Source organism: Aquarana catesbeiana, linkage group LG12 (assembly GCF_042186555.1).
Source record: "Aquarana catesbeiana isolate 2022-GZ linkage group LG12, ASM4218655v1, whole genome shotgun sequence".
NCBI classification, from domain to species: Eukaryota; Metazoa; Chordata; class Amphibia; order Anura; family Ranidae; genus Aquarana; species Aquarana catesbeiana.
The window spans coordinates 30,138,675-30,210,185 of NC_133335.1; the positions used below are offsets into that span (position 1 = coordinate 30,138,675).

Here is a 71,511-nt window from a genome sequence, read left to right on the forward strand (position 1 = left end):
CAGAAAAAATACTTCATTGTGGCCACTAGATGGAGCTAAGGAGTATATATATTTTTTCTATAAGTAGCCATTGCCATCTAGTGGCCATTATGCATTTTCCCCAGTCACACATTCAATCTGCAGGGAATATCATTCTAGCCTGAAAACATTTGGGTTTTTTTTTTCCCCCGTTTGCACATTATTACAAGCAGTTAGTTAATATTTTAGATTTCTGAGATACTGAATTTTGGGTTTTCGCTAGCTGTAAGCCATAATTGTCAAAATTAAAAGAAAGAAATGCTTGAAATAGATTACTCTGTGTGTAATGAATCTATATAAAATACGAGTTTCACTTTTTGAATTAAATTACTGAAATAAATTAACTTTTTGACGATATTCTAATTTTATGAGATGCACCTGTATGTAGTCCAGCAGGAGAACTCAGACAGGCTTAATCTAGTCATAGATAGATCGAATCTCAGCCGGTTCAGCAGAGCCCGGCCAAGATTTTGATCCATCTATGGGCAAGCTGTTTGTTCTGAAGTCGATTAAAGGATCTGACTTCAGTACAATCAGCCTGTTGGAATTTATTAACGCAATCACTGCCAGCAGCTTTAGAAGCTAATGGTAATCATTGTGTTCTGCTGGCAGGGAAGGCTCCCAGCCAGCAGAATACAACAGTGCTGCAGGAGGGATTTCCCCATCAACTACAACTGTGTTGCTGGGGGTAATCTAGCAACCTGGGGTTGCAGGAAAGAAAATGGCATCATCTATTTTATGACTTACTTTAGAATACTGCTTGGGATTTTAGCACATCAGCACATACAAGTAATTATTACACATTTAATTTCTGACAGCAACAGGTAATGTTCTGTGCTCCTGTTTTTTTTGTTTCCCCACCCATATTTTGGGGAATGCTGCATGCATTGCAGGGATACTGAAAATTGTATTTTGTCCATAAAGGAGTCCAACTCAGATTTTTACATCAAAGGCAAGGGGAGTAAAGGAAAAGTGTGACTGGGTAAAGCACAAGTTTACTTTAAATCTGACAACTGTATGGCATGTGAAGAATGGGGGGGGGGGGGGGGGTCACATCACCTTCCATATGCTGAAGGGCCAGTTACGCTCTTCCTTCCCAGCAGCTGAATGAAGTTATGGAGAACAGAGCAAAAGTTGAGCCCTTGGTCCTGAGAAGGGCAAGGTATATTTGTAGATGGGTGCAGTAAGGTACCCATACAAAAAAAAAAAAAAAACACTACTCAACCCAATAGGGGTGTTTTCTGTCACAATGCTACAGTCATGTTGGGGCATTTGTTTTTACCAACTAAAATCATCAGCAGATTACCATCTTTGGCTTAAATTGTTGACTTGGGATATTGCAAAGTCCAAACTTCATGTAAAGAGAGCAAACCAGCATTACCCGGGCAGTTCAGGACATGTAGCATCCATCTCTCTATGACAGGTTTCCTCTAAATCAGTGATCTCCAAACTGCAGCCCCTTGGTTGCTTTTATCTGGCCCTTGGGGCATTGTTATCCACTGATACCAACAATTGGGGCATAATTCCCCTTACTGACACCAGTGAATGGACACAATTCCTCCCCATTACACCAATTATGTGGCGCTATACCTCCTCAACAACACCATTGATGGGACACAACTCCTCCAAATGACACCATCAATCAGACCCAATGACCCCAATGATGGGACACAATTCCTCCCACTGACACCAACAATGGGGCACAGTTACTCCCTCTGAAACAAACAGGGCATATTTTTTTTTTTTTTTTTTCCCCCCACTGACGTCAGGACCTTTTTTACTCCCAATGGCCACAGTCCAGCACTCCCTAAAATCTGAAGGACAGTAAACCGGCCCCCTTGTTTAGAAAGTTTGGAGAGACCTGCTCTAAATTAAAGAATCGAAAACTCTAAATAAAATCTAAGCAAGGGTTCCAACCCATCACCAGGGCCATCTTAAAAGCATCATGGGCCCCTTGGCAAAGTAATGCATTGGGGACCCCCCTACAAGTCTGCCCCAATTTACACACCTACTCTCAAGAATTAAAAGGATAAATAGTTCACAGATTTGAACATATATTTCTTAGTACTTTAACCACTTGCACAACACCCCTGTACACATACTGCGGTAGGGGGAGACACACTGTGCCAGATCCTGTACCTAGTATGCGATTAGACGCTTCCAGGTCTGGGGGCACGCATGCATGCTGCCACCGGCTCACTTCCGCTGTAGTCAAATACAGTAGGAGCCCAGCGGCAGGTACCACAGACTCGACACCCGTCGATTGTTCAGTACACAGGCAGAACAGTGATCTGCCTTTGCAAACAAAGGCAGATCGCCGCTCTGTTCTCCGCTATGTAAACAAGGCAGATTGTCGTTCTATCAGTAAGGATGGCATTGTTCCTGCAAAGCAGGGACATGGATCTATGCCTTCCCTTAGTAAAAGAACCTCCCACAGTACACAAGTACTGTCTAGGAACACATTTAACTCTGATTGCCCGATGTTAAACCCCATCCCAGCCAGCATCATTAGTACTGCGACAGTGCATATTTTTTTTAGCACTACTGGACCCCTTTCAAACTGAGGTGCTTTTCAGGTGTTTTTGCGCCTGAAAAGCGACTCTCATGCCTCCCTAGTGTGAAAGCCTGAGTGCTTTCATACTGGGGCGATGTGCTTTCAGGACGGGAAAAGAAGTCCTGCAAGCCGCATCTTTGGGGTAGTGTGGGAGCGGTGTAAACACTGCTCCTAAAACGCCCTGCTGAATCACTTCGGCAGCGTCACAACATGGGAGCTTTTAACCCCTTCTTCAGCCACTAGCAGGGGTTAAAAGCACCCCACTAGCAGGCAAAAAGCTGCTATAACAGCAGTAAAGCACCGCTGAAATAAGCGGCGCTTTACCGCTAACGCCAGCACTGCCCCAGTGTGAAAGTACCCTAAGTGTCACTGGTCCCCAAAAAGTGTCAGTATTGGATTTGTCTGCCGCAATATCAGTCAAGCTATAGTTTGTAGACGCTATAACTTTTGCGCTTTTTACCAAAAATATGTAGCAGAATACACATTAGCCTAAATCGATAAAGAAATTCGATTTTTTTTTTTCAATTTACTGGATGTTGTATACCAGAAAGTAAAAAAAAAAAAAAAAACTCAGACTTGTCCTTTTTTGTTTAAAGCTCAAAAGATAAAAACCAGAAGTGATCAAATACCACCAAAAGCAAGCTATTTGTGGGGAGGAAGAAAATAATTTTATGTGGGTACAGCGTTGCATGACCATGCATTTGTCAGTTAAAGTAATGCAGTGCCATATTGCAAAAAATTGCCTGGTCATAAAGGGGTATAAATCTTCCAGAGGGCAAGTGGTTAAATAAGATAGATAAAAGGAAAACATGCGAAGGGGAGAGCGGGGGAAGGAGGCGGCAGCGAAGGGGAGAGCGGGGGAAGGAGGCGGCAGCGAAGGGGAGAGCGGGGGAAGGAGGCGGCAGCGAAGGGGAGAGCGGGGGAAGGAGGCGGCAGCGAAGGGGAGAGCGGGGGAAGGAGGCGGCAGCGAAGGGGAGAGCGGGGGAAGGAGGCGGCAGCGAAGGGGAGAGCGGGGGAAGGAGGCGGCAGCGAAGGGGAGAGCGGGGGAAGGAGGCGGCAGCGAAGGGGAGAGCGGGGGAAGGAGGCGGCAGCGAAGGGGAGAGCGGGGGAAGGAGGCGGCAGCGAAGGGGAGAGCGGGGGAAGGAGGCGGCAGCGAAGGGGAGAGCGGGGGAAGGAGGCGGCAGCGAAGGGGAGAGCGGGGGAAGGAGGCGGCAGCGAAGGGGAGAGCGGGGGAAGGAGGCGGCAGCGAAGGGGAGAGCGGGGGAAGGAGGCGGCAGCGAAGGGGAGAGCGGGGGAAGGAGGCGGCAGCGAAGGGGAGAGCGGGGGAAGGAGGCGGCAGCGAAGGGGAGAGCGGGGGAAGGAGGCGGCAGCGAAGGGGAGAGCGGGGGAAGGAGGCGGCAGCGAAGGGGAGAGCGGGGGAAGGAGGCGGCAGCGAAGGGGAGAGCGGGGGAAGGAGGCGGCAGCGAAGGGGAGAGCGGGGGAAGGAGGCGGCAGCGAAGGGGAGAGCGGGGGAAGGAGGCGGCAGCGAAGGGGAGAGCGGGGGAAGGAGGCGGCAGCGAAGGGGAGAGCGGGGGAAGGAGGCGGCAGCGAAGGGGAGAGCGGGGGAAGGAGGCGGCAGCGAAGGGGAGAGCGGGGGAAGGAGGCGGCAGCGAAGGGGAGAGCGGGGGAAGGAGGCGGCAGCGAAGGGGAGAGCGGGGGAAGGAGGCGGCAGCGAAGGGGAGAGCGGGGGAAGGAGGCGGCAGCGAAGGGGAGAGCGGGGGAAGGAGGCGGCAGCGAAGGGGAGAGCGGGGGAAGGAGGCGGCAGCGAAGGGGAGAGCGGGGGAAGGAGGCGGCAGCGAAGGGGAGAGCGGGGGAAGGAGGCGGCAGCGAAGGGGAGAGCGGGGGAAGGAGGCGGCAGCGAAGGGGAGAGCGGGGGAAGGAGGCGGCAGCGAAGGGGAGAGCGGGGGAAGGAGGCGGCAGCGAAGGGGAGAGCGGGGGAAGGAGGCGGCAGCGAAGGGGAGAGCGGGGGAAGGAGGCGGCAGCGAAGGGGAGAGCGGGGGAAGGAGGCGGCAGCGAAGGGGAGAGCGGGGGAAGGAGGCGGCAGCGAAGGGGAGAGCGGGGGAAGGAGGCGGCAGCGAAGGGGAGAGCGGGGGAAGGAGGCGGCAGCGAAGGGGAGAGCGGGGGAAGGAGGCGGCAGCGAAGGGGAGAGCGGGGGAAGGAGGCGGCAGCGAAGGGGAGAGCGGGGGAAGGAGGCGGCAGCGAAGGGGAGAGCGGGGGAAGGAGGCGGCAGCGAAGGGGAGAGCGGGGGAAGGAGGCGGCAGCGAAGGGGAGAGCGGGGGAAGGAGGCGGCAGCGAAGGGGAGAGCGGGGGAAGGAGGCGGCAGCGAAGGGGAGAGCGGGGGAAGGAGGCGGCAGCGAAGGGGAGAGCGGGGGAAGGAGGCGGCAGCGAAGGGGAGAGCGGGGGAAGGAGGCGGCAGCGAAGGGGAGAGCGGGGGAAGGAGGCGGCAGCGAAGGGGAGAGCGGGGGAAGGAGGCGGCAGCGAAGGGGAGAGCGGGGGAAGGAGGCGGCAGCGAAGGGGAGAGCGGGGGAAGGAGGCGGCAGCGAAGGGGAGAGCGGGGGAAGGAGGCGGCAGCGAAGGGGAGAGCGGGGGAAGGAGGCGGCAGCGAAGGGGAGAGCGGGGGAAGGAGGCGGCAGCGAAGGGGAGAGCGGGGGAAGGAGGCGGCAGCGAAGGGGAGAGCGGGGGAAGGAGGCGGCAGCGAAGGGGAGAGCGGGGGAAGGAGGCGGCAGCGAAGGGGAGAGCGGGGGAAGGAGGCGGCAGCGAAGGGGAGAGCGGGGGAAGGAGGCGGCAGCGAAGGGGAGAGCGGGGGAAGGAGGCGGCAGCGAAGGGGAGAGCGGGGGAAGGAGGCGGCAGCGAAGGGGAGAGCGGGGGAAGGAGGCGGCAGCGAAGGGGAGAGCGGGGGAAGGAGGCGGCAGCGAAGGGGAGAGCGGGGGAAGGAGGCGGCAGCGAAGGGGAGAGCGGGGGAAGGAGGCGGCAGCGAAGGGGAGAGCGGGGGAAGGAGGCGGCAGCGAAGGGGAGAGCGGGGGAAGGAGGCGGCAGCGAAGGGGAGAGCGGGGGAAGGAGGCGGCAGCGAAGGGGAGAGCGGGGGAAGGAGGCGGCAGCGAAGGGGAGAGCGGGGGAAGGAGGCGGCAGCGAAGGGGAGAGCGGGGGAAGGAGGCGGCAGCGAAGGGGAGAGCGGGGGAAGGAGGCGGCAGCGAAGGGGAGAGCGGGGGAAGGAGGCGGCAGCGAAGGGGAGAGCGGGGGAAGGAGGCGGCAGCGAAGGGGAGAGCGGGGGAAGGAGGCGGCAGCGAAGGGGAGAGCGGGGGAAGGAGGCGGCAGCGAAGGGGAGAGCGGGGGAAGGAGGCGGCAGCGAAGGGGAGAGCGGGGGAAGGAGGCGGCAGCGAAGGGGAGAGCGGGGGAAGGAGGCGGCAGCGAAGGGGAGAGCGGGGGAAGGAGGCGGCAGCGAAGGGGAGAGCGGGGGAAGGAGGCGGCAGCGAAGGGGAGAGCGGGGGAAGGAGGCGGCAGCGAAGGGGAGAGCGGGGGAAGGAGGCGGCAGCGAAGGGGAGAGCGGGGGAAGGAGGCGGCAGCGAAGGGGAGAGCGGGGGAAGGAGGCGGCAGCGAAGGGGAGAGCGGGGGAAGGAGGCGGCAGCGAAGGGGAGAGCGGGGGAAGGAGGCGGCAGCGAAGGGGAGAGCGGGGGAAGGAGGCGGCAGCGAAGGGGAGAGCGGGGGAAGGAGGCGGCAGCGAAGGGGAGAGCGGGGGAAGGAGGCGGCAGCGAAGGGGAGAGCGGGGGAAGGAGGCGGCAGCGAAGGGGAGAGCGGGGGAAGGAGGCGGCAGCGAAGGGGAGAGCGGGGGAAGGAGGCGGCAGCGAAGGGGAGAGCGGGGGAAGGAGGCGGCAGCGAAGGGGAGAGCGGGGGAAGGAGGCGGCAGCGAAGGGAGACTGGGGGAAGAGGGGTGACTGAGACTGGAGGAAGAAGAGGAGTGGAAGACAAATCACACCAGAGAAGTGTGAGACCAGTGATGTCCTGTGCAAAGCAGATGTGCTGAAGTCAAAGCAAGGCCCCCCCCCTTTACTAATTGTTCATTGTTGTAACCTTTAGCAATTTTAGTTGTGATCTTTCTCAATACTACAGTCACTGCTATTCTCTAAATTTGATCATTGTGTTTTCTACAGAATAAAGTTTTTTTTGTTGAAGTGCCTTGGTATCACAACAAAAATTTTATCTACTGTTGAGCAATGAAGATATTATTTCTGAAAAAAAAAATCAAATATTCATAAAATTGTTCTCCAATTTTGATCTCCAGTGTATATTTGCTTTGTGACTGCGACAAGAATGATATCCCCAGTTGCATTTGGCAGGCACTGCCTCTCAAATGCAAACCATTCAAATAAAAGGGTCCATGCTGCAACTTCCCCACAACCAATGCACGTGGCTATGCTGGGGGATGATGCAGAATTTAGGGCATTGATGGTGAACCTTGGCACCCCAGATGTTTGGGAAACACATTTCCCCATGACGTTCATGCACTCTGCAGTGGAGTTGAGCATCCTGGCAAATGTAGTTCCAAACATCTGGGGTGCCAAGGTTTAACATAACTGATTAAGGGGGTTACAACAGGTGGTGAACATCACCCCCTCACCGCCTGTCAAACACACAGATTGCTTTTCAGAGGAGTGGCAGTCTTGCAGTCAGACTCAGAGCAGCAGAGGCGAGGGAGGGACATATGCATTTCATAACATGTATCCTAATTTTTGGGGATTTTTAAGGCAAATCAGACATTAAGATATATGTCATTTCATCACATTAAAAGACAAATTGTAAAAACAATCTTTAAAGATAAATTTTTTTTCCAGCATATAGCAAAGTATTTAACAATTAAGTATACTGCGATACATTAAAATTGAGTGTATTGTAGAAGCATTAAAGTGGTATTCCCTAGCTACTTGCTTATGTGGATTCCACCATAGATGGTAAAATTGGTGGATAGTAATCCGTGGGTTGGGGGTATCCAACACGTTTCAAAATATGGATGAAAAAAGGTCTTCCTCAGGGTTTTTTTTTAACCACTTTTACTCTATTCTTGGCTAGAGCATTCCCATAGGAATGGGAAATTCCCAAAACAGGACCTCCATGGGTCCATTGTGTCAGCGTTCGTGCTGTACAAAGACCACTGGTACATGTCCAAAAATTAACACCATTGAAATGCGTGGCGTTATCCTATAAAAATGCAGAGATCCAGCCTTCCCCACAGGGAAAGCAGCACTCCTCAATCCTTCCTCTATGGTCTACAGGTAGTGTGACCCAGAGATCAATTTGTCCATATCCAGCGATGTGGGACATATGCATTTGTCAAAGGGGGGGTTGGATATTGCAGCCTCTAATGCAGTGATGAACCTTGGCACTAAAGATGTTTTGGAACGATATTTCCCATGATGCTCCCCCATGCTACAGCATAGTTGAGCATCATGGGAAATGTAGTTCCAAAACATCTTTAGTGCCAAGGCTCACCATCGCTGCTCTAGTGTGTCCTCCATTTGACTTTACTGCCTGCTTCACTGCACACACCTGCCATACCTTCTAGCATGATGCTGTGTGTTTACCTCAGGGGGTGGGGCTGCTAGTGCAAGCACAGCAGGGATTGGCTACATCACAAGGAGGCAGGGCAAAAACGATGGGACTCTTTAGCACCCTGCGCTGTTTACTCTGAATCCAGTTTCTCAAAATCTCTCATAGAATTTGTGTGAGATTGAGTGACAGGGTTGGCATAACCAACCACAAAAACAGTTCACTGTGCACTTACTCCCAGCGGAGGCAGAGCTGCCAACATTCAGTAATGATCAGACCAGGGTGACAGCCCAGCTGAGTCTGGAGATGGCAGGCAGAACAGATAGTGCCACCCGCCGGACCACTGCCCGTTCAGCCCAAGCCCCCATATGCAGACTGCAGTAAGCATCCCCCCTTCTAGATCAGTGATGGCAAACTTGACCAGATGTTTTGGAACTACATTTCCCATGATGCTCATGCACTCTGCAGTGTAGTTCCAAAACATCTGGGGTGTCAAGGGTTTCCATCACTGCCGTGGATCCTTGGAGCTGGCCCTGATGGGGTCCCACGCTCACCTTGGCAGTGCCCAGAGATGCCTACTTGGTAAGACAGCCATGCCCCTCACTACTCCATCCAAAACAAGTTGTTTGCTTTAGATACATAAATAATGAACTGCAATCATTCTGTAACAACTGAGCCATTGCTTTTTTTTTTACAAACACATATTACCTATAATTATTCAAAATGACAGTGTAAAATTACTTTCAGAAGGGAAAAAAAAAGCACAACATGTTAAATGGTAGTGTTTTTATTTGTAGATTACAATTGAGATCAAATCCCCATGGGCTACTGGTTCTTAGCACCAGGATTCTACAAAAATAAAGACACTTTTTTTTAACTTAAACTTTTCATAAACGTATAACTTAAAAATTGTCATTTACGGAGAAACTTGACAATACTAGGTAATGTTTAATGCAACAAAAACAAAGAAAATAAGCAGACCCACCCCATGCAATTCATGTGGCATTTGGTTCTAGAGAAATGCTTACTAGGCATGCTCTAGCTGGGAAAGCCACACTTTGGGTTCATATGAATAAAGTCACATGACAGCTTGGCAGCTGTATTAGCCAGTTTTGTGAGCCATGATCACCCAATCAGAATTAAGCACTAGCAATACACTTGCCTGAACTGTGTATTTGACTGTTTCACAATTTATGGCAGTTAATAAGGAACAATTCTGGGTAACATGGGAGCTTCCATTGACAACTTTTTGAAGGTGCCGTCACTGTCCTTCCATTGCTTGACTGCACAAGAATACACACACATTTGTACACCCAATATGTAAATACTCACCCCGGTTCAGTGACTAACTAGTGCACCTTTAACAAGTCCACAATGGTAGCTTCCATACTTTTATCCTGAGCAATGAGCGATATTTCTGCATACAGGACCCCTTTTACCTGGCTGTAACCTCAGTACTAAGTGCTTTAGAAAACAAAAAATGAGGGGTAAACTAAGTGCCTGCCACCCTTAATGCTTTGGTACAGTTTCCTCATGTCAAAAGCTTGGATGGTACCCCCCCAAAAAAAAAAAAAAAAAAGTGTTTAATGGTGAGCATATCACTCATCTGAGTGCAGACCAAAGGGCATTAAAACTCCCCCTTGCAAAGGGGAATGCATTCCTTCCAAAACAAAAAAGTGATTGGTAAAGAGTAAATCAAGAGATTCCCTTTTTGCTAGGGGGCACAAAACATAATTGCTCACCTAAACTTAAGTGCCACATACCATCCCCCCCCATAGTCTCAGCATTGATCATTCCTCATATGCACAAGCTCTTGTGTCAAGTCTGCTCTGTGGCTTATACAGTGTTACATGGATGAAAAGCAATGGCAGGATTTAAGCCTGCCTGGCGCAGGGTTACAGGACTGCTACAATGCATCAGGGAAGAAAACTTATGGAAGACAGGTCGGTCTAGGGACATGAGAACCCCCTTTTCTGTCCATTGTGGTTGCAGAGGTCTTCACACTCTCCCAGTGCCGGCCCTCTGCGTTGCCTGGGTTCTTCGAGGAACTGCGCCACCCCTACCTCCCCTGAATCCACCGCGGTAGCTGCGTCCTCGACGGAACCTTCCAGAGACCCCGAAGGTTTCAGTGTTGAGTTTTTTCTCCTCTGCCCATGTAGTTCGTCTAGAAAGATTGAAATCATTGGCAAATAAATCATCTTTTCTGAAAAGCTAAAGTTTAACATCTTAAAAACTGCTTCAGCACTGCACTAATAAATGCTTGACAAAAGTTTTACATGCGAGTGTGCCATTAAAAGCCCCCAACTGGTCCTCCATACTATGCCAAGCCAAAGAAAAAAAAAAACCCTACACAAAAGTTGAGGCCCTGCCATACATAACTGCCACATAATACAATTCATCCCCGTACAGCTCTGAATACAGTTGTGCCACTTTTATGTATTGCTCAGTGACAAACTCCCTAATTTTCAAGTGCTAGCTGACACAAAACCTTTGTATCTGTATATAAGCCTCAGATTTAGATCAAGGACAAATGGCTATATACAGTGTCAAGTCATGTACCAAGATGGCTGATCTCATGGCATTCGGGTGCTCCGATCCTTTTTTGTTGCACTAGAACTTAAAGGTGGCCATGGGAAACGGGTTTCCAGGGTAAAAGACAGCACTTTAAACCCTACCTGGATTTCATCTCCGAGGAAATGTTATCGAAGAACGACTTGGACCGGTCATAGTAAATATTCGGTCCCAAATGTTCCTCCTCAGGGTTCCCATCACTATTTTGGGTCTCCACACCAGAATCTCCCTTCTCGTCCCCCTCCTTCTCCGGCTTGTCATCTGTAAAGATTGGTATTTAGGTATGGACTCTTATCTGGAAAGAGGGTGCTCAAAAGATTAGATAATTACCTCTGAAGTTGAGCTTATCTTTGAATTCTTTGTCCAGTTCCTCGCGATTAAATTGAGCATTGGCGCTCTCAAAATCAAAGTCTCCATCAAATTTTATGGTGTTCTCCTTGATAGTCGTTGGGCGGTTCTGACCCCGAGAACGGTTCCTTGTCCGTCTGTTACCTATATAAAGGCATTGCAGAACAGGATTAAAAACGCAAGTACAGGTTTGTATTTGTCCATATTGAGAGCAGCCAACTTAAGCTAGGAAACAAGTTTCTGGGCTGAACCCCAAGTTGTTGGACATAAGTTAATAGCCTAACAGTGGTTGTTACAACTGCTCTTAACTCAAAGTTTGTCTGCATTAAACACTGCGATCGAGGGTGTGCAGGATGTTGGAATAAACCATTTACCTATCTGCATTAGGCATTGTGCTCAACTGCCAAAAAACCAAAAGACCAGTATTAGACCCCTTTCACACTGCGGGCGTTTTTCAGGCGCTACAGTGCTAAATAGCGCCTGCATAGCGCCTGAAAAAAGCGGCTCCATTCTCACTGGAGCGGTGCGCTGGCAGGGCGTCAAAAGGTCCTGCCAGCAGCTTCTTTGGAGCGGTGAAGGAGCAGTAAACTCACCGCTCCTCCCCATTGAGATCAATGGGGCAGCGCTGCAATACCACTGGCAAAACGCTGCTCTGGCAGCATTTTGCGGGTGGATTTAACCCCTTTTCAGCCGCTAGCAGGGGGTTAAGACCGCCCCGCTAGCAGCCGAATATCACCGCTAAAGCAGCGGTAAAGCGGTGCTAAAAATAGCGCTGGTGGTAGCACAGTGTGAAAGGGGTCTTAGAGCAGATCTGCACTGGCACAGAAGCTGGTCTTCATTCACTTTGCAGACTGCTGACCTCAGCACTGACTTAACCACTTAAGGACCGAGCCTCTTTCTGAGATTTATTGTTTACAAGTTAACTTTTTTTGGCTAGAAATTTACTTAGAACCCCCAAACATTACACTTTTTCTAACACACTAGAGAATAAAATGGCAGTCGTTGCAATACTTTGTCACACCGTATTTGCACAGAGGTCTTACAAGTGCACTTTTGTAAAAAATTACACTTTTTGGAATTAAAAAGATAAAACCGTAAAGTTAGCCCAATTTTTTTTTTAGATTGTGAAAAATAATGTTACACCGAGTAAATTGATACCCAACATGTCACACTTCAAAATTGCGCCCGCTTGAGTAATGGCAACAAACTTAACCATAAAAATCTCCATAGGCGACGTTTAAAAAAAAAAATTCTACAGGTTGCATGTTTTTAGTTACCAGAGAAGATCTAGGGCTAGAATTATTGCTCTCGCTCTACCGATCTCAGCGAATCACAATGCGTCACAAGCTGTAGCTGGGTTGCCGTACAGCCACGCCTCTGACAGGTTTCGTCATATCGACTTCAGCATAGGATTCTATGAAGCAGTCGATATGACGAAACATGTCGGAGGCGTGGCTGTACGGCAACCCAGCAACAGTGTATGACGTGTGACGCATTGTGATTAGTTGTGGCCGGCTGATATTTCCTCGGAGCGTTGTGGATTCAGCGAGGGAAGGGGTGAGAGTTAGTTCTTAGGCTGCATCCTGGGTCCGCCGTGACCACTAGTGCACAGATTTCATCAATCACAAGGAGTGTTTTGTATATGCTGTTTTGATATATCAGGAATGTGAGTACAATGTCAGGTTTTTTTAGTTTAATAAGTGTTTTAAAAGTTATCACACCATTGGAGGCATTTTTCTTGCATGGTGACACATCTTTGCCTGCTGAGGGGCGCTGTTAAAGTAAAGAGCTCCAGCTGCTGTGGATCCGGCCCCATCCTATTCTGAGCGACCCCCTGGAGGGATGGTCATAATGCTCATATGCTGCGCATGAGAGTGCAGGGCATATCCATTTGGTGAGTGCAGTTCCATTAGAGTGGAACACAATCACGATCGGTGTGGTGGAGGAGATTACTTTATGACAGAGGAAGGTCACAATAATAATTTATTAATTTAAGAACTTTTTGATTCACTTGTTAAATCACATCCATTTGACTTGGACTTTACCTAATAGTTTAATTGTAACACTGCATGGACTGTTTTTGGTTATTTATAAAAGCCATTTATTCACAGTTTACCATATATACATATTTTTTAATACTAGCACTTTAGGTCAATGGTATTTATTACACTTTAACATTTCTAATTTACAGCGCCACTATTTTATTCATTTAGAATACTTTGTTATTTTTTCTTTTTAAGTTGGCAGCTTAAATCACCATTTACTTTGTACCATAGCGCAGTGGTGAGTTTTCAAGTTTTTTTGCGCGATACTTGAGCACGTTAATTATAATGAATGACATGTCAAGTCTTGAAGAATTTAAAGAGGTTCTTCACCCTGTTTGAAAAAAATTAAGTCAACAGCTACATTGGCGGTGTTATTGCCTAGGCCAGTGCTTCTCAACCTCAGTCCTCCCAACAGGCCATGTTTTCAGGTTTCCGTTTACTTTGCACAGCTGCTTTAAATTATCATCAATGACATGGTATTGATAACTTATTTTATCTAAGGGAAGTTCCCAAAACATGGCCCGTTGGGGGTACTTGAGGCTGAGAACCACTGGCCTAGGCAACCTGACCAGAAATGGGATCAGGTACCCACTCAAAAGTGAGGAACGTAGAGGAGGCCCTAAAGAGGAACTTCCCCTTTAGTGTTAAGTTCTCCTTTAAAAACAATGTATGAAATCACTACGCTAAACTCTGAACAGATTTTACATAATTGGCACAGGGATGGTCAAGTATGGCAATAGTTGCCAATACTCAAAAAAATAGATAACCTTACAAATGTAACCTAAATATCAAATGTTTAGCTGTTCTCTTCTAGAGGGCCATTATTTCTCTGTTCACCAGTATAGATGAACCTTTGTGACCCCACCAGTACATAGCCCTCAGTGACCCCACCAGTGTCACATAACCTCACTGCCTTTGAAAAAAAAAAAAAAATTACCTGATCTCCGTCTAGGGGGTCGTCTGTTCTCGTCATTCACTGTATTCTGTACCTGTGCAGCAGGAGCTGGTACTGAAAGAGGTAGAAGGAACTTGAATATAGCGGAGAACTGCACACAACTGACATTTGTTGCAAGTGTTAATGCCAGTATAGTCAAAGAAAACTTGGATAACAGGCCACCGACTGCAAAAGCAGATAGCCATGTACTTTGCATGTGAAGGATATGTATGAACTGGGACTTGAGACTAAGCTAGAATATGGTTATTTAGGAACCTTTTCAGTAGATCTAATTCAAGCTTATGTTGGCTTCAGAAAATGGGTAAGGCATGTTCAAAGTTAACACAAGGCACCATGGTGCTCTGGGTCACTCAAAAGTCCCAACACACACGGGCCTGATCACAAACATTCTGAACAGGTGCATTTTTTGCACTCTAGGACAACCATGACAAGCCTTTTTTATGAAGCATGCATGAGATTTGAGTTTAGATCCAGTCTAAAATGAGGAACGGAGAGGTATCCATGTTCTCTCACTAGCTAAAAGACCTCAACATGTGGCGAAGCATTTCAGTGGGAATATACATCACTGCACCCTCCTACAAACAGTGGAAAAGCCTTTTTCTATTACCATTAATCTGTGCAGGTGGTGGTGCTGGTGCCTGGCCCAAAGCCTGGCCCGGTCTGTTCCCTCGCTGGCTTACAGGGGGTCCTTTGGGCGGCTGCACCTTCTTCTGTGCCAGATTATCCATTGGACCAGTCTGAACCGCTTGTTCCACCATTGGACTCCTCCGTACCGGGACAGATGGGAAGCCACCTCCTAACAAGAAAAGGTAGTTCTTTAGGATACTGAAATGGAAGAACCAAGTACACTTAAATGCAATTTCTTAAAGCAAACCCTTCCAGCGGCACAGAGCCTGCCATTAAAGAAAAAAAGGAATACCAATATGGGCATCTAACTGGTTTTGCAGTTTTAGGAAAGCAACCCTTACGGTTTTCCAAAGACACTAACCAACACATCTTAAAGAATTATGACCAGCATGGCAACGTAACACGTCAACCAGGAAACTAAATCCTCATAAAGGGGGTAAAAAAAAATCCCTTACTGCTGTCACTACACTAAGAATAATTTTTTCCATTTAGTGACTAAAAGACCTGCCATTTTAAAACCAAAGCTCCAAACTAAAGCTCTCTGAAGTCCCCCCATAATTAACTACACGTACAACTTCAGGTCTAGTTTTCACAGTTTTACCAGATTTCTAAATCACTGTAGTAGACCCACAGTCCCAAACCAACAACCCTGCATGTCTTGGGCCCCTTTCACATGGGCGATTCAATCGGGTCTACCCATCAGATTTGCCAAGCGGACCTGATTGGAAGGTCTAAGCATTCCTATGGACAGGCAGATGTAAACGGACTTGTTAGTTTACACCCACCTACCTTTTGGGTCCGATCTGGTCCACTAAAATGGAAGTGGCCCCGATTTTCCATTTAGGTGGATTGGACCAGAGGGTAGTTGGGTGTAAATGGACAGAGCAGTCCGTTTAGTCCCAGCCGGCCATAGCGCAGAGTGGTCAATGTCCGCTCTGCAGAGAGTGGACAAGGATGTGTCATCCACCTGCTCAGATCGGCAGTGGATCTGTGAGTGGATTGGAAAGTAATCTCCCCCTGGGTGAAAAGGGCCTTAGTCCTGCAAATGCCCTAGCTTAGTCACAGGCTACATTATGGGAACGGCTAATTGCAGGTGAGCAAGCAAAGGACACCTGTGCTGGTTATCTGCAGCATGGATGTTAACAGTGAGCTGGAAATCCAACAAGAAGCTTACTAGTCAAGCTGAAAGCCATTTGCAGCACACTTTAAAAATGTCTACACAGGTAAACACATACCAAAAGCTATAAACTAAGAAAATAACGGTGCCCAGAGTTAGGAGTATAGCGGAGGTTTATGATAAAGAAAAGTTTAATCTGCTCCCTGTAAGGGAAGGAGGAAGGGGTAATGCACCCCACTCACTTGGCTCTCAAGGGCCCTAGCCACAGCCATGACAAAAAGCTGCAATTAGGCAGGGGTCCATACTGAAAACATCTGCCGTGCACACTGCCAGTAAGTAGACTGACCACAATTACTCACAATTTGCATCATCTTTTGCATTTGTATAATTGTTTGCCATTTAGGTAGAGTAGAGGCCATCTACAGCATGCCGTTAGGGCCACACCATTATCTGCAGTGTGCTAAGGTTATACAAGCTGTTCTGTGGTCAATGGGTCTACTTTAACCACTTCCAGCCCAAGGACGTCATATGACGTCCTGGACTTTAGGTGGGGATATCCGATTCGTTCAGATATCTTTTTCGGGTGGAGAGTCTGTGTACCGTAAAATCATAGCGGCAGTTCTCCCACCGCCTGTAAGATCAATCAAGCAGCTGGGAACATCCCCCCCCCCCCCCCATCCTGTGCTTCTCCAGGCTCACCCGTACAATTGGCAAGCCGGAGAACTAATCAGTCGCTGGCGGAAGTTGATCAGAGATTTCTGGTGACCAGATGGTGGTCCCCCAGTCATCTCTATGCCCCTCGGAGGCCCGGGTGCGATGTTATGACGTCACGTCCAGGCCAGCAGATGTAAACAAAGCCGGGGACTAGAAAGGCCGAGACAGTTAATTTTTTTGATCTCGGTCTTTCCAGCCTGGAGGAGAGATGTGAGGTCTTGTAGACCTCACATCTCTCCATAAAGAGGACCTGTCACACACCATTCCTATTACAAGGGATGTGTACATTCCTTGTAATAGGAATAAAAGTGATAAAAAAAATTAAACATTTTTTAAGGCATTCCCGTGTGCTCTCGCACAGAAGCAAACGCAAGCCCACATATGTAAACGGCGTTAAAAATCACGTGAGGTATCGCCACATGCATTAGAGCAAGAGCAACAATTCTAGCACTAGACCTACTGCAACTCTAAACTGGTGACCTGTAAAAAAAATTTTAACGTGTCGTCTATGGAGATTTCAGTACCAAAGTTTGGCGCAATTTTTATAGCTTGACATGTTGAGTATCTATTTACTCGGCGTAACATCTTTCGCATACAAAAAAAAATGGGCTAACTTTACTCATTCTTTAATTCATGAAATTTTCCACCAAAAAAAACAACACGCATTTGAAAAATTCCTGCGCAAATACCGTGTGACGTAAAAAGTTGCAACGATTGCCATTTTATTCCCTAAAGTTTCTGCTAAAACACATGTATAATGTTTGGTGGTTGAATAATTTTCTAGCAAAAAAAGCATTTTTACATGTAGGAGAGAAATGCCAGAATAGGCCTGGTATGGAAGTGGTTAAATGAAATCAGTGGGGAGGGGGAAAAAACAAACAAAAAAAAAACAAACGAAAGTACATCTAAAACCACATGAATAGCACATGGGGTTGGCTCCCATGTCAGGTTATTGGCAAATTACCCTCTGTTGACAGTCAGAACAGGAAGCTTGTCACTGGTAGGAGAGCAGAAAATCTCCAATGGGGACACTTGTTCAGGTGACACCTAAGGAAATTTTCCTCACTTGTGCCTGTGGCACGTGGAGAAATTTCCTCAATGAGAGATTAAATAACAAACCCAAAGCGTTTTAGCTTGAGATGCCCTTTAAAGCCAAATCTAAACCCCAACTAGGCAACACCAGGTAATTGTCCCTCTAATACTGGTCTACAAACTGCAGCCCTTTGCTTGCGTTTGTCCAGCCCTTGGGGCACTATTCCTCCACTTAGAGGGCGCCACGCCTCCCAATTGACGCCGAATGGTGGTTTACTGTTATTGATGCCAGGAAAAGTTCCACTCCCGTTGGCCACAGACCAGCCCCCCTAAAGTCTAAATAATAAACTGGCCCTTTTGTTTAGACCTTTGTTCTATCAAATGCAATTTTTGCCTTCAGTGTTTACTGCACATCTTGTCATTGGGAAGCCTTTCAAGAGCAATGAAGACCATGCTTGTGCAAGGTTAGCCCAGCAATAAGTAGTCTTCACCAGAAGCACATCTGATAAAACACAGGAGCCCCAGTGTATTCAAACTATAAATGGAAGTGCCTGAACAAGGACCGTCATGACAGATCAGTTCTTTTCTACAAAAGTTGCATATTAAAAAAATAAATTATATAATATTACTATATATATATATATATATATATATATATATATATATATATATATATATATATATATATATATATATATATATATATATATATATATATATATATATATATATATATATATATATATATATATATATATATATATATATAACCTGTTAAAGCTTATGCTATCTTGGTGGTTGGGTTTAGACCAACTTTAATGTAAATAGCAGGCGCCTCATTGATAGTTGCCCCATCCAATGGTACACCATGTAGGTTTGAGTTGGGCCCCAGCACCACAAGCTTTGTTGGCGATAGTATATATTTTCTTCTAAACTCCTACGTAAAAGCAAAATCAGCTTAAAAGTACCTTAGATGCAAGTCAAAGCAGTGTTAAATCTTTATAATACTTGCTTCTGAGGCTATTTACATGTTATCTGGAGGCAACTGCTAAGCGTTTTTCTCCCCACAGACCGACATGATTACATGACCATAAATTGTTTTCAGAATATTGTAAACACAGCTGAACGATTAAGGACATAAAATATTAGATAAAAATGAAGATGTAAGTCCACATTAGTTAAACCAGCATTGTACAAGCATAAGTACAACGTATCCATTAGAACAGCTTTGCAAGCTTACACTCAAAACAAATTCTATCTGTATCCCAAAATGCAGAAGTATCTAATGCAGTGGTGTCCAAACTATGGCCCTCCAGTTGTTAAGGAACTACAACTCCCATCATGCCTAGTCATGTCTGTGAATGTCAGTTTCACAATGCCTGATGGGAAGTGTAGTTCAGCAACAGCTGGAGGGCCGTAGTTTGGACACCCCTGATCTAATGCAACCTAACCAGCTTTTACTTTCATCTAAAGGTTTCAGACACTGGAGCCATCTTGAAGGACAGCTGTACTTTTGATACAATTCTTTGAAGACTTCCCCAACCCTGAGGTATAGCCTAAACAGCCCAACAGTTGCGAGCGCAACCCCCCCCCAACCTAGCAATCTCAATCGGTCACACGGTATTCAGAATCAACCCTGCCTGGTCCCCTTTGAGTGCATGCACATTGAAGCCACATTTATTCATATGGGCAACCATCTAAGGGATATGCGCTTATTACCGCAGGTTAGTTGAACTACATCCTTGGCAAAATTAGACTGGCTGGAAAATTCCTGATAAGCAAGCTACTCAAAGAAACCGGTACCTGAAGGACAAACTTGTTAGCTGGACCATGTGAGCCCTATGAGTATCTAAAGCCAAAGTGCATGTTTTGGATAGCTAGGGAAGTATTAAAAGCCATCAAGTTTTAGTGTCCTACTGGGCTTCACTTTGGTGCCAAAACTAACAGGAAAATCTCCCCGGAGGGAATGGGTCTTAGCTGTCACTTCAGTAAGTGTCCGCATTAGAAGACTTCGCAATTTTTTGTTCTGGTATCTCAAATTTGGATGTTTCCTCATTTCCAGTCCTGGCTACAGTGGTTACCAGGACAAAGATGCTGAATTTCCCCAGCAAACCACAATAAAGTATGGTTGTCACCCAGGTCCCACTATCCAAAAGCAAAGTTTTGCCTTTAGATACACTAAGGAATGGCTATCGCAGGTGGCACCAAAGATCAGCATACAATTTAACAAGCATGAGGTTGGCTATATACTTTCTACAGACTTCATTTCTCTACACTAGAAGCTGGCAAGGTCAGAGGGTAATGAAAATTGCAATGAGGCCTATTGCTGCTTTAGATATCACTACAATGCTACAGCTAATACTGGCCTTTATAGCTGAATGTTTTCAGCATCCAAAGATTTTCAGTAGAGGTGTAGAGATAGGTGAACCTACAGACATTTGTGCAGATCTCAGGAACTGATCAAATAAAGCTGACTATACACAACCATAGATTTTAATGTTTCAATACATTTGCTTCAAAAAAAATTGTTGGGCACAAATCCATGGTCAAATCCAGTCCTATAAAATTTTTTAGACCAACCAATTTTTGCAATTACTGCACTGTGCCAGAAGCATTTCCCAGGAGGGCCGAATCGGGGAGCAAACACCGCTCAAGCTACAAAGATGAACCTGTTATTTTACCAATCACTATCCGGGACTACCCTGACCCGCCATGGCATGGCTACTATGGCGCATCCTACTTTCCCTGTTCAATTTATATTATGGACAAAGCAAGAATGGGAAAACCAAAAACACCATGGTGACAGAACAGAGCCCAAAGAATTACTGTTTGATAGAACATGAAAAACGAACCAACTCCTGCACTCGAGGTGAATGTTCCAGCAGTTGAGGACCTTAGGTCTTTGACAACTTTAAGTTAGACAAGACTTTGCAGACATAAGAAAAATGCTGTTTGATTTAAAGGTACCGGAGCTGAAAAAACTCAGCCAGCATCTAGGAATAAAGGTCTCCAGTAGAGTGGTTATTCATTAGGTTGGAATCTCCAATAGGTATTCTGGAAGTTAGAAACCCAAAATTCGAGTCAGCAGACCATTAAGTCGTTGATTCTACTGGATTTGTGGTGGGAATCCTATCTTTTAGGCGACGATAAAACTGAAGTTCATTAGCCTTGAAAAATCTCACATTGACAAATGGTACCTTTGTTTAATGCAAACCTAGTTTATTAAGGTACGAAAAACAACCTTGTACAGTGGGCCTCAGGCACCTGAATTCCTCAATTACTAAAACTTATGCCCCGTACACACGATCGGAAAATTCCGCCAACAAAAGTCAGATGTGAGGTTTTGGTTGGAAATTACGACTGTATGCGCCATCGTACTTTTGCTGGCGGAAATCCCGCCAGCAAAAGATTTAGAGCAGATTCTCCATTTTCTCGTCGGAAAAAGATCCTATTGGGAATTCCGTTCGTCTGTATGCAATTTCGATGCGCAAAAAACGACGCATGCTCGTAAACAATTCGATGCTTGCTCGGAAGCATTGAACTTCATTTTCTCAGCTCATCGTAGTGTCGTAAGTCACTGCATTCTTGACGGTCGAAAGTTCAGAGAACTTATGACCGTGTGTATGCAAGCCATGCTTGAGCGGCATTCCGTTGGAAAAACCATCCATGATTTCAGACGGAAATTCCGCTCGTGTGTACGGGGCATAAGAACCAGGCTGACATTTGGAAAAAAAAAAAAAAGCAACCAAATCTTTTGAACACTTATTAAATTGTGACATACTGCAGAGTATTTGAAAGCAGTGTTATCCATACTGGACTCTACTTAAAAGTGTAAGCGCAGTTTTCAGTTTTTTTTTCCAGGCAGACGGCGGAAAGGGGAGGTTAAGCCCATCAGACAATGTAAGGGAAAATCTGAAACTGGGACCGAACAACAATCTAACTGTGTTGTAGACTTCGCCTAAAAAAGCAGCTTGCTGCTAAACCCTTTAGAATCTGCGCCTGCTGGCCCTTTAAGGGGTTTAGAGTGTCAGGAGGCGAGGGAGAGCTGATGGTCATGTGACCACCGTGATTGGCTATCACATTATCGGAAAGCTCTTGATGGCAAGCAGTTAACGGGAGCTTTCCGAAAGCTGTTGGGAGTGTGCTTTCAGCACAACTATGGGCGCTATTGCACGCAAATATGCAGCCGCTCTGCGCCAAGTCCCAGCCTCAGATGTGTGCACTCAGCACCAAGACTTCCTGTTAATCAGTTGTAGGACAAAGTTAAGGGAAATCCTGAACGAAGCCCAGGATAGTAAAAACCCAATATGGAAACCTGATAGGAGTTCTAATCCTTTACCCACTATACAAAACAAATCATGTTTTGGAAGGGCATACTAACCCCGCTTTCCACATTTGCCCTGAAATTATCTACCAAAACATGCTCTACCTTTGGAAACCACTCCATAATACGACCATGACAAAACATCTGGCTCCAATACTTCTGACGAAACAGTTACACATATTTGCACTAGACACACAAAGATTAAGCAGGAGGTGGGTTAACGAAAAACTACAATAAGCAAGCTGCTAGACTACTACTCCCAGGGTCCAATTTGTTTCAACCGGTGAGCAAAAGATGAATTTAAGACTTGTATGTAATTGCACACAACGTGGGTCAAACATAGGATTAGAATTTGATAGGTGGACTAAACATGGTTTTTACATCTGTCTATAGCCTTCTTTAAAGAAACTCATCCTGCCTATTTAGGCCTGCTGTGACTCATCCTGTCCAACCCTTCCCTTCCACTCCAATGGCCACCACTGTAAAACCCCATTTGCTCCGAGTATTGGGAAGCCCATACTTTAACCCCAAGCATTATCACATGGAGTGTCTCAACTGTTTTCCTCTGACAGTGGCTGACACTAGATATGCCAATGGCTCAGGTGTTGGAACAGCGATAGGGCTAGCAAAAAAAAAAAAAGTATCAAGTGGCTTGGGTGGTGCATTTGTGCAGCAGAAGGCTATGGACTAGCAAAATGATAAAAATCCTTTAAGTGCAGAGACAAGGTAAACTACATAAAGACAAGGTTAGTCCACAAAAAACACAACTTTACTGGCTTTCCAACTGATTGGAATCTGCAAAATGTCAAAGCATGACTGGACAACATACACAAACTAGTCTATGCATGCAAGGGCTACAGGGAAGATCACAACAGCATGCATAGCGTTAAACACATTGGCCATGTTACCCTTTGAGGCGAGGTGCGGAGGCTCTGCCAGTATGTCAGGATCCGCCAGGGCAGGCTGTGGAGATGGGGAAGAGGAGGAGCTGGATTCCGCGGCTGAGGCCGAAGGACTTACCAGCTTCTCTGCATGGATAGGGCAAAACATTAATTAACAGGTCATTAACACAGTAGTGGCTTTAAGTATCAAGATCACATGAGGAACGTTGACAGCCAGAATTGTCCATTTCATTCTCAAGCTTACACAGGAAATACAAATAGTTGGCATTTAGGAAAAAACTCAAACTGTCCTCTAACTTAACAGCCTTCAGTACATTATGCTGCAGACGCCAGTTTTATGTACACGTATTAACACAATTCATCTGAATTAAGTTCCATACAAAGACTTTTGAATGTTAAAGCTGACCATGCACTATGTTCTCTAAGTGAAGAAAGCCTGTAATATTTATGCTTTAAGGGGCTCCAAGCTACAACTTTTGGGCTCAGATACCTATGCACCATGACAGCCGTTAACATATCAGTAGGACAGGCTGGTACGCAAGAATGCAAGCTGAAATTAAAAAGCTGCACCGCCAAGAAAAGCCAAGCAGCTCATCAAGCTTCTGGGGGCCATCTGACTAGCCGCGGGTTAAAGGAACGTTTCCTGCAATGGCTATCAACTTTGGCTCTGTATGCTGCGACTGACCCATGTCAATTCATCCTCTTCTCAGGGCAAAGAACGGCTCATTTCATCAAAATTGAGCTTCCAGCATTAGCGGGGTTTAGCTTTGCTTGCTAAAATTCTGGTAAAAACTGTACCAAGGTCAGCTTTAACATTGTCACTTCCATGGTCTTTACGCAAGTGAAAGAAAGCTAAAAATAGAACCTATGACAATAGGCATTGTGCACACAAACAATTCGGGGACAATTACTGCTAGGTCAAAATTAAGGCATCTTACAATAGTCATTTTCCATGTAGTTTTATTTGTGCATTCTTCACAAATTCCTTAAGTGACCAAGTCTTCCCCTTTGAACTACAGTGGCTAATGAGTCTTCAGGATCTGACCCATGCAAGGCCGCACAGGAGGCACCAGGACCCAACAGTGCTCAGCTGCAGACCAGCCACCCAGCAAAGTGTCAGACGCAAAACCCCCTTTAGACTTACTGGTAACAGTATTTCCAGGAATCTTCCAGGACAGCTACTTGAGATGGGCTCCACCTTCTACAGGAAACACAGAATTTAAAAGGCCCCTCCCTTTCCCCTGACCCTCAGTTGTATGAAGATCAAGTAAACTACCAAAAGTGAACTCGGAAGAGGAATAACAGACTCATTAATACACCACCAGGTTAAAATAAGGGGACCAGTGAAACAAGAATAGGGTGGTAATATAGACGCTGTCCTGGAAGATTCCTGGAAATACCGTTACTGGTAAGTCTAACGGGGATCTTCCCCCCTCATCTTCCAGGACAGCTACTTGAGGATAAGAAAGATCTATACCTTAGGTAGGGGACGACAGCCTGAAGTACTTTCCTTCCAAAGGAGAGGTCCTGGCTGGAGAGCATCTGGACTCTAATGCCTGATGAATGCATGAGAGGAGGCCCAGACAGCAGCTTTGGAAATATCTTCCCATGATGCACCTGCTCTTTCTGCCCAAGAGGCAGCTGGCAACCTAGTAGAGTGAGCCCTAACTGGAAGGAGGGGACTGTCCTGAAGATTTGTAGGTCTCACATAGCTTCTCTAATCCATCTGGTAATGGAACTTCTGGAAGCCTAGGAACCCTTTTTGGGGCCACTAAAAGTAATCAGTAATTGGGAATCTTTCCTAAATTCACTAGTAACTAGTGTAGAAGACATCTTACATCTAAAAACCAAACCTTTCTTCCTCCATATTCCTGGGGGAGGAACAAAAGCTAGGAAGAACTACTTCCTGGGATCTGTGGAAGTCAGACGAAACTTTGGGCAAATACAAAGGGTCAGGCCTGATCACTACTCTATCGTCTAAAATCCTTAAGGATCTTTACGAGAGAACCTAAATCAGAGACCCTTCTCCCAGAAGTTATTGCTAAAAGGAAAACCATCTTTAGGGTGACTAATTTTAAAAAGGTGTCACGCAGTGGCTCAAAAGGGGGTCTGGTAAGGGCGTTCAATACCAACAACAAATCCCAGGGGGGAACCCGCTTGACTACTCTGGGTGTACGTCTAGCCCTAGCTAGGAGGAATCTCTTAATTAAAGGCTCCTCCGCCAGTCTTTTCTCGAACAGAGATAGGCAGCAACCTGAACCCTAAGAGTGCTGACAGCAAGCCCCTTTTCCACTCTCCTCTGTGGAAAGTCCAGAACATAGGGAATAGAAAACTAGTCTACCCCAGCCCTTTTTTGCCAGGCTACAAAGGTCCTCCAAACTTTGCCATAAATCTTCCTTGTAACTAATTTATGGCTGTCTAGAATAGTTTCAACCCTAGCTGAACATCCTTTCAGTTGTAGGATGCAGCACTCAGCCTCCAAGCCGTCAGACGGTAAATCCGAGGGACTGGATGTAGCATCGGCCCTTGGTGTAGAAGGTCTCTTCTCTCTGGCAGGGGCCAGGGGGACTCTGAGTGCTCTCAGTGCAGAGAGCCAACTCCTCCTGGGCCACCATGGGGCAATCAGAATCACTTCTGAAATGTTCCTGCACAATCTTTCGGAGCACCAGAGGCAATAGCGGATTTGGAGGAAAAGCGTAGGCCAGAGGAAAATTCCACTGGTAAGAGCACATTAATCCCTAGAGACTTTGCTTCTCTCTCCAAGGAAAAAAGCTGGAAGCTTCCTGTTACGGGTGGCAGCAAGCAGATCCACTATGGGCATTCCCCATCTGACCAACACCCAGAAGATTTCCTGGTTCAGCTCCCAACTGCTGGAAGTGACAGTTACTCTGCTCAGATAATCTGCTTGCCGACCCACTGATGTGGACTTCCCCAATTGAGGAAACATTGTCCTCTGTCCAGGAAAGGATCTCCCGACTCAACCCTAGCAGGCTGTGTGAGCGAGTACCCCCCTGCTTGTTGAGGTAAGCCACTGTCATGGCATTGTCCGAAAAAAATCAACAGGTCCTTTGCATGAACCTTGTTTTTCAAAGTAACCAAAGCTTTTCCTACTGCTAACAGTTCCCTGTAGTTTGAAGATTGGGCTGCCTCTTCTGGCTGCCAGGCACCCTGAGCATGCCAATCCTCTGCGTGTGCCCCCCAACCCCACAAGCTGGCGTCTGTGGTAATCTTTACCGGGAAACGCAGGGCCCAAGCCTTCCCTACTTGCAGATGCTCCAGTCAGACCCATCAGGATAGATTGAGAGAAGAGTCTCCTGGAAGCCACACAACCTGGTCTAGAGGCCTTTCTGCAATCCCAAGAACGCAGAAGAAATGCCTGTAGGGATCTGGAATGCACTTGGGCCCAGGGCACTCCCGGAATTGCTGCAGTCATCAAGCCCAACAGCTGCATTATCTGACGCAGGGATGCCTGGGGATTGCACCTGAATTTCTGCACGGAAAGGAGGATCTTGGAGATCTTCTCTTCCGGTAAGATAATTCTTTGGGCGACAGTCTAAAAGACAGCTCTGGGAGAGAGCCAGAGCAGATTTCTGCAGATTGACTTTCCAACCCAATCTTTGGAAGGTCTGCAGAACTACTTGCAGATCCCGACCCAGGTCCTCTGTCCCGAGCAAAGATCAAAAAGTGATCCAAGTAAGGGACAATTGCAATTTTCTGCAAATGAAAAAACCATGACCTCGGCCATGACCTTTGTAAAGATTCTCAGGGCTGCCGAGAGACCAAAAAGGGCTCTGAACTGCCAATGACTTAAGCCGTTTTCCAAGAGGATCGCAAACCTCAAAAACCTCTGATGAGCCTGGTATATTGGAACATAGAGGTAAGCATCCTGAAGATCAGGGTCACCATGAATACCTCTGGCAATAACAGATTCCTGAGTGAATAAATGCTTTCCATCCAGAAACTCCTGCAAGCCAAGAAACTGTTTAGGAGGCTCAGATTGAAGACCATCCAAAATCCTCATGATGCCTTTCTTACCAGGAAAACATGGGAATAGAATACTTGGAATAACCCCTAATGATTTCCAAAGAGAAATCAGACATGCCCTGCAGTTTCTCTTGGTCCCTTGACAGATGAGAGAAAAAACCTCTGGGGAGGAGGGAGATTGAACTCCAACCTGAAACCCTCTTATGACCTTGAGAACAAAAGGATTGTTACCTTTGCCCATTACTCTTTGAAAAAGGTCAGCCTTCCTCCTACCCCTGACCTGGCGTCACTGAACTTTTTGCCTGAGTTGAAAGAGCAAAGAGACCCTTTAAGCTTTGTCTTTGCTAAATGACCATTTTTTCTTTGCCTGCTGACCCGCTGGTTTGAAGTTAGCTTTGCCCCGAAAACTACAAAAGGACCTCTTACTTTGGAGCTTAATCTTCTGAGATGGGAAACTTTTACCCTTTTCCAAGGACCGAGCAAGTACTTCCTCTAAAGCCAAACAATATTTTGCCTTCAAAAAGGGAATACCGCAGAGTTTCCTTGGAGGTCAGATCTCTGTTCCAGGATTTCAACCAGATTTCCCATCCAGAGCAACTGATCAAGACTGACGTTTTGGCCACTGATCTAACCGAGTCTGCCTCCGCATCTGCCAAGACGACCACTGATTTGGCAATCAGGGGGAGAGCTTCTTTGATCTCTTCTACAGGCGTGTCGGTGGAGAGCATGTCATCTAGCCTCTGGACCCAAACATCTAGATTTCTAGCCAAGCAGGTGGATGCCAGGGCTGGCCCCAGAGATAAGGCTGAAGCCTCCCAAGCCTTACGGAGCAAAGCTTCAGCTTTCCTGTCCATCTGATCCCTAAGAACCCCAGAGTCTTCAAATGAAAGATCAGATTTCTTAGACACTAGAGACATAGGAGCATCCAGTCTAGGACACTTGAAAAACGTCTCCAATGTCAGACTGAAAGGGAAATCTCTTATGCCCTCTGGACTGGAACAACCTTTTCTCATGTTTTTTCTATTCTGACAGGACCATATCTTTAAGCGACTGGTGTACCGGAAAACACTTAGGCTTACACCCCTGAAGACCCCTATAAATTCTATCCTGAACCGATTGGGATTTTTGTGGTGGCTCAATCTGTTCAGAAGTAACTGCTTTTAACAGTTCTTCAATATCTTCGACTGGAAATGGGTATCTAGCCGTATTAACAGTTTCCTCCATCTGACACGGATTCCTCGTCAGATGAGGAATCTGAGTTCTCCCCCTCTGGATCAGAGACCGCACGGGAACTAACAGTTTGACACCAAAGGGGGTAGAGATCTTGAAGGGACCGAAGGAACCCGGGGTACTGTCACTGCTACAGACGTGGAAGTGCCCAACCCAGCTAACCTATCATTAAAGGCTTGAAAGGAGGAAACTACCTCCTTCATGGAAATCATCAATTCCTTTAGGTTAGAAGCAGACTTAAGGACCCTGCCACTGAATACATGTCTCATACAGCTTGGATCTACAATTTCCACATTTTCTTTTCACAGGTTTGTCAACCCAGGGAAAAAAAAAAAAAAAAAAAAACACACGAAAGGCACACAAAATTACACTTTCTAAAACATTTGCCCCTGGATATACAATCTCATTACAGCGGAGAAGTGCTAACCTTAGGGGTAACAGGACCCGATAGCAGCCGCTGGATCAGAGCAGGTGCACCGTCCACAGGGGGTGTCCTTAACCTCCATGATAAGGACCAGATAGGAGAGCGTTGTAATGAGCTTGTACGCTGTCCGTTTGCTGTACAGCCAGAAAAACATCCCCAGCAGCATGTGTGCCTGAGCAAGTCCTTTTCAAAACATGAAGAGGCTCGGCATCCGGAAGTGTGTGACATCACTTCCGGTACCGGCGCTGAGGCAGGAAGTGCACTCACCGCCATCTTTGTACACCCAAAACAGTGAAAAGGCCACAAGGAAACACTCTCTGGGTGTTTCCAAGGTGGATCAGGACGCTGGGGGATGGAAGTTACAGAAGATTCCGTAATGCAAGTAACCACCAGAAAAACAGGGGGAACCCTTCTCAGACTGCTGAAACAGCAGGAAATACTGCAGACATGGCCACAACCGGTCTGAGTAATCTGAACAAGGGGGGGCCCTAACCACAATCACCAGACCAAACGAAAGAAACAAACATGACGGTGCGTACTCTTGGAGGTCTGGAAACACAAAACTGAGGGTCAGGGGAAAGGGAGGGGCCTTTTAAATTGTGTCTGGTTTGGGTTTCCTGTAGAAGGCGGAGCCAATCATTTCTCAAGTAGCTGTCCTGGAAGATGAGGGGGGAAAGATTCCTAAACCACTGTAGCTACTCAAGATGGATAAGACTGGCAGAACACACCTTTTCAACATTTTTAAAAGATTCAGAATCTGACTTTACAGACTTACAAGCCAAGTACTGTGAGATATCAGGGAATGCAGCCTGAAGATTGTTGAGATTACAGGATTAAGCACACTTTACTGTCCTAGGGTGATCAAGTTCACTCACCGTATGAAGGAGCAGTGTTGTCACTCGATACAGGTTAGAACACACCCGCTCTGCTCATCTCTACCACATAGGGGGAGCAGTTTTGTAATTCATCTAAGATAGTTGGGAAGGCTAATGCCACGTACACACAAGCAGACTTCACGGGAGACTTGGTCCGGCGGACTTTGACGGACTTTCCAAATGAACGGACTTGCCTACACACGATCAACCAAAGTCCGACGAATTTGTACGCGATGACGTACGACCGGACTAAAACAAGTTAGTTCATAGCTAGTAGCCAATAGCTGCCCTAGCATCTGTTTTTGTCCGGACTAGCATACAGACGAGCGGACTTTGACCGGACTCGAGTCCGTTGGAAAGATTTGAAACATGTTTCATTTCTAGGTCCGTTGAACTTTTGGGAAAAAAAAGTCCGCTGGAGCCCACACGAGCGAATTATCCGACGGACTCCGGTCCGCCAGACCAAGTCTGCCGTAAAGTCCGCTCGTGTGTACGCGGCATCACATTTCCTCTGTATTTGCAGAACCTATACTAGCACTAGACAAGGCAGCCACAACTTTTAAGGACTGGTAATACACAATGTGTTACATTTGTGCTTATAAAACTAATTTAAACTTTTTGTCTGAGCTTTTAATATAAAACAAATGCAGTATTGATTAATGCAGAGTTGATTTGACCAGAGCAATGGGTTGTCAATGACCCCTGCCCATAGGAGGATTGGAGACCTTCCAATCCATTTTGTCACGACTGGCCCCTCAGTTACTGCAAGGTTGCACTGCGACACCGCTACCATTTGCTATCAATACAGAATTTCAGCTTTCACTGCTGTCATGTTATTTTGTAGCTGACCCAGAACAAGCAGACAGAATGGTCATAAACATGTTCTAGGTCAGGAAATCACCAAGCAGCAACACCAGGACAGTGAGGAATGCACCGATACCAAGATTTGCATCAATAGAAAATGAAAAGGCACAAATCGCACTGCAAAGAATTTCATGCAATTTGAACAGGAATGTGTTGCAATTTTCCCTGCTCTGCTGACTGTATAAAAAGGGAAAAGGCAGTCCCCGAGTTACGAACACAATAGGTACTATAGGTTTGTTCATAAGTCGAAGTGGTTTGTAAGTCGCAACACTGCATTTGTAAGTGTAACTTCCGGTCGGAACACTGCGTTCTGCCACCTGTGCATGGATGTGGGATGTTCCGGGCTCTTATGTTATCTGGGGCGTAGTGCGGCAGTGTGGGATGTGTTTGGAAGTGCTCATAAGGTATCCAGAACCCACGTGGAGCACAAGTGGCCGGCATTTGAGGCCATTCGTAAGTAGAAGTCGTTCGTAACTTGGGGACTGCCTGTACTGGGAGTTCTAACATTAATAAACTGCCCACTAGATGGTGATTTTCCCTTTCTATACACACAGCAGTGGGGGAAATTGCATGCAATTCAGACAAATTGCACTGCATTCCTGTTCAAATAGCATGCGATTCTTTGCGACAATATTTTGTGCAAAGTATCGGTACTCAGTATTGGATGTTACTTGACCAAAAGTATCGGTACTTGCCAATAAACTTGTATCGGTACAACCCTATGGACAGTTGCACCTTCATAGACAGGTCCAACTAGGGAACCTACATATTTGTATCCTGCAGGTTCCATTTTAAAGGAGTTTCAGGGAAACCGATTCCCCTATTAACTAAATGGATGCTTTCTAGATTGGGCTTGCCCTCCATTTAAAAGGCTTAGTCCATATTTGCAACCATTTTTCATGTTGCATGGGGTCACGTTTCCCCCGTTTTCTTTAAAAGCAGACACAGCTTGAGTACAATATCCTGCCCCCTGACAATATGCTGTGTGCAGAAGCAATATTCTCTCTGCCGAGGCCCAATACCCGACCCCTGAGTGCCGGTTCACACAGGGGCGACTTGTCAGGTGACCTAGCCGCCTGACAAGTCGCCTCCCGTTCTGTACAATGGAACAGTTCTAATAGGAGCGACGCAAGTCGCTCCGACTTAGAAAAAGGTTCCTGTACTACTTTGGGGGCGACTTGAGGTGACTTGCATAGACTTCTATACAGAAGTCGTTTTGCAATTCGCCGTGGAAGTTGTGTGCAGGTCGCCTCGGTGAGGCGACCTGCAAGTCGTGCCGCCCCTGTGTGAACCGGGGCTGAGTCAAAGCTTCACCTCTCCAGTTACCAAATCTAATGCTGCCTGTTGATTACAGAACTCTGGTTCTGACTCGGGGGGCATGCCAGACCTCTACGGAGAGGCCACAGCTTCCACAGAACAAGTGCTCTTCTCTGCCGCATGCCCCATTTCAAGCCTCACAACAGGATGGTGGTCTCGATTTATAAAGGGCATATGGGGAAGTGAGGACCCGTGTACCTCTGCAGGGAAGGAGGAGATGACCATTTTCCAGGAAACCCCATTTATGGAACTTTATGGCCAAAAATCAATTTGTCAATATTTTACTCTCCTGTAAGCCCACATTGAAAGGCAAGTTCAGATCAGTGACTCCCAATATAGGCACTTACCAAGGCCCAAGGATGCAGCATACTGCTGGCTAAGGAGAGAGGAAGCCGCCAGCTGACCATACGATGGCATGCCACGGAACGGACTGTAAGGCACGGACTGCTGGTAGGACGATGTTGAAGCAGAGCCCAATGATGACTAAAGAAAAGGGTATGGAAGACAATTAAAATCCCAACAACTCACATCAGTACTACAGTAGAAAAAAAAAAAAAAAAAACAGGTCAACACTCAATAGCTAAATTCTTACTTGCGGTCCTTTTTATAAATTGGCATTATGCACTTGCAACGTGCCTTTGAACTTGCTAAAAAAAAAAAAAAATTGACTATTCCAAGTCACTACTGTCACAGCCTTCTAAAATTTACTGCATGTGCTGGCCCAGCTCCTCCACCCCCCCTATATTGCGTGTAGCTGCCCGAAGGGGAGTGAAGGAGAATACTATAGTGACTGCTCTGAGCTTGCTGGGGCTTCTGTCATCAGATTCAAGGTAGCATCCAAGAATGCTTTTGGTTGTCACTAGGTGTACTGAAAGGAAATTTTGGTGCCGAAACCGAAAATGCAGGATGCAGGTCACTGAAAACCAAAAGTGACAGTTTAAAACATTTTTCATTTTTATACAATTACAGGAGATGGTCAGACACTGCAGACCCCACACAGGAGATGGTCAGACACTGCAGACCCCACACAGGAGATGGTCAGACACTGCAGACCCCACACAGGAGATGGTCAGACACTGCAGACCCCACACAGGAGATGGTCAGACACTGCAGACCCCACACAGGAGATGGTCAGACACTGCAGACCCCACACAGGAGATGGTCAGACTACAGACATGTTTCGGCCGGAATTTCGGTGCACCACTAGTTTTCACCACAAGGAGGCTTTTATAGGGAACATGCAAAAACCCATTAAAGTGTTACTAAACCCAGGACCCTGTATTGACTATATCTGGTCTCCCACAGTACTCAGAATATGGAAATGCATTTAAGGCCCTGTTCGACCCCAATCATTTTTCAGCTTGTAAAACGCTCAGCTCTGGAGCTCCAAAACACCTAAGCAAAACCCCATTCATTCCAATGGCCCCTGTTCACATATGAGCGTTTTGTCACCTGCTGCAAAACACCTGAAGCTCAAAAAAGTACATGGGCTTTTTGGCAGATTAGAAGCATTTTTGGCCCAATAGACTTCAAAAGAAACACCTGACTTGAGCAGAAAAACACTAGTAAAATGCTCAAATAGCAGATCTCCTCCCCCTAGTGCTTGCTATTGGCTAAACAACGCCTGGAGCCGTAAAAACGCTTGTAATATACTTCTAATTTAAAAATGCCAGTAAGTCTATATGCTCAGGTGTGAATGGAGCCTTAGTAAATAAACCACTACTTTCTCAGCAGTATATAGCAGTCTTGTGACTTCCATCAGTATCAGGTTAAAGCTTTTAGGAAGAGCTTTCATTCTCCTCTGACTTTCCTATGAGGCTGTATGACCCCTGACCCTCTGGATAGGGCTGATTGGCCCTATGCTGATCACATGCACCCTCCCAAGAAAAAAAACTAGCAACACACCAAACTGAGCATGTGCAGAGTGCGCCCAGGGGAGAAGACCGGAACAGCCTTTTTACACAATACAGAGGATTAACCCCTTACGTTCCAAAGAATTACAAGCTTGCTTTACTGCATATGCAGACTGATTTTACTGCTGTGGGTTTAGCAACACTAACTGCAGTCTTATAGGAAGATTGTTGAAATTAATGGTCTGGTGACAGGTTCTTTTATCAATATGACTGCTCTTTCCAGTAAAGAGCCACAGCCTGAAAGCCCACCTAGGGCAGGGGCTGATGGCAATCTCCCTTTATAAGTAATCTGATCAGAAGCCAAATTAAAGTAGCAGGGAAGCAAAACATGGGGGGGAAGCAGAGATGCATGCAGGAAAAGCCCTGGTCACTGAGCCAAGGATCCCAGCACTGCAAGCCCAAAGCACTAACCATATAAGTCAGTTACAGGCTGGTGGATGGAAATACATCTGCCCATCTACATTAGCCAAGAACTGAAACCCACCACTGCAGGCTTCCCACCAGCTCAACCATGAAAGTGGTACGTAGTTGGTGCAGAAAAAGGTAACTACTCTTCATAACAAAATTCTTCAACTGGACATCACCCCACTAATGATGACCTATATAGGGTACAATAACCACCCGTGTTGTCCTCTTACAACCTAATCACCATACAGCCAACTTCCAGCCAAGTGCAAATCCTTGCCAAGTCCACCCTGACAATTGTATACATTTAGTCTTCTCCTAATGTACCCCAGAACACAGCCTGACCACCCGACTCCTGCAGCCTTCATGACTTGGCAATCTCAGACCCCGCCGATTTCACAAAGCAGAGATCTATTCTTGTCTCCTGCAGGTGACAATGACGTCCACCTTCACTTCGTTAGACGGCGCTTCATTTGTCTCGCTGCTGAAGCCTATAATTATCTTGTTACTGTTGGGAATTCGAGGACAAGTTACATAAACAGGGACTAGATGTGGCATCAGAGGGATTAAACAGCTGCTTGCTCCAGTTCTATATTTTAGAAGATAAAAAAGTTAACCCATCAGCCACCCAAATCTAATTGGACAGGATTTTTTTTCTTTTACTATGAAACAGTTAGAAGTCCAAGCTTCACAACAGAGCTCAGGCCCAAATGTCAGTATGAACTGTATGCCCTATAATACATTTCAAACAAAGCCCAAAGGCTGAAATTTGGCCCACCAGACCTGGTCACGTGACCCTCATACACAGCCCCAAACGTGGTGGAACGCTGTCCTCTCTCCACTACCCGCTGTCACTTGTAAACACAGAAGCCTTCTGTTTACAAGGGACAGCTTTTCTCTGGATCTAACAGATCCCTGCATGTACTCTGGAGTGGGCAAAGATCTCAAAAAAAAAAGTTCTTGCAAGACAAGACAGCCACTTACTAAGGGAGGTACTAGAGCCGGGCCAGATAGGAGTAGAGATGTGATGAAGCTTTGCAGGGGGTGAGCATAGCATGTCCCTGCACCCAGCTCAAACACTCCGGGAACCCTGCACCCAGCTCAAACACTCCGGGAACCCTGCACCCAGCTCAAACACTCCGGGAACCCTGCACCCAGCTCAAACACTCCGGGAACCCTGCACCCAGCTCAAACACTCCGGGAACCCTGCACCCAGCTCAAACACTCCGGGAACCCTGCACCCAGCTCAAACACTCCGGGACACCCGACATACAACTGGCCCTTTGTGGGGAACCATACTGCTAGCTAATGCGGACCACAATGAAATTGAGTTTGAAACCCCTGCACTATATGCTTCTTACGCTTCCCATAGTGAGCCAACAGTGTGTGCTGCACTGAAATCCCAAGGAGTGTCAGCCCTGCCTAGTCCTTGACTGAGGTACACAACCCCAGACTATAGGACATGTCCTAATTCTAACAGCAAGGTGTTCAATAGACCATCAGGGGAGAAACTTGTTAAGGCTGACTCAATTACATTGATCCTGTACTGAGATAATACTTACAGGTATGGTAGGACACTCCCTTACTTGCCCCCCCCCCCAATAGTGAAGTGCAAGGAACCTGACTGCCAAATCACCAGGTCTATGTACTGTCACATGGGGAGCAAGGAGGAGCTTACAGAGCCCTGTGCAGGTTACAGCATTCCAGAATTCCAGAGCTTGCATGTGGAATATGGGCATGCTCTGGCACAAGGAACACAGCCAAGTACCAAGCGCTTAAAAACTGGTAGCCACACAATTAACATGCAGTTTAGGAAACCATCCCATGTAAACCCCTTATGTAGTTGCCACATACCTGGACAATGGCTGGATCCTGGGGCAAGGCATGCTGGGCCTTAGGGGGCTCACACACCGTAATATCTTTGATGTCGCTACCCCTGAAGATGATATATTCATAAACCTCTTCACGAGGGGGTGCTGGACGATCAGTCGGACGGTCTTCAGTCCCAAAGGATCGTACTGTAAATAAATCAAAAATATTGTTCAGGAAAGAACTAGTCCTTCAAGTCCACTATATAAAAATGTCCGCTCTTGCCAAGGCCAAGAGGGATGACTGGGTGACTATACACTAACCAGCTTTTGAACCCCTATGCACCAGGCTCATTGTCTAAGAGGCAATTCTGTGCAGTATTACATAGTCATCAGATGTCAGCTGTGCACCCAGATCAGTGACATCCCTCATTTGTTATAAGTATAGCAATGTGCACACTGACAGCCAACTTGTTCTGCTTATAGGATGCATGTAATAACCAGGTTATCCTTGCAAGGAACTAGTTGAATGTTTATGGCTTATCACAAGGGCAGCCCACCTATACCCAACCGACAAGCTTCCAGAGCTGTCTATAAAAGTCTGTGTAGCACAAAGGCCTGCATTCTCAACATATGAGTAGGACCCAAAGTGCTCCTCCTCATAGCCACACGGTTAGGCCCCCCATCTACATAAACTTTAAATATCGTCTCTAGCGCCAATCTATGTGGTCATTGCCTTATCCGGGGTTTTGAATACTCCAGCTCTAAAGTATCATATTAGTACCAGAGTCTCCAACATCCCAAGGAGAATGGGGGGGGGGGGCCCTCCAACCCAACATCCCAAGGAGAATGGGGGGGGGCCCCTCCAACCCAACATCCCAAGGAGAATGGGGGGGGGCCCCTCCAACCCAACATCCCAAGGAGAATGGGGGGGGCCCTCCAACCCAACATCCCAAGGAGAATGGGGGGGCCCCTCCAACCCAACATCCCAAGGAGAATGGGGGGGGCCCCTCCAACCCAACATCCCAAGGAGAATGGGGGGGGGCCCCTCCAACCCAACATCCCAAGGAGAATGGGGGGGGCCCTCCAACCCAACATCCCAAGGAGAATGGGGGGGCCCCTCCAACCCAACATCCCAAGGAGAATGGGGGGGCCCCTCCAACCCAACATCCCAAGGAGAATGGGGGGGGCCCCTCCAACCCAACATCCCAAGGAGAATGGGGGGGCCCCTCCAACCCAACATCCCAAGGAGAATGGGGGGGCCCCTCCAACCCAACATCCCAAGGAGAATGGGGGGGGGCCCTCCTACCCAACATCCCAAGGAGAATGGGGGGGGGGGCCCTCCAACCCAACATCCCAAGGAGAATGGGGGGGGGGCCCTCCAACCCAACATCCCAAGGAGAATGGGGGGGGGCCCTCCAACCCAACATCCCAAGGAGAATGGGGGGGGCCCCTCCAACCCAACATCCCAAGGAGAATGGGGGGGGCCCCTCCAACCCAACATCCCAAGGAGAATGGGGGGGGGCCCTCCAACCCAACATCCCAAGGAGAATGGGGGGGCCCTCCAACCCAACATCCCAAGGAGAATGGGGGGGGCCCTCCAACCCCAACATCCCAAGGAGAATGGGGGGGGCCCTCCAACCCCAACATCCCAAGGAGAATGGGGGGGGCCCTCCAACCCAACATCCCAAGGAGAATGGGGGGGGGGCCCTCCAACCCAACATCCCAAGGAGAATGGGGGGGGGCCCCCTCCAACCCAACATCCCAAGGAGAATGGGGGGGCCCCCTCCAACCCAACATCCCAAGGAGAATGGGGGGGCCCCCTCCAACCCAACATCCCAAGGAGAATGGGGGGCCCTCCAACCCAACATCCCAAGGAGAATGGGGGGGCCCCTCCAACCCAACATCCCAAGGAGAATGGGGGGGCCCCTCCAACCCAACATCCCAAGGAGAATGGGGGGGCCTCTCCAACCCAACATCCCAAGGAGAATGGGGGGCCTCTCCAACCCATCCGGAGAAAGGGGGGGCCTCTCCAACCCAACATCCCAAGGAGAAAGGGGGGGGCCCCTCCAACCCAACATCCCAAGGAGAATGGGGGGGCCCTCCAACCCAACATCCCAAGGAGAATGGGGGGGCCCTCCAACCCAACATCCCAAGGAGAATGGGGGGCCCTCCAACCCAACATCCCAAGGAGAATGGGGGGGCCCCTCCAACCCAACATCCCAAGGAGAAAGGGGGGGCCTCTCCAACCCAACATCCCAAGGAGAAAGGGGGGGCCTCTCCAACCCAACATCCCAAGGAGAAAGGGGGGGCCTCTCCAACCCAACATCCCAAGGAGAAAGGGGGGGCCTCTCCAACCCAACATCCCAAGGAGAAAGGGGGGGCCTCTCCAACCCAACATCCCAAGGAGAAAGGGGGGGCCTCTCCAACCCAACATCCCAAGGAGAAAGGGGGGCCTCTCCAACCCAACATCCCAAGGAGAAGGGGGCCCTCCAACCCAACATCTTAAGGGTGGCCCCAACCTATAAGACTAAACTTGGTCAGTAAAATGGCCAAGCCTTTTTTTCTGTTAAAGAATATAGAGGGTCCAGCCTTGAAACACCATGGTGTCTTCCATCTTTCCTGCCCACCCAGAGCCCATCCCGAGAAGAAGAGGGGGGCCTCACACCCAACATCCCAAGGAGAAGGAGGGGGGCCCTCACACCCAACATCCCAAGGAGAAGGAGGGGGGGCGCCCTCACACCCAACATCCCAAGGAAAAGGAGGGGGGGCGCCCTCACACCCAACATCCCAAGGAAAAGGAGGGGGGGCGCCCTCACACCCAACATCCCAAGGAAAAGGAGGGGGGGCGCCCTCACACCCAACATCCCAAGGAAAAGGAGGGGGGGCGCCCTCACACCCAACATCCCAAGGAGAAGGGGGGGCCCTCACACCCAACATCCCAAGGAGAAGGGGGGGAGGCCTCACACCCAACATCCCAAGGAGAAGGGGGGGAGGCCTCACACCCAACATCCCAAGGAGAAGGGGGGGAGGCCTCACACCCAACATCCCAAGGAGAAGGGGGGGAGGCCTCACACCCAACATCCCAAGGAGAAGGGGGGGCCCTCACACCCAACATCCCAAGGAGAAGGGGGGGAGGCCTCACACCCAACATCCCAAGGAGAAGGGGGGGAGGCCTCACACCCAACATCCCAAGGAGAAGGGGGGGAGGCCTCACACCCAACATCCCAAGGAGAAGGGGGGGAGGCCTCACACCCAACATCCCAAGGAGAAGGGGGGGCCCTCACACCCAACATCCCAAGGAGAAGGGGGGGAGGCCTCACACCCAACATCCCAAGGAGAAGGGGGGGAGGCCTCACACCCAACATCCCAAGGAGAAGGGGGGGAGGCCTCACACCCAACATCCCAAGGAGAAGGGGGGGGCCTCACACCCAACATCCCAAGGAGAAGGGGGGGGCCTCACACCCAACATCCCAAGGAGAAGGGGGGGGCCTCACACCCAACATCCCAAGGAGAAGGGGGGGGCCTCACACCCAACATCCCAAGGAGAAGGGGGGGCCTCACACCCAACATCCCAAGGAGAAGGGGGGGGGGCTCACACCCAACATCCCAAGGAGAAGGGGGGGGCCTCACACCCAACATCCCAAGGAGAAGGGGGGGGCCTCACACCCAACATCCCAAGGAGAAGGGGGGGCCTCACACCCAACATCCCAAGGAGAAGGGGGGGGGCCTCACACCCAACATACCAAGGAGAAGGGGGGGCCTCACACTCAACATCCCAAGGAGAAGGGGGGCTCAAACCCAAAAGCTCAAGGTCTGCAGGGCAACACTGCCAATTAAGAGCCCTGTACCAAGATCTCAAGGTGGCTTCATCCCAAGAGTGAGTGCTCTGGACCTCCTGCATGACTCCTGCCCAAAACCGCCTAAGAGCACTTCCACCAACAGGCCTTCATCCTAACATCTGACAGGTCCCCAACCCCAACAGTCTTGATCTTCAGGGCAACACATTACCAATTGGAAACCATGTCCCAAGATCTCAAGGGGCTCCATCCCAAGATTCAGAGGGGCACCGGATCTCAAGGGGGGCCTCCAACCCAACATCTCAAGGGAGGGGGGCCTCCAACCCAACATCTCAAGGGAGGGGGGCCTCCAACCCAACATCTCAAGGGAGGGGGGCCTCCAACCCAACATCTCAAGGGAGGGGGGCCTCCAACCCAACATCTCAAGGGAGGGGGGCCTCCAACCCAACATCTCAAGGGAGGGGGGCCTCCAACCCAACATCTCAAGGGAGGGGGGCCTCCAACCCAACATCTCAAGGGAGGCCCCAACCTAGAACAGACTAAACTTGGTCAGTAAAATGGTTAAGCCTTTCCTTCTGTTAAAGAAGAGGGTGAAGCATTGAGACACCATGGTGTCCTCCATCTTTCCTGCCCACCCAGAGCCCCAGGACACGCTGTGACCTGTAGTTCCCCAGTTGCAGAGTGCCAGCACACAGGTTAATAACCCTACATACCATCATGGCCTCCAGTGCTCTCCTGGGGTGACAGGGCTTTGTCCCCGCCCCCTAGCGGGCTCCAGCACCGTGCCCAGAATGACGTCATCCCTCCGCAGGGAGACCCGCTCCCCCATCGGGCACACGCTGGTGTCCTCCCCAGTGACGCACATCCACAAGCAGTGCACCCCCTTCCTCCCAGGCCCGGGGCCCCTGGCTGCACCTTTGGCTAGGGCCACAGTGGAGTTCTCGGTGTCGATGGTGTAGAGGATGCCCTCATAGCGGATCTGCGCCTTGGAGATCAGGCTGATCTTGCTCCCGATGTACGGCGTTCCCGAGCTCATCCTTCCAGTCTTTCTCAGGCAGTCCCCTCCACACACCTTCCCACCTGCGGAACCCCCCCGGACTGCGAGGCGCCGCCCACTACCTCCATTAATAAACCGCGCCGCCGGGCCCGCCCATTCACACGCCGAGGGGGCGGGGCGCCCCTCTTGTTTCTTTACTGCGCACTCTTCTGTGCGGGTCTCTCCGGGCAGGTGACGTCGAAGGCGCTGATTGGCCGTGGCGGGCAGACTAGGCGAGCCCCGGCAACTAGTGACGCGAGGACACAGCTGGCTCCGGAGTGACGACATGTGTAGGGGGCGGCGGCCATGTTGTGGGTGGGAATGTCTGCCAGTGTGATGGGCGGGTCACAGGTGTCCCGGGGTGTAATGAGGACCTGTCATCCCTGAGCGTTGTCACCGATAGGATCACATGGTTTTATTAAAGGGAACTTGTCATCTCTAAGCGTTGTCACTGATAGGATCACATGGTCATAGCTCCCAACTGTCCCTGATTTCGAGGGACTGTCCCTGATTTGGAGCAATGTCCATCTGTCCCTCATTCCTCCTCATTTGTCCCTCATTTTGGTCTGATCCATATAGTTGTATATAAAATGCACTTTTTATCTTTCAAAAAGTGTTTCCCAGTGCTAAACCTTTCATCCAAATTCTAATTTGCTGCATTTGTAATTTTTAAAAGCCAATATAAAGGAATAGTAGTGGTAAAAAAAAAGCACTTGTGGATTTAATTAACCTTTCTTTTTGGTTAATTCTCCTTTAAGGAGGTGTGGCAGGGGGTGTGTCCTGTGCCTACATACGTTTGCTAGTAGGTGTCACTCATTCCCATCTCAAAATGTTGGGAGGTATGCATGGTTTTATTTATCATATCATGTATCTATAGTGCATAGGCTGATCAGTCATTCTGAGAATCACCCGAGAGTCATCCTTAGAGTCAATATGAGAGTGTTCCTAAAGGCCCTGGGGGTCACCTGAGAGGCATCCCAAGAGTTGACCTGAGAGTCATCCAAAGATTTGTTCTAAGAGTGGACCTGGGAGCCATTCTGAGAGTCACCGAAGAGTTGTCCTGAGAGTCATAATTAGAGTCATCCTAAGAGTTGACCCGAGAGTCGTCCGGAGATTTGTCCTAAGAGTCATCCTGAGAGTCGTCCTGAGAGTTGACCTGAGAGCCATCCAGAGATTTGTCCTCAGAGTAGACCTGGGAGCCATTCTGAGAGTCATCCAGAGATTTGTCCTGAGAGTCGACCTGAGAGTCATCCTGAGAGTTGACCTGAGAGCCGTCCGGAGATTTGTCCTCAAAGTGGACCTGGGAGCCATTCTGAGAGTCATCCTGAGACTTGACCTGAGAGTCATCCAGAGATTTGTCCTAAGAGTCATCCTGAGAGTCGTCCTGAGAGTTGACCTGAGAGCCATCCGGAGATTTGTCCTCAGAGTGGACCTGGGAGCCATTCTGAGAGTCACCGAAGAGTTGTCCTGAGAGTCATAATTAGAGTCATCCTAAGAGGTGACCCGAGAGTCATCCTAAAACTCATCCAGAGATTTGTCCCGAGAGTCATCCTGAGACTCATCCAGAGATTTGTCCTGAGAGTCGACTTGGGAGCCATTCTGAGAGTCATCCTGAGACTTGATCTGAGAGTCATCCAGAGATTTGTCCTGAGAGTCGACCTAAGAGCCATCCTGAGAGTCGTCCTGAGAGTTGACCTGAGAGCCATCCGGAGATTTGTCCTCAGAGTGGACCTGGGAGCCATTCTGAGAGTCGTCTTGAGAGTCCACCTGAGAGTCATCCTGAGAGTTGACCCGAGAGTCATCCTGAGACTCATCCAGAGATTTGTCCTGAGAGTCGACTTAGGAGCCATTCTGAGAGTCACCCTGAGAGTCGTCCTGAGAATTATCGTAAAAGTCATCCAGAGATTTGTCCTGAGAGTTGACCTGAGAATCCAGCTGAGAGGCATCCCTAGGGTTGTCCTGAGAGTTGACCTGAGAGCCATCCAGAGATTTGCCCTGAGAGTTGACATGGGAGCCATTCTGAGAGTCACAGAAGAGTCGCCCTGAGGGTCATTCTGAGAGTCCACCTGAGAGTCATAATTAGAGTCATCCTGAGACTTCATCCAGAGATTTGTCCTGAGAGTCAACTTGGGAGCCATTCTGAGGGTTGACCTGAGAGTCGGCCTGAAAATTATCCTTAAAGTCATTCTTAGGGTCAACCTGGGAGTCACCTGAGAGTTGACTTGAAAGTCACCTGAGGGTCCTCCTAGAGAGCCATCCTGAAAGTCACCTGAGAGTCATCCTCCTCTGTACCTTTCTTATAGTGTCAGTTCCTTCCCCCCGTGTTCTGTGTTGGGGTTCTCCTTGTTGTCAGGGACGCTGTGCCTTCCTTCCCTCAAACAGGTGGGGTCAGATGTTCTATGGACATCATAATATATGGAGGTTCGTTATTTTCAAGCCCCACCCATTGCTGACCAGTATTCTACCGGCAAACCTTCCCTCATATTTCTAATACCAGCAGATTTCATAGTTGTACTCTCTACAATCTGATTGACAATCTCCTCTATATATATTCAGATTGCACACCTGAACCATCCAATCCAATTGTATGTAACCAGGCAGATCCCCACCCTACAAAGCTCATGGTAAATCTGAAGGTGACCCTACACTCTGCAATCTGATTGTATAATCTCCATTAGATCAGATATGAGGGTCTGCCTGATTAGACACTAATTAGATTTTGAGGGTGTATGCCCCTATTGCATTGTTTTGGTACATTTAAAGGAGATTGTATAGTGTCTGAGGAGATTGAACAGTGTATAGTTTATGTCCATCTTAAAGGAGATTGTATAGTGTATGGCCAGCTTAAAGAAGATTGTACATCCAGATTGTTTAGTGTATGCTGGTTACAGCCCAGCCCTGGCATATATGTGTACAGTGGAGGTTACACTAATACTCAGTGATTGTGATTAGGAAGTGAACGGAGAAGCAGACGAATAAGCTCATCTCTCTGTCACTCTGCTCTCTCCTCCTATCAGCATATTTCTTTATGACACCTGAGCATTGTAGTGAAGTTGATTGGCTCTTTGTGCTGTTCTCCTTCTCCCAGCCTGAGCTCTGCTATACAGGGGATGACAAGAGGCTGATACCAGGTCAGAGTTAGCTCCATACACCGCTTACCTCAAATAATGAATGGAGTCAGTGGAGTCTCTGTTTGATCTGTAGTCGTCATGGTGCTGCACATGTGATCAGCTATGACACCAGTGTTTTGATGGATTGACAGTTCAATTGAGAGGACAAGCAACTGTGACAGTATCATTTACAGCGTGCCTTGAATTTACCTGTTTTGGAAAACCGTTACGTTGGTGGGATTAGTTCAATTTTAACGTCTATGGCCCAAGTGAATGTTTTCTGTCATGTGAGTGAGATGGAGGCAGGCCTGTCAGATGCTTGGAAGTGAAAAAATGTCAGAAGTGACAAAATGTCAGTTGCTCTCAAATGCCAAAAAATGGCAGTTGCTTGGAATTAGAAAAATGTCAGTTACTTGGAAGTGCAAATATGTCAGCTACTTTGGAAGCAAAAAAATATCAGTTGCTATGAAGTAGAAAAAAAAATGTCAGTTGGTTGGAAGCAAAACAATGTCAAGTGCTTGGAAGTAAAAACATGTTAGTTGCTTAGAAGCAAAAAAAATGTCAGTTGCTTGGGAGTAAAAAAATGTCAGTTGCTTGGTAGTAGAAAAATGTCAGTTGCTTGGTAGTAGAAATATGTCAGTTGCTTAGAAGTAGAAATATGTCAGTTGCTTGGAAGCTGAAAAATGTCAGTTGTTTTGCTGTTTCCAGTTGCAGGCCTGTGAGGGCCCTAACCCAGAACAAAGAAAGTCAGAGAGAAGTCAGAGTTGATTACCTAGTGGAAAAATGTCAGTTGCTTGGAAGTAGAAAAATATCAGTTGGTTGGAAGCAAAAAAAATGTCAGTTGCTTGGATGTGGAAAGTGTCAGGTGCTTGGAAGCAAAACAATGTCAAGTGCTTGGAAGTAGAAAAATGTCAGTTGCTTAGAAGCAAAAAAATGTCAGTTGCTTGGTAGTGGAAAAATGTCAGTTGCTTGGAAGTAGAAAAATGTCAGTTGCTTGGTAGTGGAAAAATGTCAGTTGCTTGGAAACGGAAAAATATCAGTTGCTTTGCTGTTTCTAGCTGCAGTACTTCTGAGGGCACTAACCCAGATCAAAGAAAATCAGAGAGAAATCAGAGTTGATTACCTTCAGGGCTTTTGCACACAGGCCAGCTGCGCCCATTCAGTGTAATTGTCGATATATTTCCTCCCCCTGGGTAGCCCAGGTGCAGCGTTCAGCCTGTCATTGATACGAATGTCTGTGTGCACGGTGCAGCCATACTTGGGTATACGCCGCTGCTATCGTAAACAGCGTATGGGCTTATGCAAAATAAAAGAGCATTTTCTAATTTGTACATATGCACACATGCTTCTGATGCACGCTGTGACAAGTCCGCAGTGTACAGTGAAATCAGAAGAAGCCATTTCAGTCCAGGAGAGGAGCCGCTACAACTGTGCAAGACTGGAGGTCAGATTTCTCTTTCAATCTTTAGATCTGCAGCTCCCATCCAGGGATTATCCGGTGATGTACCCATGGAGGTCCTTGTTCAGGCACTTCCTGGTATGTGGGGACAACTGTCTCCCAAATGCACTCCAGTGTTGTCACCTGTCCAGGGCAGCCATGCTGATGCTGACATACATGGTACAGGCAAGGTCCACCGTTGTCCCCTTTGAGAAGCCGGTCCAAACCATCGTGCAGCCGTCACCGGAGGGCATGTAGGCAGGAAGTGGATGTAAAGGTAAAAACTGTATTTTAACAAACTAAAATAAAATGCCATTGTATTGATACGGGTATCCTAGACAACTTATGCCCTGTACACACGGTCGGACATTGATCGGACATTCCGACAACAAAATCCATGGATTTTTTCCAAAGGATGTTGGCTCAAACTTGTCTTGCATACACACGGTCACACAAAGTTGTCGGAAAATCCGATCGTTCTGAACGCGGTGACGTAAAACACGTACGTCGGGACTATAAACGGGACAGTATCCAATGGCTTTCGTCAATTAATTTATTCTGAGCATGCGTGGCACTTTGTGTGTCGGATTTGTGTACACACGATCGGAATTTAACCGATCGGATTTTGTTGTCGGGAAATTTTATATCCTGCTCTCAAACTTTGTGTGTCGGAAATTCCGACGGAAAAAGTCCGATGGAGCCCACAAACGATCGGAATTTCCGACGACACAATCCGATCGCACTTTTTCCGTCCTAAAATCCGACCGTGTGTACAGGGCATAGGAGTTTAGGTCTTCCTTATGAATGAAGATTAAAATGTTTTCAAAAGCCCAGCCAATATGGAGCTCCAGGCATTCATTGTAAATGATAAACAGTATACAGCTAGTATAAGTGCCCAGCCTCTGTCTTTATATTGGAATCATCCGGTTGGGAAAAGGTCAGGCAACATTGCTTTGCACAGTGCTGACAATCCATACAAGACCATGGAGCACAGGGTTGTCATCAGTCAAATGCTGCAGCTCCCTCATTGTCCAATCAATAGGTTGAGGTAAGTCTTTGGCCTAACCTTGCAACCTAACTGCTCTGGAGGTCAGGGACCTGGCTACATCATTCGTCAGGTGTGTCTGCCTCACAAGAATGGCTTAGCAGGATTGCACATGTGTGATTCAATTAAAGTTTGGCTTCAAGATACAGCGAGTTAGAAAGTGAGCAAGTTCCGGCGTGTTCACACAGCCCACGTGCAAAACCCACCAGGAATTTGGCACTGCGCTGCGCTAGTCAGAGGCAGTGGCGTCACTAGGGTTGGTGTCACCCGGTGCCGAAAAAATTGGTGTCACCCCCTCCTCCACCAACTACCTCAGTACAGACCCCCCCCACTAACTACAGACCCCACTCCATCAATATAGCCCCCCTCCCTCAGTACAGACCCCCTTCCATCAATATAGACCCCCGCTCAGTGCAGACCCCCTTTCCTCAGTATAGACCCCCCACTAAGTACTGACCCCCTCCCTCAGTACAGACTCCCCCATCAGTTCAGACACCCTCCCTCAGTGCAGAGTCTGCAGACCCCCCTCCATCAGTATCAACCTCCCACCTCAGTGCAGACCCCCCCATCAGTACATACACCCCCCCTCAGTGCTGACCCCCATCAGTATGGAATCCCTCTCTCAGTGTAGACCCCTGCCCATTAGCATAGAATCCTCCCTCAGTGCAGAGCCCCCATTAGTATAGAATCCCCCCTCAGTGCAGAGCCCCCCATTAGTATAGAATCCTCCCTCAGGGCAGAGCCCCCATTAGTATAGACACCCCCCAGTGCAGAGCCCCCATTAGTATAGACACCCCCCTCAGTGCAGAGCCCCCATTAGTATAGACACCCCCCCTCAGTGCAGAGCCCCCATTAGTATAGACACCCCCCCTCAGTGCAGAGCCCCATTAGTATAGACACCCCCCTCAGTGCAGAGCCCCCATTAGTATAGACAAACCCTCAGTGCAGAGCCCCCCATTAGTATAGACACCCCCCCTCAGTGCAGAGCCCCCCTTAGTATAGACACCCCCCCTCAGTGCAGAGCCCCCATTAGTATAGACACCCCCCCCTCAGTGCAGAGCCCCCCTTAGTATAGACACCCCCCTCAGTGCAGAGCCCCCCTTAGTATAGACACTCCCCCTCAGTGTAGAGCCCCCCTTAGTATAGACACTCCCCCTCAGTGTAGAGCCCCCATTAGTATAGACACCCCCTGCACCCACATATACATAAAGTTTACAGACCTCAGAACAGCGCGGACAGATGCACACAGCCGTGTGTGTCCCTCGGGCTCCTCCTCCTCTTGTGTGGATGTAAACAGAGAGGAGGGGGAGGCGGCTTCAGTCCTCTGCGCTGAGGGACACAGCGCAAGACCTTAGCGGGCAGTGTTAGCAGTGCGTGCCGCTACCTACGGGTGTCACCCCTCTGGCGGGTGTCACCCGGGTGCGGCCCGCACCCCCGCACCCACCTAACAACGCCACTGGTCAGAGGCAGTGAGACATTTCCCGATCTCTGCAGCCGCACATCGGGAAATGTCTCACTGCCTGTGATTAGCGCAGCGCAGTGCCAAATTCCTGGCGGGCTCTGCACGTGGAGTGTGCGAACACGCCGGAACTCATCCTTAAAAGAGAGCTACCAGGTGATGGCGCTATGTCATAACTAAGCTTACTGAGTCATTACTTCTCTCCATCATATAATCCAGTGTTTCTCAACCACTGTCCAACTGAACCTTGTGGTGACGAAAGCCTCTGATGTAAAAGGGGCCTTTGACAAGAAGAATGGGGGGGGGGGGGACTTTGACATGTGGGCACGTTGATGGGAGGGGGGACTCTCATGTATAGGGAGGACTTGAGATGGGGGCCTCTGATTCTGTGATAAGGGTACTCTGTCATGATGGAGGGCCTCTGACTTTGATGTGATGTGGAGACTCTTACATGGTGAGGTGCTGTGATGTGAAGGGGGGCCACTGATACAATGGGAGGACCTCTGATGAGAAGGGGGGCCACTGATACAATGGGAGGACCTCTGATGAGAAGGAGTGCCTCTGATATAATGGGGGAACCTCTGATGTGAAGGGGGCTCTAATGTGATGGGGGGGACCTCTGATATAATGGGGGGACCTCTGATGTGAAGGGGGCTGTGATGTGATGGGGGAACCTCTGACGTGAAAGAGTGCCTCTAATATAACGGGGGGACCTCTGATGTGAAGGAGTGCCTCTGATATAATGGTTGGACGTCTGATGTGAAGAGGTGCCTCTGATGTGATGGGAGGACCTCTGATGTAATAGGGGTGCCTCTGATATGATGGGAGGGAGGCTCTGATGTGATGAGCTGTGGCCTGCTGGGATTTCATCTGATGGTGCCTGCATAGTCTTGTGGCCAATGTCCTTTGGTCAAACCAGTGGCATGGGATGAACAACCTTTAAGGGTGGCATTCTGACCGCCAATGTTATGGGGACACTCTTTTCACTGACCACCGATGTTATGAGGGGGGGGGGGGTACTCTTCTCCCTGACCACCACTGTAATGGGGACACTCTTCTCCCTGACCACCACTGTAATGAGGACACTCTTCTCCCTGACCACCACTGTAATGGGGACACTCTTCTCCCTGACCACCACTGTAATGGGGACACTCTTCTCCCTGACCACCACTGTAATGGGGACACTCTTTTCACTGACCACCATTGTAATGGGGACACTTCTCCCTGACCACCATTGTAATGGGGACACTCTTTTCACTGACCCCTGATGACTGTTTTAGAAGGGTCCCAAAAACCTGACAATTATTTTAAGGGTTCCCCTGGGGTTAGAAGGTTGAGAAAGGCTGAGTTAAACTGTCACTGACCATTCAGCCCACCCCTCGACCCACTTATAGTAGCCATTTCTGGGTTTCACCACTAGAGCCACGCCACAGTACCCGGTGATTGCAAGTGTGAGGGAGCATGTGCCAACCCCCCCCCCCCCGTCGTAATGTACGGCTTGGGTCTAGTGGCCAATTGCTAGGTCTGAGCAGGACATCATTATCAGCCCCATGTATGCTCCAACACCTGTCTCAGAGCCTATACCATGGCACATGCGCACATTAGAGGAGGCATTTTTAGACAGGAGGGAGAATGTCACGGACACTATTAAAAGCTATTCACAGAGCGGAGGGACACAGTAGTGCTCATATTGTGCCTCGCTGTTTGAGGGGGCGGGGTTTCAGTGTGCTCAAGGTCGCCTAATGTAACTATGGTGTCCCCCTCCGCTCTGTGAATAGCTTTCAATTGTGTCCGTGAAAGTCCCTCTCCCATCAAAAACTGCCTCCTATGATGTGCGCATGCGCCGTGGCGATGTCAGTCTGGCTGATCGGGAAATCAGCTGGAGTGTGGCTCTGTCCTGTGCATGCACGGGCACTATTCGACGGAGGGCACATGTCGATAGAACACCGGCTGTCATACCGATCCAATGGATTCCATACTGACTCAGAACAAGTATAGGGATAAGGAACTCTGACACTCCAGATTTGCACTCCTCTTATGCTGGCTATACACTATACGAAAAATCGGCCGAACACATTTTAAAAAAACTAACGTTCGACCGTGACCGCAAACGAGTAGTGCCATCATGTAATGACCGAGAAATCGTTCAGTGGACATAAATAAATAATTTTTTGTTCGTTTTTTTTACATATACCTAGTGCAGACAGTTCGGACGGGAAACACATTAACCTTTCAATTTATCGGACGTTCGGCAGAAATTTTTCAAACTTGACGTTCGTTTTTTTTCCACAAAAACGTCACAAACGATTATCGATTTGTGGCCATTAACTTGCCGAAAAATTAACTAAGTGTCTATATGAACATTTTTTCGGCCGATTTTTCGTATAGTGTATGGCCAGCATAAGTGCTATGACGTAGATCAGCCATTCTTAATCAGGGTTCTGTGGTACCCTAGGGTTCCATCTAAGGTTGCTAGGGGTTCCTTGATCACTGAGCAATGGTAGACTGGTCTCTTACCTACACTAACTACCAGTGCAAGGGTGCAATTTTCCACCGACCACCAATGTAAGGGGTCGCTTCTTCACTGACCACCAATGTAAGGAGTTGTTTCTTTACTGACCACCAATGTAAGGCGTCACTTCTTCAATGACCACCAATGTAAGGAGTAATTTCTTCACTGGCCACCAATGTAAGGGGTCGCTTCTTCACTGACCACCAACGTAAGGAGTCGCTTCTTCACTGACCACCAATGTAAGGAGTCGCTTCTTCACTGGCCACCAATGTAAGGAGTCGCTTCTTCACTGACCACCAATGTAAGGAGCAATTTCTTTACTGACCACCAATGTAAGGAGTCGCTTCTTCACTGACCACCAATGTAAGGAGTCGCTTCTTCACTGACCACCAATGTAAGAGGACACATCAATTTTTACTACTTTCATTTTCTGTTATTATTATTCAGTTCAAGATTATTATTGAAAGGAATAGAATGATGAGTATTAAAAAAGATCTGCTCTGGGTGTCATTTACTATAGGTACAAGAGATTCTTTCCATTTTTAATATTTCATGATAATTCTTTATTTAACTTTCTACAACTTACTGATCATGCTACTTCACTGTCAGCTGCCGGTATAATTCATTTTAGCAAGGGGTTCCCTAAAACCTGGAAACTATTTCAAGGGTTGTTCCAGTGACAGTCAAGATTTTCAGGAGGTCAACAATGGCAGCCCTCATCCCTCTCATAGGTTTTCTATACACATAAGGGTCTATTTATTAAACATTTTTTGGACGAATGTCACACACATTCGTGCAGGCTGGACAAACCGCCCCAGTATTTTCATTAATACATTCATTCCTATCATTGTCACCGCCATCTAGTGGCCATAATGCAGTATTGTTTTCCAAACTACCTCACTGAGAAAACATAGCACATTTTGTCCACTAGGTGGAGCTGATAATCATAGCAATTAAACTATTACAGAAAGTAGAAGAAAAATGCATCCAGCCGGAACAAATTTCAGTGACATTCGTCCAATTAATGTTTTATAAATAAACCCCAGAGTAATGAATGCAGTTTACAAGCATTTTTATATAGTTGCTCTGTTTGTAGGAGGCCATACACCGAGATCTCTCCGACAATGATGGTGACAATAAAGCTGCACATGCCCACTGAGACCATCTCCTCCCAGATTTTGTCTCGACTTTTCCCCCCAATTCAGCAGATGGTGGATTTGAAGCAAGCAGGGAAGGGACTGTTCCCATTTCTGATGTGAAAGGGTTAAAAAAAAAATCACTGCATACAGTAACATACAACTCTGATTTTAGCAAGTTCTCATTATTGCTTGCAAGTTTAAACCCTGTTACATAGCCTGATGGATACAAGCGATGCTTAGATCGCCATGCATGGACTGCCACAGCCTTCCAGATTGTGCAGGAGCCGCTCTTTGCCTGTTCTGCCAGCAGGAGGCGCTGGAGTAAACAGGACCTGAGCAAGAAAAACAATAATACAAGTCACATGCTAGAAAACTTGCTCAGGTCCTGTTTACTTCAGTAATAGTGGGTAAGGATATAAGATAAAGATGACAGTCCCGTAACTCCCATGCTCCATCCCTTTACTGGCGGTGAACCATAATATAAACAATGAGAAGCCTTGGCACGTGCACATACAGTATAAATAGATCAAGAACAAAGACTGGCTCGCCAATACTGGAAGCTGTTCCCTTTGAATTTAAAGAATTAAAGTGTAACTGCAGCCAAACATTATTCTGCTAGGTCATAGAGAGATTTACTCTCACTTCCTATTAATTAGACATGTGCAGAATAAAAACATTTGTTTTGTGTTGTTTTCGATTCGGTATTTACATAAAGTCATTTTTGGAATTAATTTTTTTTTATTAGAATCAATTCAAATTTTCCGAATTCGGAAACTGTACAAAACAAGTCCTTAACTCCCATATTCCATCCCTTTACTGGCGGCAAATTCTAATTCCATTTGAAATGCAATCGAATCGCATTCAAATCTAATTTCATTCGAATTTTGGATGATGGTTATATTGTTTCTATCCCATTCTATTGTTTTTTTTTCTATTCTATTCTTTTATTTTCTGTTCTATTATATTCTATTCTTTTCTGTTCGAATTAGGATTTATTCTATTCGAAATTAGGAAAACAGATATATTCTTTCTATTCTATTATTTTCTATTCTTTTGTATTTTTTATTCAAATTTGAATTTATTTTATTCGAATCTTGGAAGGTTATATTCTATTTTATTCTATTGTGTTTACATTTTATTCTATTTGAAATTCGAATTTCAGAAGATGGTTATATTCTATTTTATTCTATTTCTTTATTTTCTATTCTTTTTTGTTCTGTTTTACGCTATTCTTTTATTATTCTATCACTTTATTTTCTATTCTGTTTTACTCTATTATACTCCTTTATTTTCTATTCTATTTATTTTCTATTCTGTTTTACTCTATGATATTCCTTTATTTTCTATTCTATTCATTTATTTTCTATTCTATTTTATTATTTTCGGAAACTATTCGCATTTCGTTCAAAATTTTGTTTCGTTATTTCGGATTTGTTTCAATTCGTTACTATTGTAATCCGGATACATCTGAATTTCCGAATAACGAAAAATATGTCTGAATTTCAATTCGGAATTAAACAAACCTGTCTACTATTCATCCCCTACTATAAAAAAGGTATTTTTACCCGATGTTGCTATTTCTTTCACTTCCCGTCTGGAGAAAAGGTTGTCCCCAAGACAGTGAGAGAAAGAAAAACCTTCTAATGGAGCAGGGGTAAATAAGCTATACTTTTTTTCCTCCAGTAGATGTCCTTAGTCTGATGGCCAGAATAATTCAGACCGCTTCCTCTGAGCCCAGGTCATTCTGGATCCACCCCAACTTGTGACTGGACAAAGACAGAAGTATCAGCTCACCTCTGCTTTCTCATCCTATTAGTATGCTTCTTGTGAGCACGTGAAACAGATTGGCTGCTTGTTTGCTTTCACACCACAGCCCTGCTGTAAAGAGACCGCAAGAGGACGATAACAGGTCACATTCAGGTGCTTAACCAGTTGCCTCCCGCCCACTGTCAAATGACGGCAGGGCGGTGCGGCTCTCATTATGGGACGACGTCATCGCAGAATGGCCGCTCTCACTCGCCCACAGGGGCGTTACGTTCTATTTATTTAGATTCGGTTTTTCGGATAATTCAGAACTTCAGATAAATTCGTATTCGTTACGTTCACTAACAGCCAAATTAGAAAGGAAATTCCAATATCTATACTTTAATAGTAGTAGTTAATATATTATTAGTTATTATTTCAGATTTCCAAAAAAAAAAAATCAGTACACGGTTTTCGTTCATTCAGATATCTCCGAATGAACAAATTTGTCGAAATTTGTTAAAAAAACGAATTCGGAACTAAACGAATTGCACATGTCTAATAAGGATGGTTGCCAAGCCTGGCACTGAGCCGGCCAGAGCTGCCCAGGTGTTCACCAACTCCAATAACCTTCTCTGAGAAACTTCACTTCCATAAAACTGTACATGAAGATACATCAGCCAACATCTGGGCTAAGGCTTCATGTTCATTGGCCTATGTATACCGTGGCACGTTTTTGCCACGGTTTGGCGTATTTCCTGTGGCCAGCGGGAAGCTTAGGAGCTGCCGATGTAGGTTAGTGTACATGAAGCCTGTGGGCTGGTTCACACCACAAAAACACACTCCAGATCTGTTCCGGATGCGTTTCTGCATGCGTGCATTTGATGCATTCCAATGCATCTTTTTTACATTTCCAGATGCTTTTTTTTCTCTGTACTGGGGTTGATGCGTTTTGTATGCATTTCAATGCAGTTTACTGCTTTCCAGTACAGGAAAAATGCAGCATGTTCCACTTTTTTTTTTTTTCTTCTGGAACTGGGACGCCCTGGAATTGACCGCACTGGTGTGAACTATACCATTGGAAACCATATAACCTACTTTCCATGCATTTGATGCCAAAAAAAAAAAAAACGCAGTGGACTGCATGTGGTGTGAACTGCCCCTAAGGCAGCTAAGCAGAGGCTTGTGTTGTGCATTGTTTGTAAAGATTACAACAGAACTCTAACCAAAAATAAGATATAACTGCTGTGACTTCAAAGTTGTGCCACTTTGAATCCGACATCCCTGTGCGACTTCATCGCGGCTCGCACACAACTTCTTTAACAGAAGTCAATGCAATTTGTGCTGAACTTGCCCCCAAAGTAGTGCAGGAACCTTTTTCTAAGTTGGAGCGGCTTGGGTCGCACCGATTAGAATGGTTCCATTGCCGTTAATGGGATGCGACTCTGAACTCTCAAGTTGCATGAAAAGTCGTGGCAGAGTGAACCGGAGGGGCTTAAGGCGGAGTTCCACCCTAAAGAGGAACTTCCGCTCATCGGATTCCTCCCCCCCCCCCTCCGGAGCACACAATTGGCACCTTTCAGGGGGGAGGGGGGTGCAGATACCTGTCTAATATAGGTATCTGCACCCACTTCCGGGCATAGATAGCCTCAGATACACCCCCCCCCCGTTGTGTTCTAGGAAACACACAGTTCCAAAGAACACAACAGGGACCAGTAAAGACAGAGCGACTCGCGCATGCGCAGTAGGGAATCGGGCAGTGAAGCCGCAATGCTTCACTTCCTGATTCCCTGACCGAGGATGGCGGCGGGGGCAGCCGGGAGACGAGCGATCGATCGGCTGCCGCCATCGCTGGACCCTGGGACAGGTAAGTGTCCATTTATTAAAAGTCAGCAGCTGCAGTATTTGTAGCTGCTGGCTTTTAATTTTTTTTTTTTTTTTTTTTTTTGGACCTCCACTTTAATGAATCGTTTAATCAAAGATAAAATAACAAACCCAGTTTTTGTTGCAGTTTTGTTTCAATAAATTCTTTTTGGAAGTAACTAGCATGTGTACATTGTATCATTTTCAATATAGAGCTCATCTCTCGGTTCTCTCCACTTATCAGCATGAGAACTGGTGGGATCCTTGTGCTGCTTCTTCCTCTCACACTCCAGCCGTGCTGTACAGGGATTGCAGGGGCTAAAACCTGCTCCCACCCCCATTCTAATGCCGTGTACACACGATCGGACTTCTCGTTGGAAAAAGATATGACGGCTTTTCGGACGGGATTCTGCTCAAGCTTGCCTTGCATACACACAGTCACACAAAAGTTCGCTGAACTTTCGACCGTCAAGAACGCGGTGACGTACAACACTACGACGAGCCGAGAAAATGAAGTTCAATGCTTCCGAGCATGCGTCGAATTGTTTCCGAGAATGCGTAGGAATTTTGCGCGTCGCAATTGCCACAGACGATCGCATTTTCGGATAGGAACTTTTTCCGACCGAAAAATTGAGAACCTGCTCTCAATCTTTTACTGGGTGGAATTCGGCCCACAAAAGTCCGATGGAGCATACACACGGTCGCATTTTCCGCTGGAAAAACTCTCATCGGTCTTTTGCAGGCCGGAATTCCGATCGTGTGTACGCGGCATAAGCCCTACATAAAGATGGCCTAGGGCAGTGATAGCGAACCTTGGCACCCCAGATGTTTTGGAACTACATTTCCCATGATGCTCAACTACTCTGCAGAGTGCATGAGCATCATGGGAAATGCAGTTCCAAAACATCTGGGGTGCCAAGGTTCACCATTACTAACTACCTTAGTAAAGGAAAGATGTATATACTTACCCCATCTAAGGGTACTTTGGTTTGGTCAAATGATCGGTTTCCAGCATTGACCTTCAGGGGAAAGATAGGACAGCAGATGCCCCATATCAAGTCTATGGGTGACGTCACCACCCAGGTTTTGCAGCTGTTGTTGGCAAGCTCTTGTCTACCTTTAGGCCGGCCAATGGGGAGATCACGTGACCGGACTGGAGCACCCTTAGAACAGATAAGTATAGCCATCTTTCCTTTACAGCAGGGATATGTAATTAGCGGACCTCCAGCTGTTGCAGAACTACAAGTCTCATGAGGCATAGCAAGACTCTGACAACCCACAAGCATGACACCCAGAGCCAGAGGAATGATGGGACCTGTAGTTTTGGCACAGCTGGAGGTCCGCTAATTGCAAATCCCTGCTTTACAGGACAGTTGTCACTGGGGGGTGCCATTTCATCACAAATTTCATGTGCATGGTCCACTGTAGTCACCATAAGGAAAACCACCATTAGATCAGAGACGCACTGGACCCCTGCTGTGAACCGCTCCGTTCCTCAGTGTGAACCCAGCCTCACTATCCATGCAGCCTGGAGTGGTGGTCCTGGGGTTTGGAACCCGCGCTGTTCTTCCTCTTCTTTCCATAGCGACACAAGGACAGATCAGAGCAGTTCCAATTGGTCAGTGGCGACAAGTGACCGCACTGACCAATCAGAACTGCTCTGATCTGTCCTGGTCTCTCTAAGGAAAGAAGAGAAGGAAGAACAGCAGAGTTTTCAAACCCCAGGACCACCACTCCAGGCTGCATGGATGGTGAAACTTTATCACTTAGAGGGTACTAGGGTTAGGGTGTAGACCAGGAAAGGTGGGTAGATGGGTAAGGGCATGTAAAGTGGTAGGCTGCATTCACACCTGAGCGTATCATTTAGTCACATATTTTTACCGCGATTTTGTACAGGTCAAAAGGTCACCAATGTAAAAAAAAAAAAAAAAAGCAGAAGACTGCCCGTAATCTGCCAAAAAGAAGCTCCTGTACTTTGAGTTTTTGCTTCAGTCGCCTCTGGGTATCAAGCAATTGGTAGTCTGTTCCAGCCTATGGTGAGTATAGGGTCATGCGTTTTTGGACCCTCTCGACTAATTGTAATGATACCATGTCTGTGTTGATACTTATTTGGTTCATTAACCCCCCTACAGATGTACTACACACGCATCTACCCCTGATGAAGCGAGTATGGTCTTGCGAAACGCGTTGGGACACTTTTAAAGCCTGTGTACTCTGCAATTTACATTTTATATCCTGATACGTGTGATGACATTTTCTACTGTATGTATCATTTCAATGGCTTAGCTATAAATCATGTTTACGTTTGCATGACTATTTTAATTAATTTTGAGACTCCATTTACTCTGTCAATTGTTGGCTAACCGCAGTCACCTCATTTAAAGTCCCAGGGCGATTTCCTGTTTTTTTTTTTTTTTTTATATATTGGGATGGAGGTGGTCTGCGGGTGACATCAGACCTTTTCCTTTTTTGCTTCAGGCGACACAATGCTCAGATGTGAACAGGGGCCATTTAAACGAATGGGATTTTGCTTGTTGGGCGTTCTTGAACTTTTGAGATGAGCGTTTTTTGTGTTGAAACCGCTCAGGCGTAAATGCAGCCTTAGTTCATCTTTTCGTTGTCCCTCAAAGGTGAACTTACTGCAATATAAAGTCCATGGCTGCAAAGCCTTCCAGAATGTAGCATTTGTCAAAGTAGCAAGAGAAGTCAGAGAGTGTGGCTGAGAGAAGTATGTGACTCAGTGGTTACAGAGCCCCACACATCTGGTGAGCTTGGCTGTGATAAAACATGGCTGGTTGGGTATTACAAGGCTTGCTGATAGGTGCCTGTTATTGGCCATAATACCAAGTAATGGAAGACCTAGGGGTGTGAAGAGAGTCCAGGCTTTACTTTTACACCGGTGATTGAGTATGCACGGCCAGTGTATCGGAGAACCCCACATATACACCAGCTTTACCCGAGCAGTTGAGACCATTCACACTACATACAGTGTACAGCCCGGGCATTGATGGGAATGAGCCCTCTCATGTCCCGGTAGCCTTGCTGGCTGTGACGTCTGTGGGTGAGGGGTGTGTTGGGACATAATTCACAAGGAATGACAACCCATCATCCCGAGTTACTGCTCAGCAATAGTGAGGGGTCCTATAGAGAGACTGTACACAGGCTGGAGATGATGGGTGGTGTGGTAGAACCTGTGTGGGGATCAGTGGATAAGCACTAAATAGGATGTGCCAGGCTCAGTGGGCAGAGTGGGAATACTAGCGGGTCAGACAGGGCTCAGTGGTGGGTACAGTGGAGGCAGGTGAACAATTGCTCAGCAGACTGCAGAGGAGTCTAAGTAGGTACAGTATGGGGGAGGGGGATCTCCTGGTGGGTAGAGTATTGGGGGAGGGGGATCTCCTGGTGGGTAGAGTATTGGGGGAGGGGGATCTCCTGGTGGGTAGAGTATTGGGGGAGGGGGATCTCCTGGTGGGTAGAGTATTGGGGAGGGGGATCTCCTGGTGGGTACAGTATTGGGGGCTTTCAATTGGGGAAAGGGATCCCCAGTGTGTATAGTATTGGGGGAGAGGGGTCTTCTAGGAGGGGATGCCCGGTTGGGTACATTATTAGGGAGGTTCTTCTGGCAGGGGATCCCCTAGTGGGAACAGTATGGGGGGGTCTTCCAATGGGGGGGAGAAATCCCTGGGGGGGTCTTTTGATAGGGGAAGGGGTCTCAGTGGGTAAAGTATTGAGGGAAGGGAGTCTTCCAGTGAGGGAGGGGGGATCCCCAATGTGTACAGTATTGGGGGAGGGGGGTCTCCTGGTGGGTACAGTATTGGGGGTCTTTCGATTGAGGAAAGGGATCCCCAGTGTGTATAGTATTGGGGGAGAGGGGTCTTCTAGGAGGGGATGCCCGGTTGGGTACATTATTAGGGAGGTTCTTCTGGCAGGGGATCCCCTAGTGGGTACAGAATTGGGGGAGGGGGGTCTTCCAATGGGGGGGCTACAGTATTGGGGGATCTTTTGATAGGGGAAGGGGTCTCCCAGTGGGTAAAGTATTGAGGGGGGGATCCCCAATGTGTACAGTATTGGGGGAGGGGGGCCTCCCTGTGGGCACAATAGTGGGAAGGGGGAGCGTCCAGTGGGGGGAGTAGAATGTCCCTGTGTGGGGGGGGGGGGAGAGGGTTGTCTCAGTGCATAGAGTGTTCGGGGGATCTACATGTGTACAATATTCTAGTAATGGGGTTGGGGAAAGGAGTGTGTACAGCATTGGGGGGGGGGGGGGATCTTCTGATGGGGAGGGGATCTCCCGGTGTACAGCATTAGGGGGGCGAGGGGGATCTCCCGGTGTACAGTATTGGGGGGGTCTCCCGGTGTACAGCATTAGGGGGGGAGGGGATCTCCCGGTGTACAGCATTAGGGGGGCGAGGGGGATCTCCCGGTGTACAGCATTAGGGGGGCGAGGGGGATCTCCCGGTGTACAGCATTAGGGGGGCGAGGGGGATCTCCCGGTGTACAGCATTAGGGGGGCGAGGGGATCTCCCGGTGTACAGTATTGGGGGGGTCTCCCGGTGTACAGCATTAGGGGGGGAGGGGATCTCCCGGTGTACAGCATTAGGGGGGAGGGGATCTCCCGGTGTACAGCATTAGGGGGCAAGGGGATCTCCCGGTGTACAGTATTAGGGGGGGGTCTCCCGGTGTACAGTATTGGGGGGGTCTCCCGGTGTACAGTATTGGGGGGGATCTCCCGGTGTACAGTATTGGAGGGGAGGGGGATCTCCCGGTGTACAGTATTGGGGGGGTCTCCCGGTGTACAGTATTGGGGGGAGTCTCCCGGTGTACAGTATTGGGGGGGTCTCCCGGTGTACAGTATTGGGGGGGTCTCCCGGTGTACAGTATTGGGGGGGTCTCCCGGTGTACAGTATTGGGGGGGATCTCCCGGTGTACAGTATTAGGGGGGGATCTCCCGGTGTACAGTATTAGGGGGGGGATCTCCCGGTGTACAGTATTAGGGGGGGATCCCCCGGTGTACAGTATTAGGGGGGGGATCTCCCGGTGTACAGTATTAGGGGGGGGATCTCCCGGTGTACAGTATTGGGGGGGATCTCCCGGTGTACAGTATTGGGGGGGGATCTCCCGGTGTACAGTATTGGGGGGGGGATCTCCCGGTGTACAGTATTAGGGGGGGGATCTCCCGGTGTACAGTATTAGGGGGGGGATCTCCCGGTGTACAGTATTAGGGGGGTCTCCCGGTGTACAGTATTAGGGGGGGATCTCCCGGTGTACAGTATTGGGGGGGGGGGATCTCCCGGTGTACAGTATTGGGGGGGGTCTCCCGGTGTACAGTATTGGGGGGGGATCTCCCGGTGTACAGTATTGGGGGGGGATCTCCCGGTGTACAGTATTGGGGGGGGATCTCCCGGTGTACAGTATTGGGGGGATCTCCCGGTGTACAGTATTGGGGGGGTCTCCCGGTGTACAGTATTGGGGGGGGTCTCTCGGTGTACAGTATTGGGGGGGGTCTCTCGGTGTACAGTATTGGGGGGGGATCTCCCGGTGTACAGTATTAGGGGGGGGATCTCCCGGTGTACAGTATTGGGGGGGATCTCCCGGTGTACAGTATTGGGGGGGGATCTCCCGGTGTACAGTATTGGGGGGGGATCTCCCGGTGTACAGTATTGGGGGGGTCTCTCGGTGTACAGTATTGGGGGGGGATCTCCCGGTGTACAGTATTGGGGGGGGGATCTCCCGGTGTACAGTATTGGGGGGGGGGATCTCCCGGTGTACAGTATTGGGGGGGGGGGTCTCCCGGTGTACAGTATTGGGGGGATCTCCCGGTGTACAGTATTGGGGGGGGATCTCCCGGTGTACAGTATTGGGGGGGGATCTCCCGGTGTACAGTATTGGTGGGGTCTCCCGGTGTACAGTATTGGGGGGATCTCCCGGTGTACAGTATTGGGGGGGATCTCCCGGTGTACAGTATTGGGGGGGGGATCTCCCGGTGTACAGTATTGGGGGGGATCTCCCGGTGTACAGTATTAGGGGGGGGATCTCCCGGTGTACAGTATTAGGGGGGGGGATCTCCCGGTGTACAGTATTAGGGGGGGGGTCTCCCGGTGTACAGTATTGGGGGGGGTCTCCCGGTGTACAGTATTGGGGGGGGATCTCCCGGTGTACAGTATTGGGGGGGGATCCCCCGGTAGGTAGATATCTCAGTGGTCTGTCTCGGTAGGTACACGTCTTCCCCGGTGGTCTCTCCCGGTCTCGGTCGGTACTTGTTTCTCCCGGAACGCCATGTCTCCCGCTCACCCGGAAATGACCCCGTCGCACCTCCCGTGTGTCCCCGCCCCCCTGCGGGTGTCCCGGCCCCGCCCCCGGGGTGTGTAGTAGAAAGGCGCGGGCTCTCCCGTCCCCGGCTCCCCGCTCTCTCTCTCAGTCCCGGACAGGTGTGGTAGCGCTCCGCTCACCCGCAGCCATTTTGAATGTTCCAGACAAAGACTCGTCTCCCCCCCGCCCGCTCCTCGGATCCCCTCACCGTCACCCCGTCCCCGGCTCTCCACCTCCGATCCCGGACTCCCCTCACCCTCCCGCCAGGCCCCGCTCCTCCTTCCCCTCCCCCCGCTCCTCTCCTCAGCCCTCCGCACCACCAAATCCCGCTCGCAGCCATTTGCCCTCGCCTTATGTAGGGTGCCGCCGTCCAATGGGCTCCCTCGGTGCCCGTGACGTGTTGGGCCAGCCGCACAGGCGCAGTAGGTCGCTGCCCTCTTGAGTTTGAGCGGCGGAGTAAAGATGGCGGCGGGTTCGGATCTGCTGGATGATTTCTTCAACACGGACGTGGACGAGAAAGTGGTGAGCGATCTGGTGGGCTCCCTGGAGTCCGAGCTGGCGGCCGCCGCCCACCACCATCATCACCACCACCACCCGCAGCAGCCGCCACAGCCGCACCCGGGGCCCCCCGAGGTCCGCAGCCAGGCCCTCGCCAACCATGTTGCCAGCCCTGCCGGGGTAGGGGCCGCCGCCACCGCCGGGGGACAGCCGGAGGCCAAGATCGGACTCCCCCAGGACCTCCCCAAGACGGGTGAGAGGGGCGGGCTGGGCCAGGGGGGGAGCCAGGAGGGGGGGAACGGGTGTGTGTCACCCAGGGGGGGGACCCTGAGGAGACTGGAGGGGGCTCATCACCCCGGGGTGTCCAGGGGGTCCGGGGTCAGGGAACGGGGGTCTGAGGGTGACCCTGGGGGGTGACAGGGGCCCGGCGAGGGTCTGTGCAGGTATGTCACCCCGCTGTCATCTCTCTGGGGGTGCCGGGGGATGACTGCTGCCCGCCTTCACCCTAGGGTGGCAAGAGCATGCCAACTATGACCTGGGGGTGCCTGGAGGTTCATGGAGGGTGCCAGGTGTGCCCGGAGCATCACGGTGGGTGCCAGGTGTGCCCGGAGGATCATGGAGGATGCCAGGTGTGCCCGGAGGATCATGGAGGATGCCAGGTGTGCCCGGAGGGCCATGGAGGGTGCCCGGAGGATCATGGAGGGTGCCAGGTGTGCCCGGAGGATCATGGAGGGTGCCAGGTGTGCCCGGAGGATCATGGAGGATGCCAGGTGTGCCCGGAGGGCCATGGAGGGTGCCCGGAGGGCCATGGAGGGTGCCAGGTGTGCCCGGAGGGCCATGGAGGGTGCCCGGAGGGCCATGGAGGGTGCCAGGGGTGCCCGGAGGATCATGGTGGGTGCCAGGGGTGCCCGGAGGGCCATGGCGGGTGCCCGGAGGGCCATGGCGGGTGCCCAGAGGACCATGGCGGGTGCCTAGACAGTCATGGCGGGTGCCAGGTGTGCTTGGAGGGCCATGGCAGGTGCCAGGTGTGCCCGCAGGGGGCCAGGTATGTCTGGAGGGTGTCCAGAGGGTAATGTAGGCTGCCCGGTGTGCCTGGAGGGTGCCAGGTGTGCCTGGAGGGCCATGGAGGGTGCCAGGTGTGCCTGGAGGGCCATGGCGGGTGCCAGGTGTGCCTGGAGGGCCATGGCGGGTGCCAGGTGTGCCCGGAGGGCCATGGCGGGTGCCAGGTGTGCCCGGAGGGCCATGGCGGGTGCCAGGTGTGCCCGGAGGGCCATGGCGGGTGCCAGGTGTGCCCGGAGGGCCATGGCGGGTGCCCGAAGGATCATGGCAGGTGCCAGGTGTGCCCGGAGGATCATGGCGGGTGCCAGGTGTGCCCGGAGGGCCATGGCGGGTGCCAGGTGTGCCCGCAGGGGCCAGATATGCCTGGAGGGTTTCCAGAGGGTGATTTAGGCTGCCAGGTGTGTCTGAAGGGTGACAGAGGCTGCCAGGTGTGCCCAGAGGGTCATGGGAGGGTGCCAGGTGTGCCTGGCTGGTGATGTAGGGTGCCAAGGGGGGGATGCCGGGTGTGCCGTTGGGGTGCCTGGAGGGTGAAGGTGTTGCCAGGTGTGCCCAGAGGGTGAAAGGGGGGCCAGGAGGGTGACGAGAGCATTCCCAGATGGTGGCGGATGTATGTCAGCTGTGCCCAGAGGGTAAAAGGGCTTGCTGATCGTTTCCTGAGGGTGACAGAAGTAAGCCCAGAGTGACAAAAGCATGCAAACTGTGCTCGGTGTGCCATGAGGTTGACAGAAGCATGTCAGCTGTGCCCAGAGGGTGATAAGAGCAAGCTGACTGTGCTCCAAGGGTGAAAGATGGGTTCCACGTTTGCTTTGAAGGTGACAGGAGGATGTTGGCAGTGCCATGAGGGTGACAGGAGCATGCCAGCCACTGTACCCTGGCAATATGCTGCTATCGGCCCGGTGAGGAGCTAGCAATGTCATGTTGGCTGCAGGGGTTTGTCTGGTAAGCTTGTGATGTCTGGGTATACCTGGCACTAGTAGTGGGAAGCTCTGGCAGTTGTAAGGGTTACCCGGGGTCAGATATATCTCTGCTGTTTGGGAGCCCGGGTTTGTTTTAAGAAATATATGGGGAATGTCCTGGCATCGCCTGCTGTGCAATGAGTGTGAAAGACGTGTGCAAGTTGTGTCAGGAGTGTGCCCTGAGGGTGGCGTGGAGTTTTTTTCTGGCTGTGCCCTGAGGGTGGCAGGGGGGGAGTGCTTTCCGGCTGTGCCCTGAGGGTAGCGGGGGGGGAGTGTTTTCCGGCTGTGCCCTGAGGGTGGCGGGGGGGGGGGGGGGGAGTGTTTTCTGGCTGTGCCCTGAGGGTGGCGGGGGGGGGGGGGAGTTTTTCTGGAGGTGCCCTGAGGGTGGCGAGGGGGGGGAAATGTTCCGGGTGTGCCCTGAGGGTAGCGGGGGGGAGTGTTCCGGGTGTGCCCTGAGGATGGCAGGGGGGGGGGAGTGTTTTCTGGCTGTGCCCTGAGGGTGGCGAGGAGTCTTTGCCAGCTGTGCCCTGAGGGTGGCGAGGGTGTGTTTTCCGGCTGTGCCCTGAGGGTGGCGGCGGTGTGTTTTCCGGCTGTGCCCTGAGGGTGGCGGCGGTGTGTTTTCCGGCTGTGCCCTGAGGGTGGCGGGGGTGTGTTTTCTGGCTGCACCCCAACAACAAGCTTGAGAGCGGCCTGCAATGTCACATTGGCTGATTGAGACGAGTGGGCATACTTGGCAGTAGAAACGGGAAGCTCTGGCAGTCATCCAGTGTCACCCGGGGGAGTGAAAGCGGCCATGCCAGCTTTTATCTTAAGTAGCTTTTGGAAGGTAGCAGCTGCCATCTCTTCCTGGGGTGCCAGGGCTGTGACAACTACCACATACCATTGTGGCACCCACTGTGTGGGTCGAGTCATTTGGGGTCTGACTGCTGAACCCATCGTCCTTCTGAAACATCTGGGGCAGGTAATGCCCGGGGTTACCAGGACTAGTCTGGCATACTGTCCTGGTTTTCCAGTAAACTTGAAAAGGGAGGAATGTCCTCATTGCTGACCATAGACCTCCTTTCCCTTGCACGGAGATGAGTGGTGTTGGGTGAGGGTGGCGGGGCACAGAGCCTAGAATAAAGCTTCCTAAGGTCCCGGTGACATCAGTCATAGTGCAACCTTTCTCAGCCAGGGTTTCTCTAGTCTAGAGGTTGCTACATGGTCCTTGAGCAATGAGGTATTTCTGCCTTTCAGATAGGTAACCACTGACACCAAGGAGCATTTTAGTAAGGGGTGGGTGATTCTACCCACTGATGATACATGTGAGGAGAATTCTTCCCACTGTGATGATACATGTGAGGAGAATTCTTCCCACTGTGATGATACTGGTGAGGAGAATTCTTCCCACTGTGATGATACTGGTGAGAAGCATTCTTCCCTCTGTGATGATACTGGTGAGGAGCATTCTTCCCACTGTGATGATACTGGTGAGGAGCATTCTTCCCACTGTGATGATACTGGTGAGGAGCATTCTTCCCACTGTGATGATACTGGTGAGGAGCATTCTTCCCACTGTGATGATACATGTGAGGAGAATTCTTCCCACTGATGATACTGGTGAGGAGCATTCTTCCCACTGTGATGATACTGGTGAGGAGCATTCTTCCCACTGTGATGATACTGGTGAGGAGCATTCTTCCCACTGTGATGATACTGGTGAGGAGCATTCTTCCCACTGTGATGATACTGGTGAGGAGCATTCTTCCCACTGTGATGATACTGGTGAGGAGCATTCTTCCCACTGTGATGATACTGGTGAGGAGCATTCTTCCCACTGTGATGATACTGGTGAGGAGCATTCTTCCCACTGTGATGATACTGGTGAGGAGCATTCTTCCCACTGTGATGATACTGGTGAGGAGCATTCTTCCCACTGTGATGATACTGGTGAGGAGCATTCTTCCCACTGTGATGATACTGGTGAGGAGCATTCTTCCCACTGATGATACTGGTGAGGAGCATTCTTCCCACTGATGATACTGGTGAGGAGCATTCTTCCCACTGATGATACTGGTGAGGAGCATTCTTCCCACTGTGATGATACTGGTGAGGAGCATTCTTCCCACTGTGATGATACTGGTGAGGAGCATTCTTCCCACTGTGATGATACTGGTGAGGAGCATTCTTCCCACTGTGATGATACTGGTGAGGAGCATTCTTCCCACTGCGATGATACTGGTGAGGAGCATTCTTCCCACTGCAATGATACTGGTGAGGAGCATTCTTCCCACTGCAATGATACTGGTGAGGAGCATTCTTCCCACTGCAATGATACTGGTGAGGAGCATTCTTCCCACTGCAATGATACTGGTGAGGAGAATTCTTCCCACTGATGATACTGGTGAGGAGCATTCTTCCCACTGTGATGATACTGGTGAGGAGAATTCTTCCCACTGTGATGATACTGGTGAGGAGAATTCTTCCCACTGTGATGATACTGGTGAGGAGAATTCTTCCCACTGTGATGATACTGGTGAGGAGCATTCTTCCCACTGTGATGATACTGGTGAGGAGCATTCTTCCCACTGTGATGATACTGGTGAGGAGAATTCTTCCCACTGTGATGATACATGTGAGGAACATTCTTCCCACTGTGATGATACATGTGAGGAACATTCTTCCCACTGTGATGATACTGGTGAGGAGCATTCTTCCCACTGTGATGATACTGGTGAGGAGCATTCTTCCCACTGATGATACTGGTGAGGAGCATTCTTCCCACTGTGATGATACTGGTGAGGCTCATTCTGACCATACATGTAAGGATCATTGTGCCCACCAACCATACATGTAAGGGGCATTCTTCCCACTGACTATCACACTAATGTACCACAAGCTGTAGATCTAGTATTCATTAGTAGGGGTTCCCTGAGGCCAGAAAGTTATTTCAAGGGTTCCTCCATGGTAAAAAAAGGTTGAGAGTGGCTGCTGTAGAGGACAAGGGTCTCCATGGGCTTTCAAAGGTGTATCACAATCTCCGGTGACAGAAGGGAGTTCATGGGACACATAGGCATTCTAAGACACATCCTCCACCTTTGGTATTCATTTTGGGGATTTATACAGAGGTCCCCTCTGATGTACAGGGGCAGCTTAGGTTACAGGTGTCATGGTTTTTATTGGTGAGACACTTCAGTGAAGAAACAGAAGATGTTTTGGTTACTATGAAATGCAGCCAACTTCAAGGAGCACATAACCCTGATAAATATGTATGTGTCCTTTTGCTGCTTTACATTGGAGTGACTAACCTGTATTTGTCCTATTTTGGGATCTGCCATAGCCTATGGCTTCAGTATGTATAGAGATTAAAGTAAGCTCAATCGCCTCAATGATGTACATTAGTCCTTATCAAGTTCTCTCGTTAGACAGTTGCTTTGCGGGTGTGCTGTTGTCACTTTTTACGTTCTCTTGTTTATTGAAAAAAAACAATACATTTTTATTTCACCATATTTTTTTATTTCCTAGGAGCAGCTGTACCTGGAGTCCAAGGAGGCGTCATTAACAACACCCGACCGCAAACAGCCCCTCAGCCGGATGGAGTTCAGTCTGCTGGATCAGAGACGGGAGGACCGCTCAGTCAGGCCAAAGCTGGGGTCCTTGGTAACATTGTAACTGCTTTGCCCAACCACGGCTCAGGTAATGGCAAACCTGCAGCCATTCAGACCATGAATGGAAATAATGTTGTTATAAATTCTCATGGACCTGGGGGACATGGAGCTCCATTTCAGGGGAACAGTAACCCGACGCCTGGTGTTAATCTTGTCAATGGCCCTGTTCCTGTCACCAAGGGCGTTGTGAACACAGCTGCCAATACAGTGATCCAGACTTCTTACCTTGCAACAACCAATGTGTCGGCCTCTGTCATCTCCTCATCTGCATCGACGGCAGCTGGACAGCCCGCAGGCATGGCAGGTGTACCCACTACTGTAGCGCTGGTGAGACCTCTTGTGCATCAGGGAGTGCCAGCCACCCAGAACGGAAGCAATACTGTGATCAATTCCCCTTTGCCAGCTCCTGGTGGGGTATCTTTGCAAATGAACAGCCAGCCCAGCCCGGCACCTAGCCAGGTGATCAAATCAGAGTCCCCTAAAACTATTATTCAGACTCCTCAACAGAGTCAGCCTGCCCCTGGGAATATGGTTATTGGACAGACTATGCAAGCAGGACATCCAGGCCCTGGAGGAGCAGCTCCTGGTCCTGGCACCCCAACAGCAATGGGCAAACCTACAGTCAGCACTGTGCCTCTAAGCTTGCCAAGGACTCCTACAGCACCTGTTGGTGGCATCAGGGCGACCATAAATCCACCTATGTTAGCGCCACGGGTACCACAGCCTCCACAGAATCCACCAAACATCCAAAACTTTCAGCTTCCTCCAGGTAAGAAACGACATTGACTTTGGGTCAATATGTCTGTGAAGGCTCTCATTGATCCGGGTCATGGAATATGTCTTTGAAGGTTCTCATTGATCCAGGTCATGGAATGTGTATGAAGGGTTTCATTGATCCGGGTTATGGAATGTGTATGGAGGGTCTCATTGATCCAGGTCATGGAATGTATATGAAGGGTCTTATTGATCCAGGTTATGCAATGTGTCTGAAAGGTCTCATTGGTCTGGGACATGGAATATGTATGAAGGATCTCATTGATCCATGTCATGGAGTGTGTTGAAAGGTCTCGTTGATCTGGGACATGGAATGTATATAAAGGGTCTCATTGATCCAGGTCATGGAATGTCTCTGAAAGGTCTCGTTGATCCGGGACATGGAATGTGTGTATGAAGGTTCTCCTTGGTCCATGTCATGGAATTTGTATGTAGGGTCTCCTTGGTCCAGGACATGGAATGTGTATGTAGGGTCTCCTTGGTCCAGGACATGGAATGTGTATGTAGGGTCTCCTTGGTCCAGGACATGGAATGTGTATGTAGGGTCTCCTTGGTCCAGGACATGGAATGTGTATGTAGGGTCTCCTTGGTCCAGGTCATGGAATGTGTATGAAGGGTCTCCTTGGTTCAGGTCATGGTATATCTAGTTGGTTGAATTCAGCTGGGCTTGTTCTGTAATGTAATAGGTGTTTCCCAGCTATGTTCAAGTCCCTGGACTTAGATTATCTACACAGGCCCACATCCCCGCCTCAAGGTTGCACCATTGACATTTTATCCTATGAAAATGCTATGTTGTATGTGATCCTACTCGCATTACTACTTTACGCTTCTTTATTTTGACCCCCCTGCATGGGTGTCCAGTTGTTTTTTCCCTACCTCCAAATCTTCACTAAAAATGATTGTACCAGTAGATATTTCACAGCTTATCCAAGCAGCTTCTTCAGTAGTAATGCGTGTCGGGACGATACTCCAGAATTTATATTCACACAGGTAGCACAGGTGCTTCAGTCCAATTTCCATGGCATATGTAGATGTAGATTGTCTGAGAAGGTCCTGTGCTTGGATTGTACAATCTGCTGTGATTGGATTGGGGTGGGTATCTTCCTGGCACTCATTAGAGCTGAAGAAGCGACTTGGAAAAGCTACATAACCTCTTCAACATTGCAAGACAAGTCCCAGCTGAATGGTTTGTGAATTGGGAGAGGCGTGCTGGGTGTACCCCTCCCCTTCTAGCTGTGTTTATACTACATGTGCCTGTTCATCCAACCAATCATTGTAACCCGGCCCTGAAAGCCACTGGCTGCTCCGCAGCTTTCTATGAGGGTCACATGGGGCAGCATTTTGACAGCTTGGAAAGAGTAAGACTCCGGGAGCGTTTGTGTAATCTATTCGTCCTGTGAAGAGTTCTCATCCTAGTCACCTAGAGTACCCTCAGCCCACCTTGTCCCTGTGTGCCTTCCTGCTCGGTGGGTGTACACCGGATCAACACCACTCATATTTCACTGCTTCAAGGCTTGCAGACGGTTCTTTTGATCTTTTATGTTTGTCAGATTAACCCATTCATGTCGCCAGAACCTAAAACTAACGTTCTCAAACTCACTTTTGTAAATAGAAGTCAGAGAACTGGCTGATCTTGAAAAGACAAGCTACTGCAGAAACTTCAGATTGTAATTTGTTGTTTGGAATGCTATTTTCCTTATTAGATTTTTAACTTAGTTTGAATTTTTTTTTGTTTGTTGTTTAGTTTGTGTTCTCTGGTACAAATGGCATCCAAATCGGTTGCATTGTGTTTTAGATGTTCTTATTTTTTGTTTCCTCCCTTCCTTCTCTTTTTTTTTTTTTTTTTATTCCTTGAATCTTTTAGAATTGTGTCCCGTTATAAATAGAAAGTGTGTGTGTGTGTGTGTGTGTGTGTGTGTGTGTGTATATATATATATATATATATATATATATATATATATATATATATATATATATATATATATATATATATATATATATATATATATATATATATATATAATTTTATCAAGGTTGTCCCGATACCACTTTTTTTAGGACCGAGTACAAGTACCGATACTTTTTTTCTTTTTTTCTGTGTGTCTTTTATTTACATTTGTATTATTTTTTTTATTATTTATTGCAATACTTGGGTTTTTTTTTTTTTTTTTTTTTATCAGCTTTGGGGGGCTTTGGTGAGATATCAGGGGTCTTAACAGACCTCTGATATCTCCCCCTTGAGACAGAGAAAGAGACCGAGGATATCGATTTCCTGGTCCCTTTCTCTGCAGCCTCAGCTGCTCTGAAAATGAATGGAGAGAAGACAGCGGCTCCTCTCCATTCATAAACTGAGACATCGTAATCACAGGAGGTTACAATGTTTCAGTTATGTGAATGGACAGAGTCAGCTGACTCTGTCCATACAGAAAAGGAAGAGTACATGGAGGGGGACAGAAGCAGAACGGAGGGGTCATGGAGTTAGAACTGAGGGGGGCAGTAGAACGGCATGGAGGAGGATGCTGTGACAGTCAGTATTTATCGTGTGTGGGAGAGTTACAAGCACTGATCACCACTGTATAAATTTCACTAAAGGAGCTGAAAGCCGCGGGGGGGAGAAGCTTGTAACTCCTCCACGCACCGATCACTGCTGACTGTACAGGTATCGGGTGAAGCATCGGGAGCATTTGAGCGAGTACAAGTACTCGGGCAAATGCTCAGTATCGGATATATCTATCTATCTCTCTATCAATATATTGGAAACCGCGTTGGTCCCGAGGCGCTGCGGGCATGAGCTTTTAGGCGAGTCCTCGGCGTTCGGCCTCGCGGACTAGGCCGAAGCCGCGGCCTCACCTAAAAACTCCTTGCCCGCAGCTCTTCAGGCCCGGCGCGGTGTCAGCGCCGGTCCGCAGGCGCTGCGGGCATGAGTTTTCAGGCGAGGCTTCGGCCTAGTCTGCGGCTTCCGGCCAAAGCCGCGGCCTCGCCTAAAAGCTCATGCCCCTGGCGCGGTGGAAAAAAAACAAACTATTTGCTTAAATTTTGAATCGATTTGACCTCTCGATTCAAGATTTAAATCGATTTTTTTTTTTTTTTTCTCTCTCCCTCTCTCTCCCTTTCTCTCTCTCCCTTTTTCTCTCTCTCCCTTTTTCTCTCTCTCCCTTTTTCTCTCTCTCCCTTTTTCTCTCTCTCCCTTTTTCTCTCTCTCCCTTTTTCTCTCTCTCCCTTTCTCTCTCTCTCCCTTTCTCTCTCCCCCTCTCTCTTCCCCCTCTCTCTTCCCCTCTCTCCTCTCCCCTCTCCCCCACTAGGTTTTTGTGTTTGGTTGCTGGAGCAGTTCCTCCATACAAACTCAAAGGATGATGCGTGTTGTCCTCCTATGACATGTAGCCAGAACATCTGAAGGTTCAGATTTATATATATATATATATTTTTTTTTTTTTTTTTTTTTGCTTTGGATGTTTTAAAGTGTCCCTAAATACTGCATATTAAAAATAAAATCTCAGTCCAGCATATACAGTACTACAT

The 71,511-nt window shown here is 48.7% G+C and overlaps 2 protein-coding genes across 6 annotated transcripts in view; one reads left to right on the forward strand and one right to left on the reverse strand.

Annotated features, from left to right (window-relative positions):
• Nucleotides 1–8,923: 8,923 nt before the first annotated feature.
• LSM14B (LSM family member 14B) lies at nt 8,924–40,588 on the reverse strand. 5 transcript variants are annotated; one of them, XM_073607527.1, is made up of 9 exons: nt 40,323–40,582; nt 35,654–35,817; nt 31,829–31,964; nt 22,794–22,913; nt 14,679–14,864; nt 14,054–14,125; nt 11,054–11,215; nt 10,828–10,984; nt 8,924–10,316 (listed from the first exon to the last, which is right to left on the reverse strand). In XM_073607527.1, the coding sequence occupies exons 1-9, from the start codon at nt 40,441–40,443 to the stop codon at nt 10,151–10,153; spliced, it is 1,284 nt and encodes a 427-aa protein (XP_073463628.1). In that variant the 5' UTR covers nt 40,444–40,582; the 3' UTR covers nt 8,924–10,150. The 5 variants fall into 5 exon arrangements, with proteins under 5 accessions (XP_073463628.1, XP_073463627.1, XP_073463629.1 ...); XM_073607526.1 differs by having other exon boundaries at nt 14,679–14,867; nt 40,323–40,581; XM_073607528.1 differs by lacking the exon at nt 14,054–14,125 and having other exon boundaries at nt 14,679–14,867; nt 40,323–40,588.
• Nucleotides 40,589–61,095: 20,507 nt separating this feature from the next.
• The window catches only part of TAF4 (TATA-box binding protein associated factor 4), a gene marked incomplete in the record, with an annotated part of 77,189 nt that continues 66,773 nt past the window's right edge, over nt 61,096–71,511 (forward strand). Inside the window, 2 exon segments of the mRNA XM_073607531.1 lie at nt 61,096–61,809; nt 67,076–67,987. Of these exon segments, the coding sequence (XP_073463632.1) occupies nt 61,521–61,809; nt 67,076–67,987 (1,201 nt within the window).

Excerpts from the sequence above, each read along its gene's own strand:
- LSM14B (XM_073607526.1), bottom strand. The coding sequence starts at position 40,443 with ATGAGCTCGGGAACGCCGTACATCGGGAGCAAGATCAGCCTGATCTCC. Across the intron at positions 35,818-40,322 it reads CACTGTGGCCCTAGCCAAAG|TACGATCCTTTGGGACTGAA; the intron begins GTGCAGCCAGGG and ends ATTTATTTACAG. Across the intron at positions 22,914-31,828 it reads TGCTGCATCCTTGGGCCTTG|AGAAGCTGGTAAGTCCTTCG; the intron begins GTAAGTGCCTAT and ends CTATCCATGCAG.